At 41.8% G+C, this 62632-nt stretch overlaps 1 protein-coding gene across 5 annotated transcripts; it reads right to left on the bottom strand.

Annotated features, from left to right (window-relative positions):
• Positions 1 to 11890: 11890 nt before the first annotated feature.
• Positions 11891 to 53890, bottom strand: rimbp2a (RIMS binding protein 2a). Of its 5 annotated transcripts, XM_079364529.1 has the most exons (21): positions 51917 to 53890; positions 42051 to 42173; positions 37101 to 37205; positions 32088 to 32292; positions 29906 to 30061; positions 29661 to 29742; positions 29428 to 29537; positions 25616 to 26434; positions 25324 to 25347; positions 23966 to 24117; positions 22528 to 23319; positions 22182 to 22337; positions 21718 to 21864; positions 20583 to 20682; positions 19239 to 19367; positions 17732 to 17901; positions 15634 to 15802; positions 15431 to 15531; positions 15211 to 15282; positions 14787 to 14951; positions 11891 to 12145 (listed from the first exon to the last, which is right to left on the bottom strand). In XM_079364529.1, exons 1-21 carry the CDS (start codon positions 52103 to 52105, stop codon positions 11915 to 11917), a joined length of 4197 nt encoding a protein of 1398 aa, XP_079220655.1. In that variant the 5' UTR covers positions 52106 to 53890; the 3' UTR covers positions 11891 to 11914. The 5 variants fall into 5 exon arrangements, with proteins under 5 accessions (XP_079220655.1, XP_079220656.1, XP_079220657.1 ...); XM_079364530.1 differs by lacking the exon at positions 19239 to 19367; XM_079364531.1 differs by lacking the exon at positions 21718 to 21864.
• Positions 53891 to 62632: the final 8742 nt, after the last annotated feature.

Genomic DNA, 62632 nt, shown 5'->3' with positions numbered 1-62632 from the left:
CATAAGTTTTTATTGAATGACCATAACATCTGGCTCAAATGTGCCCTTAAGGATGTGTTCAATTAACCTCTGTGAGTCCTTTATTTTTCATCACATCCTCTCATCGTGACAAAGTTTCAATTTGTCTAAAATTTTGCTTCTTGAATACCTCCATATTCCTTTCCCATACATTACTTTTATCCTTTAGTGTCCTTATTCATTGCTGTTTCGAGATGGGGAACGAAGTGCAAAATCTGCATATTAGTAATGTTTTGGTCAGTATGTGTGCATGCTGCTATTTAGATAGAATCCCATCCACACAGCAGCACAATACTAGTATAGCTGTCTTAGTTTTGTTTAATCTGCTCTTTTTTTAGGCTTCAGATGATGCATCAAATTGATGCACTTGCAGTGATTTACTTTATGTGCTGTATTATTAAATGTCCTATCAAAGCTTGGAAATGCACTATTTTCAATCCTCAACTTTTAAAAAATGGGCTGCCTGCTCAACAACAGAGCTAACCCTGCAGCCCCTTAAACAGTGATTTTTATATTTTTTTTGTCTATTTGTGTTTCTTTTTCATGCATCAAAACGTGAAGGCTCAACTGTGAGTTGAAATTAGAAAAATGAATAATGGAAAACAAAAATCTGAATGTGCTCTAGGGAGATGACTTCCATATTAGAAAAGAAATAAAGAAGGGAAACTGAATCAAGGGCTGTGGCCTGGTGGTGCAGGTTTGAATCTTTCAGCCAACTGGGTTTTTGTTTGTTTGTTTGTTTTTACTGTGCTGTTTTCATGTTCTCTTTGTGTTTCATTGTGTATGGGTGACATTCATGTTATCTTAACTGGTACCCTTGCTTTCTTCAAATTACAGGTGGGATAGGCTCCAGCCCCCATGACCATCCATGGGATAAGGAGTAAAAAGAATGGATGGATGAATCAGGGGTCACATATGACATACTTTTGTATTGTAAATGAACTAATTTGAGCAGAAGATTAAAAAACTTAAAAACTTCACCTGGAAAACGTCTGACCTGGGGTCACCTTACGATTAGTGCATCTATTAACCTTTCCTCACGGTAATCCAGCTCAGTGATGGATACTGAACTACAGCTATGCCCCATTTTAGTAATCCTATTGACTTTATTTCTATCAATCCATCAAACAAGGATTAGATCCAGTCAGCACAGAACACTGAATTCAACTGCAGGAGGATCACATGAATTGAATAATATTGAAAAGGTGATTCAGGAGTATTGAAGATAATGGAGCCTTAAGCATTGATAAAGTCCTCTGAGAGAAAATCATTGCAACTGCTTTTGAATCCTCCTCTCTTAGCTCAGGGGAGTGCTCGAGTCCTGTCTGTGGACATAAAGCTGCCGTTATACCGGTGTAATAACATTTAGCGCTACACCCTGCCAGGAGGCAGCCCGCCAGGCCTCCAGTCTATTTAACACTTGTGTTTTCTGCTGCTCTGAGGGCTCTGCAGCCAGCTTGTGCCCTGTGGACATCTCCCCATGGAAGCAGTGTGAGCTGAAGATGAATCACCTCAGAGAGGCCTGTGCCCTGCCTGCTTCCCTTTTGGCTGACGTCAGGGAACATTCTCCCACTGATGACAAATGAATGCTCCTCTCCAGGCATGACTGCCATAAACATTAGATTTCCCTCCCTGCAGGACGCCTCGGATGAGTTACCGGCCAGGTGGTATTTCCTCCTACGGACAGCCTGTCTTAAGAGCTCCGTGATGGACAGGTGAATAGCTCGCCTCGAGCCACCTGCTGGGAAATACATTCATGTTGGAGTGGATGGACAAACAGCTGAGTTATCCAACTTTTTGGTTAAGAAAATGTCTTACCTATGCTGGAAAAGATATCATGTGTAAACTAAATGTACACAGCACATGTTTATATCACAGCTAATATCACTTCTACTGGTGTTTGTATAGAAAAGATTAATATGAGTGTGTCTCCAAGAATCCTCAAGGGACTCAAGAGACTGCAGGTTCATTGTGTGCAATTAGCTCTGTCTAATTAGCTGCTTAGCCATTTATCTTTCGGCAATTAAGTCAACGACATTGTTGCCCTTAATGTTTCTGCATGCAGTACCCCTCACTGTGTTGCTTTGAACTGATGAGGGAAAGTTGTATGGTGAAATGCTACCACAGTGTTTATTTAAATATGTTGACCAATCAACTTTTAATGCCCTCAGCAAACTTTTTTTTTTTTTTTTTACCACGCAATCATAAGCTTATTCACATGTTGCATTGTCTACGCAAGTTTTGCCATTTTTACTTGCATGAGATGTCATAAAGAGAAGTGCTTGCAGTGTTTCACGTAGAGAGAACGTTTAAAAGGATTATCTGGGTCTGACATCTCTGCCCCAACTTACATCAGATATGTTTACAACAGAGGGACACAACATGAGCTAAATTAATTAGCTTATTAATGTTATTAATTAATCACTTAATATGTACCCGGATAGTAGGTACATTTGGTTGCAGGGAGAGTCACATGTACTTTATAAAGGAAAGACAATACATAAAACCTGAAACGTGCTGATGCATAGGTAAACGTGCAAAACTGCATGAAGTGCATAGATTCCAATCGTACAATTTAAGTTGATTTGTAAAAGTTGTAGAGCATAAAACACGTTTGTTGCACAAAACCAACTGTCTGTACTTTTAAATGTAATAATTTTCATTTATTAATTTCATTTCTTCACATGTCACCAACAAGTGTTTTTTATGCAATGCAATGTGAAACAATTGTTTTTCTTGTTTGATAAATATATATTTTCCATGTTCTGCTACTGTAACTTAATTAACTTGTGTGTGATCAAAATAGGATCAGAATAACTCTGAGGGAAGGTTGATAGTTGTGGTTGGTACGTATACGCTGACTAATGAAACAACAATCCTAGATGTGCATGTTCAGTGTAATAGAGAGTCTCCATATTGCAAACAGAGCAGGTGAACAGGAGAACAAATTAGAGCTATTAGTTAGTTTTTGCCTCAGGGATCTCAAGCTGTTTTGTTTTAGCCTTGTTTGTATCTACACAAGGAGATATAATGTGTGTTTTTTTTCTATGCAATCTACTCATAGTACCACAGAGGCGCTGCTTGCCAACAAGCAAGGCAGGCAACTGCTTTGGGCCTAAGACCAGTATGTGGCCCCTGAGGGCTTACAAACTTAAATCACAGCAGGGGCCCAAATTGTGCATGTTTTTAAGATGACAGTCGGAAAACTCTCCAAGTTGGCCCCATCTCACAGCACTCACTATTATTGCCACACTTAAGGTTGCATGCATGATTGTTGAGAAAACCAAAGCTGGTCGATAAAAGTCAACAAAGAAAGAAGAAGAGACAGGAAAAAGAGAAAGTTAAGTGCTGGGACAAATGTGATAAATGTTGGTTGGAGGACCGACCAAATGATTTTTGCCGAGGGACCCAACAGACTCTAGATCTCCTCTGCACACATTTCCCCTGAACCCTTTTCCACACCTGCTGTGGGAGCTAAATGAAGTTTGAAAACTCTTCCATCTCAGAGACTTCAAAAGAAATCCCAAACTCTCCACATGACAAAAGGTCTCTTAGTGAATCAAAGTTAAATTAGAATATTTTACCTTGGATATCCCTGCTGTGATGCTGGGGCAGGAGGGTTAAACGGCACTGAATGTTTAACTGGCACTTTGAGGTTGTGTAAAATATTGAGAGAGGGCAGCATAACATGGGTGTGTGTGTGTGTGTGTGTGTGTGTGTGTGTGTGTGTGTGTGTCCCCACACACCCCATCCAGCGAGAATTTTAAATGTACAGCCGCCCCTCGGAGACTCCAGAAATGTACAGCTTGATAACCATTCAAAAATGCAAAAAAGATTTGCTTGATAGTGAGAGGAAATAAGGATGAGAGAAGAAAGGATGACAAAGCGTAGACGTATCGTGTTGGTAAAATGTATTTGAAGCAACAAAACAAAGATTCACAAATTCTATCCTCTTTTGTGAAATGTAAACAGAATGGATGTTTAGCTGAAAATCTGCAGTAACTTCTTGAGGTTCTTTTTCTGCTTGAATCAACATTAAAATGAAGAAAATATTAAAAACTAATGTGCATGTAGAGATGGGTTTAAAAAAGTAGGAAGAAAGTGGAAGACTTTTTTTTTTCAAACTTCAGCCCTTTATAGACTTTTTATGATTTGAATTAGGTATCTGTGCGATAATGGTTACTGTGCTGAAGTCAGCAAATGTTTAATCAGACAATTAAATAGATGAATGAGACCTGGGATTTCTCACCTCATGTATTACTCTGCGCACTGTGACACTGTGGTCTTCACATTACAATGCAGTTACTTTTTCTTAAAATATGAAGCACTGCTGCCCTCCTGTGGACTTGACAGTAACAGCATGGACAGGGAGAAGGTCCGAACGCAACAATTTGTGACTTATATGACAACTAATTGTACAAGTCTCTACTGGAGAATACAAAACTATGTGAACTACAGCATGATATAACAACACAAATCTCAACAATTTCTGCTAGATGTTGTTGATATGAGAGTCTTCACTGTGATACTTCTCATCAAAGCTTGACAAGACTTTCCTTCTCAGGCTCCGCCCACTCAGGAAGAGTTTGAAGTCATGAATGAGAGTCATCATACTTACAGGCTAGTCTCTAATATGTTGCCTCTGACCATGGCTCAGATTTAACAGAAAGTCCTGAAGCTCGTGTCTTATGCATGTGTGGCACAAAGCAGTCTTATGTTTTAACTACTTTTAAAAGGGTCTCGGGTCATATTTACTTATGGGTATCTTCAGAATTTTTTAAAAAGTTGTTAAAAATTGCTGACAAAGTAAATAAATGTTACTGCTCAGCTCACTCGGTTAAAGCTATTAAGTTCTCTTCAGTTCATCCAAAAGTTAAAAGAAAGATTCTAACAATAAAATAGGAAAGCCACATCAGCAGAGTATTTTACAAATACATAAATGGTGCCGTAAATAGCCTTTATCCTAGAGAGGCCAGATATAATCCTGAATGAGCCTGCGCCTGGAGGTATGGTGTCAATGTCATTGATTAATTAATTTATTTTTAAATTGCTTTGCTAGCTTTGAACCTGCAAATGCAAGAGAGAAAAAAAAGGAAAACATAAGACTAGAAACTACAGCTGATGCGGGCCATTTAAGTGAAATTGGTGCTACAGCTTCAATCTCAATTTATCAGTCATGGTTTGTTGTTGCTTTGACAGCTTGTCTGTCAAATGCATTATTAGTGGAAAGCCATTTCTTATAAAAGGTCAGCTTTGTTGTTTCTGAACTATCAAGTTGCCTTGTGTTAGAGTACATCGTCACCATCCTGTCGAAGTGTTTGACAGACTTATGCCATGCTGGTGGGGGTGTTGGCATTTCTGCAGAGGTGGTATGGGCCCACCTTGATGTCTGATGGATCACACCTAAATTAGAGCCACCTAAAAATGATTAACTTTCACGATTTGCTACATCAGAAACAATGCTTATTTTAAATGTATCCGATTGGGCTTTGTTCCAACAGGCTGTTAGCGGCTTTCTTTATAGTTCAATGAACATATCCTTTTGTTAGCACTTTAAAGTTGTTCTTTGGACACTGTGTTCACAAAGTATTGAAAATGAACGATTTATGTTTCCACCTTGTTGTGTAGCTTTTAAAAGTAAAACAAAACTATACACAGGAATATAATATCTGTATGATACTTGAGTTATAGTTTATATGAGTTAGGGCTCTGTAGCTTCCCACTGAGGTTGGTGAAGAAATTAGCTCAGAGCAGAGTCAGGTGTGTTTGTGGCTGATTGGCTTTGATTAAAACCAGGTGTGTGGAGCTTACATCAGCTCTGGGTCTACAGTGCTCTTGCTGACTCATTATCTCACCTTCAGAGGTAGTGAGAGGTTCTCCCTGTGTGTTTTCTTGTTTCCTTTGGGTTTGTGTCCGTCACTAGAGGACTGTTTTTAAAGGTGAAAAAGGGGGATGATGGGTGCTCTTTAACAAAAGCAAAGGCAACCTGGGATTTCTTCACAGTCAACATCCACAAAACTACCCAGCACCCCAATTATTCACTGAGAGATGATATAAATATAACATCTGTGCTGTGTTTGGTCAAAATATAACATGAATCAAGCACCAGAGAAGGTTTTGTAACCCTGTAGAAACCAGCTCTCTCAGAACCATAGGCATAGATTTGAATATGGACCATATGGACATGTCCATAACATAGACTGTCCATACCAATCTCAAACGATGGCTGAAACGTCCACACCAATAATAAGGTCGAAGGGGGAAAAAAGCACCTCGTGCGGCATATAAAGGGTTACGTCTTTCCCCACTTCGGCACTGCCTCCGAAATGCGTCTTTGAGACGGCTCTGTTTTTTGATTGGCTTAGGCCCCCCCCCCCCCCCCACCCCCCCACCCCACAGGCTACCGCTAATAAACGCAAAACATTGTTTCCAACCGTTTTCTCACTCTTAATGGCGATTGATTTATTACTTTGTCAGGTGACAGAAAAAGCAACACAATCGTCCCCATTATCAGAGAGTGGAGAGTCACAGCAGCAGGTGAATTTGAATAAGGACACGGTGGTTGATTTAATTAGAAGTTTTAGCTAGTTGTTACAGGGCTGCCAAGTTTCAGAGATACCTTAGGAAAAAATGTGGCCTTTTTTAACATCGATTTATACCTTAAGACTTATGTCCTCAGCTCCATGCCAGCGGCTCTCCCTGCACTGTGGCCTCTTAAATAACCAGAAATTAGAAATGACAATTGTAAAAAAAAAACACACACAGGGGTAATAGTCAGGGCCCTTGGGTACCAGGATCCATTGAAAGATCTTTGTCACCTCTTTTAGATTTTTTAAACTAAAACACTGAATGTGACCAAAATGTCTCATCTCTCAATGAAAAATTGGCAGAATTCACCTTTAATTTTCCCTAAAACTATACTGTAAAATCTGCTGAAGATCACAGGGGTAATAGTCAGGGCCCTTGGGTACCAGGATCCATTGAAAGATCTTTGTCACCTTTCAGATTTTTCAAAATAAACACTGAATGTGACCAAAATTAAAAACGGTAAAATCTGCTGAAAACTAGAGGGCTAATAGTCAGGTCCATCAGGTACAATGATCCATTGAAAGATCTGTCACCTTTCACAGATTTTTATATTAAAACATTTCAATATGACCAAAATATCATATCTCTCTTTGAAATTTGAAATGAATTAAACTTGAAATATCTCTAAAACTGTTTAGAAAAATACATATCTCTGTCAAGAGCCATAATTATTGTTGTAATTCACTTTTTATTTTATTGTCATGTCATATTTTGAAAATACGTGGCTGTTCTCCTGCTTTTTGGGCTCTCCAAGCACCCATACCGTAAGTCCCTGAATAGACGCGCATCGTATTTCGATCGGGCGGCTGGCTTGACCGACTATGTCCACACCAATGTCAAAATCAAACCTACACCCTTGCTCAGAACACTCCATTTTGGTGTGTGTCTCTTTAAATGCAATGAGCCACCCCGTTTTTCCAGTAGACATCACTTTCTTTACCACAATCCAACTTGTGATGTCACAAGTTCAGAAAATTTGAAACGTAGTGATATGTTGTGAGACTTATGCAGACCACAAATAAAGGACTGGATGGATTTATTTTAAATTGTGTGAGGGTTACCGAAATATACGTTCAAAAACCCTGTGAAAGTGAATTTTTCTAAATGGGTCCGCTTAAGTGTTTTCCAGGTCTCATGGACAATTTCAATTTTGAGTCAACTGCTTGGTAGCATTGGTTTTAGATACTTATTTTCAGTGGATTATTTAGTTTAGAGGGTGTTTTTGCTCTACTATTTATTTGTTGTCCCCCTCTCCAATCTATGGCTTGGGATTAACTTTAAGACACCCCTAGGACTGCACCTGTGTCCCACTTCCCCCTTACCTGACAATGTGATTAGGGGACACAGAATCAATACATATTCTTCCTTCATGTTTGTGTGTGCTCGCAGACTTCAGGCCACTCCTGCATAAATCAGCGCCCCAGTTTGGCTTCCCCAGTCGTAGAGGTCTGGACACATCACTGGTTGGTAGAAAGATGATTGAGTTTGGACAATTTGAAATTCTTTGGTAGTGAGTTGAGGCTAAAATGATGTTTCCAAGGCTAATTTGGTGATTTCAACACTTGTTGCTGTCGGCTGCTGATAACAACCTGACGTGATGATCAAATCAGACAAATATTGGAAGTGTGATAAGCGACTGCTGAGATTGCCACGCAGAAAGGATTCATACCGTTTCACAAAGTGCTGATAACGGCCTAAAACTTCATGAGCATTACAGAACTGTAGTGTGATGTTGGGGCTATAATGAATTTTGTACGATCCTGTCTGGATGAGAATTGTTCATTTAGCATATATTGATAGAAAAAGAGAACCCAAAAATGAAGGATAGCAATGAGTCGGGTCCAACAAAAGTGTTGAAATTCAGTTTACCTCCTATACAACCAGATTTAAAACGTGTGTAGGCCACTTAATTAATTAATTTTATAGCATTAAATTGTATTGCTATGTTACACCATTATCATTTGTGGTGTAATATATCAATCTTTATAGGCAAAGCATTTAGAAAGGTGCACCTAAACAAGCAAGCTAAGAAGAAAGATGAATGGTATAAAGGCAGGTTTATGAGACCGACAGGAGAACAAAAGTCTTATTTCAAAATAAGATGCATTTCTAAAATCAGATGTGTATTAAAAAGTTAGTCATGTAAAAAGGGTGGAATATTATATTCAGTATGAAATCCACCAGGTTCAATCTGACCTTGAGGTAAGATGTATAGCAGAATTAAATAAACACAAACCATGATGTTCTAAAAAATATCAAATTTAATTTGGTTATAAAAGTTGTATTTTTTTCACATGCACACCCACACACAGTTAATCACCATAAATACTGTCCAACGATTTCTCATCTTTTTTTTCTTTTTTTTTCTCTTTTTTTGAAACTCTGATTCACTAAGCAAGCACATACGGTGGACTGATACATCTGATTTCAAAGGACACTATGGAGAATGCTCGCAGTCTGTTACAGGGAGAGGAAATCTCAGTGCACTAACAAGAAGGCTGTCGTAAAATCAAGTAGAAACATTTAGAAAGTATCTACAAATGGATCCAAGTACAAAAGAGCTACACCCATTCAAGAGAGAATGATTTTGTTTCGACTTTCGCCGAATTTCCGACGGAATGAAAAACTGCTTTTAAAAAGTAAAAAAACAAAATAATAATAATCAGATGTAAACCTATTTCCTGTTAAACTTGTCTTACATTTCAATTTGGCAAAGCCCTCTCTGGTCAATACATTTCAATGATATTAGATTGTAGTGAGGAGGTCAACCCTGTTTCACACAATGAACTCACATCTGCCTTATTGTTCAAGTGCACCTTGACGCAGGAAATGAAAGAAGATTAGTAGGAGAGAGAGTGGACTCTTCAAACGAAACAGAACACGTTTCAATGGTTAAAGCTATGAGAAAAATATTTTCCAGTTATAAATACAGGTCTTGAGCACTTTTAGTCACCTCAACAAGACAAACAAATGTCCGTACAATATGCAGACTATTCTTTGTGGTACTAAATACAGTATGTGATGTAAACATGGAATTCTGCCTCACTTCTATGATCTTGCACATAAAAACACATCTGTCTCTTCAAAAGCCAATGACTTACACAGGAGAGAGCTTTGAGCTGTGTTAGAGACACATTTTTAACTGCAGGTGATCACTGAGGTTGAAGGTTAGCGTTTAAGTTCAAATTCTTTAAAGTTTGACCTTTTTAACGTCACCCAAAATCTGATAAGAATTTTACAAAGTACAGGTTTTAGTGGTTCATTCTAGTGGTTTGAATTCTGATCACAAGTAAAGATTTGTGTACAAATTGAAAAAAAATGTAAAATTAAAGAAACTATTTTGTTCAAGAACAATGCTTACACTTTTCATCAAATAGTAAACTGACAGTTAATTTACTATAGCTAAAGTTATTTTACTGTTTCCTGTTGTGAGCAGATTCTGGATTTTAAATTAAGACCAGTCAAGACCCCAAGTGAAAGGCAATTTTTTTAATTTCACAACTGTGAGTGGGAGGGAAATGTCCCTTTCTAAAAGAATGAATGACTTCCTTTCATTCATTTATTTAATTTTTATCCCCCAATTATGGTCAAAACCGTCCGGTTTTACAGTCAAAGTGAGTGACAAGTCCCCTGCACACAAAAAGATGATTTTTCAGCCCTGCCTTGGTCTTGGTCTTGGTCTTGACTCGATCTCGGAGCACTCTAGTCTCCTAATATGTCTTGGTCTAGATTAGTGTGGCCTTGAAGACAGCACTAAATTAATTCATGTTTTGGATCTTTTAAACTGACAGTACAAATAAATGAGTTCACACACTCTAGGATAGACGAAATGAAGTCGTCTCTACTAACGCGATTACACTTCCTGCTGCCAGCCCTTTTTTATGGCGTTATGAAAAGATTTGCCGTTTGTTTTTGAAGACTCTAATAAAGATATTAAAACATTTAGTGGAATAAAAAAAGGAAATAGAGCAACAACAGAGATTTGGCATGAGTAATTAGTCTGTGTTCTCCAGACTTTGGCTTTGAGTACATCTGCTTACATTAAAACAAGATCATAGGAAAAACTTTTACTCTGCTCCCCCAAATGATACTACACTGTGGAACATGATCCCTTTTTATGGTATAAGCATGAAATCATCAGATTTGACAGGATAGTGAGTTCTCTCTATACAGACTCATTATAGATGAAGAGATGCAATTTGACTTTTGATTAGTAATTTTGATGAGGCTGTAACATGACCCTTTTATATCAACATGAGACGGAACTGAACAGTGCACAGGCGATGGAGGAAGCAGTACATCACAGGATCAATCACTACATGACCTCTCCTTTTGGATAAAAAGAAATCCCAACAACAAACAAAGGTGCAAAGCATGAACGCAGCACATAGTCATTCACACAGGCACACTAAACGTGTCTTTTGCCAACCAAAATGACAAAAAAACAACAAAAAAACATACCCACTTTTGTGCAATAGGAAGACGGACACAAATTGGAGTCTTGAACTAGGCGTTTCATGACAGTTTGACAGCGAGGACGAAGCAAACGGAGAAGAAGTCATGACACAAAATGAAACGGCTGTTAATTAAACGAGGAGTGTCGCGCTCGTTTTTTGTTTTCATAAAGGCCACTGAGACAGCAGAAGCTTGCCAAGTGTCTGGGTTTTTATTTCCTGTTGCCAATCTGGTCCCCCGTATGCTACACCTCTGCCTGATATTGCACTGAATAAAGCCTTTTGTGCTAGCAGCAAGCATTACTTGACAGGAATGCAATCAATTACAGTGTAGTCCTCTGGAGACTTTTCTCGAGGAGTATGGTTTCTGTTTCCTTCTGGTGACATTGATAATCCTTCAAAAGAAATGTGGTTATTGTATAATATAGACTGAAACTGTGACCATGTGCTCTATTTTCACAGCGGCCCTACATCGAATAAATGTGGAGTTCATTTAAAATAAAGAAAGGAAATGTCATGAAAATCCTAGTTTTATATATATATTTTTTCAAAATGTCAACTTTTGATTTAAAATACATCAGAGTAATTCATCTTGTGTCTGTAGGTTACCTCTTTCGTGATTTTGGCACTGCACTGTACATAATTTAGTTGATTTGTATCATCACCAAACATGAATAATTATATCACTGGTTATATTCAAACAGGCTCACACAGTCCAGGGTTCTGAGGTCACATCCTCTCTGTCATGTGATGTTGGATCAGAGTTGATTGTATGAATGCAATATACAGAGCCCGGCATGTGTACGCTTTTATACATGTATGTTGCATGTTTTAGTTGTTTTTTTTTTTTTTTTTTACGATTTCACAGGGGACAGTCTCTTCAGCAGCTTCTTTCCCTTAGAGAGTAGTCCCTTCTTCTTCTTGTTGGCCAGATCTTGGGAGCCCCGGGGGTCCAGTGGCATGTGGGGGGCCCTTGTAGGGCTCAGGAGTCTCATGGTGCCAGGGAGGAGGGGCCTGACAATCGGGGACGGGGCACGGACAGGGGCGGCGTCATTGTCGACGGTGTCGGTGGTTTCGGCTGTAACCTGAGGGGAGAAGTGATGGGGAGGTGTGGAGGCAGGGGGCAGCGTATTACAAAAGAAGCAGAACTCAAACTGCATATGACGAGGCTCTCATTCTGCTGACTGTGTTTCTTGATTTGCTTTCAATGCAGTAGTGAACCTGTATTTGGTTTGGTCTGGATACAAGTGTGAGTTCTCTGTAATGGAAGTTGACTGAGGTGCACTCATTGGATAAATGACAGACTGTCTGATGTTCTACTTCTTACCTTTATACATTATAGGAAATGTTTTATATTTTGTGATCGACATGTATATATACTGCAAGTGCTTCTTTTTAAATTAAAAGATGTGACTACTGGGTAGCCTGTGTGCTAGTGGCTAGTGTGCACGGCAAATGTACAGAAGCTACAGTCCTCCAAACGGGTTATCAGGGTTCAAATCCGACCCGCCTGTGGCTCCTTTCCTGCATGTCACTCCCCACTGTCTCTCTCTGTCCTGACTTCGGGCTCCAGCCACTGTCCTATCTTAACCAAAAGCAACAATGAGCCCTAAAACTGTATGTTCATTTGATGAAAGGTTATCTCATAGATGGAAAAAAAAACAAACCTTTTTGGTGTCTTAACTCTTGCAAAGTGTCACATGTGCTGTGCAGATATGGATTCAGATGCAGGTTGTTTTTTTTAAATGCTGATCGTTTGTTTGTTGAGAGCAGTAAGTCATTAGAAGAACAAAGAGGTTTATGCAATAGCAAATATTGTGTATGTGTAGTTTTCTTCTTGGTTTGTTTTCACAAGTTTAATTGCATTGATTCATGACCTCAGGGTATACTTTAGTTTGTTTTTTGATTGTTGTTCAGTTTTCCTCTGAGGCTTGAAAAGTGTACGATTGGGGAAGTAGAAATACAACTTAAAGTACTATCAGACACTGTCAAAGGGTTTGTAAGGGCACAGAGAGTCCATAGGCAGCTCAAATTTCAGATATGAAACTACTGCAGTAGCAACCTGACATTACCGCACTGAACTAAATTTAAATATTCTCTGCATATTGCATCAGAAGGTCAAATCCTCTGCATGACGATAAATGTGAATTAAAAGTACTCAAAGGGTTTTACAACAAACACGCACGTAGAGTTAATATGTAGGAGAAACACCAAAGGAGGAAGCCAGGAAATGACATCAGCACATCACAGAGCCAAAAGGAGTCCACCAAAAGAGAGAGGCCAGGAGGGAACATGTAGTACAGTCATATACGATACAACACCCAGGGACGCAACTGTAGATACCAGGCTTCTTTTCTAATGCAGCAGCTGTGCACACAGTTAGCATTGAGACACTTTTAAATGAATTTTGATTATTATTCAGGATATATAAGTTTGCATTCTCTAAGATAGTCAACAATATCATGCTCATCATCATCTACAGGGTATCAAATATGTTCTGTATTTATATTCAAAAATGCCCCCACGGATAATTTTACAGAGGTGTTTTTTTCCCCCCGACAGAAATCTTTAAAAAAAAATCTGTTATGTAATGTGACATTTCCAAGTGTCTGCTGTGTGACCTCAAGCTGTCTGCATTAGAGCCACGAGTTTGGTATCTCAAGTTGCCGACTTACTGTACAAGGCAGACAGAGCCATTTATGGTGTGAAATGAACAATCTTCTTCTGTTTGTTTTTGTTTTGTTTTGCCAAGCGGGTGAGGAAAAAAAAAAAAGAAATCAGATGTGGCAGCATTGTCCCGTCGCTAAAAATAAAAAAAATAAATAAAAAAACCCACACCACTATGAAAACTGAAAACAACGTCACCAACAACTACACCAACGCACATGAACACAGAGTGCAAAAAAAAAAAAAAAAGATTGTTTTTAATATCCAATTTTTTCTTTTATTGTTCCATTGTAACAACACAGTATGGACGTATCAGTGCTGCGATTTTAGTTTAGTCTCTTTAGCTCAGAGCAATCATAGCATATCCACTGACAACAGGGCTGAAAAATAGATTTGATGTTTGTGCAATATACATAAAGAAACAAAGCCTCTTTAAGGAAATACAGCAGTCAAGCCAAGAAAGTTGTTATAAAATGTATCAAGTTTGAAAAAGGCATGCTTTTCTCTTTTTTTTTTCTTGTTTTTTTTTTTTTTTTTTTTCAAATAGTTTTCTTCTCATATATTTCTTTTCAGTGTCATTGGGTAGCAATTGTTATGTGTTTATAAAGCACTTAATGCAACACACAAATACCACAACAGGTTTTTGGAGTTTCAGTGCAAAGAGGTACCAAATTATCATGTGTAAGGAATGAGTTGAGCCTTTTTCAAGTCCTCCTTAACCAGTGCTACATGCAACAAAAATCACCCGCAGAGCTCCCACACTCCTCCCTCTGTCCATGTCAGGCTTTGGTTCTTCCTTTCTCTGAGACTCAGAAAGGTGTTAACACTGGATTATTGTCCCCCTTTCTTTCTTTCTTTTTTTTTTCTCGATGGTTGAGAGGAGAGGGGTTGAAGGGGTTGTTAGTTTTAGAGTCACCACTGTCACCACATGGACAAACACACACAATGAACAGCACACAGACGGCAGGTGGAGGAAGCGAGAGACGGAAAAAATCAAGAGAGAGGACGGAGGATGGATGAACACAGGGCCTAGCGCTGAGAGCGGCGATGATGATGTACCCGTTTGCTCTCGGAGACGGTGGCGGCGGAGTTGGCAGGGGGCCGGTTGGCAGGCTCTTCCTGGGGGTAGTGGGACGGAGTATCGGTCAGATACACCTCCACATCATCAGGCACTTCTTCCAGGAAGTTAGAAGGAACCAAACCGCGGTGGCCATTCATCTCACCCTGTCAGTGGATATGAGCATGGGAGAGAAAGGCAGCTCAACATCATGTATAAACTGAGCCACTTTTATCCTTCTACTGCACTGTTTGTATTACCTCTAGTTTCCATTTTAGGTTCTCCAAGTCACAAAAAGTCAAACTAAAGTTAAATCTGAAAACAGACCAGAGCCTAGATGGATTGTTTTTTGTCAGTTTTGTTAAGTTTGAACAAAGGATAGGTCAATTGTTCAAAAAAAAGTAAACCTAGCTCAGCTGCACTCACATAATAGAATCCATCTTCATCAATATCTCCACATACAGCAATGATGTCACCAGCACAGAAGGTCAGCTCAGCCTATCAGGAGACAAAGATACAAGAAGTGATATACAGGAACGGGATGTAGATTTTATTCAAGTGTTTGTTGCTTTCTTATCCACAGATAAAGTTGGTTCTGTTCAGTGTGCGTTTCGTTTAGCAAGATGTCGTGAGCACTAAGTGATACCTCCACGTCAACGTTGGGGGAGCTCTCTCGGGGGTCGTAGTCGTACAAAGCCACCATCCTCCTTGAGGCCTGATCGCGACGGAGTCCTCTTCTGTTCTGCTCTGTGAGCAACAACAGATGGCAGGTTATTTTCATTCACATCCTCGCAGTTCAAACACAAAGACATTTTTCCCGTTCATGACATGAAGTGGGCTGCGTACTACCTATCCTGTCCACAGGTGTGCTGAGCGGCAGGAAGCCCTGTTTCATGAGTTGGTCCAAGGTCTCCTCGTCCTCTGCTCGGATCTCTGACACCATGTTACAGGGTATCAGCCCCATCCTGCCCCTCACTTCTGCTCTGTAGAACCCATCTGTATCTTTGTCGCCGTACACCTGTCACAGAAAAGAGTAAAAGAGTGATTTTAGAGGCTCCGTTTAGTACTATGAGTTGTTTAAAGGTCCCTTTTTAGAAAGAGTATAGTTATCGTGGTACTCTTAATGCTGTTGTTCTGTTTCAGTCTTTTCAATCCGTACAGTTTGGGAACATTTTGCCAACTATTATTCAATGGCTAAGTCACCTCTTTTACCACTCTTTAATTCACAGAATTAAAAGCTGGCGTACGTGTGAGCTGTGTTCTTTATTAGGCTGCGAACAGCTCAGTTAGCCTAAACATGTGCCAAGTGTATGCAGGTATTGACAGTGTGCTTTTTTTCTGTCAACATGAATTAGTCACATCAAGACAGGTGGTCCACTGTTGCCTCATCTTAATAAATTCAGACTGGCCACAGATTACATCCTGGACTGTTCATGGCGCTCACTGTGTGGTGGCATCTGCAGTAGTGAGCCAAATGAATCTGTGACTCCAGTTTTTTGTTGTTTTGTTTTTTTAACAAGGGCAACTACGGCTGTGGAAGTTTGAGCTGAGAAAGAAACGGATCCATGTGATTGTAGCATGAAGTATGGGTTTATTAAAGGTTGGTCACACCAACACAATAAGTGTCTGTCATGATGTTCACTCAAACTTCATGCCACCCCTGCATAAGTTAATGCCCCAGTTGGGCCAAGTTTTCAGCTAGATGTCTCCAGTTTGATTGGATTCGCAGTATAATACTGTAAGTCAAATTAGTAAGGGCTGCAAAGTCGCATGTTTTCATTTCAGTAAACTTGATGGCAACAGCCCTTCCCCTGAAGCTTTGCTCAGCTGTTGATTGTTTTTTGTTTTTTCCACAGGAAGTTTTAATTTCATGGCATGTTTTACAAAAATCGTCTCCCCTTTCAGAAAAGAATTCACAACTAAGACTACAGTATTTGACTATTTGTTTCTTTTAGCAATCACGGAAGAGCAGGCAATGTTGCAACTTCATTTAACTCTGTCATGCTCTGGTTGCGTCCTCCGTGTTCAATCTAGGACAACTGTCGTAGCGTTTTGTGGCCATGTATCATGGGTGCTTTGCTAAATTTCAGTTGGGATGGGAACTACTTTGTGGAGGATTTTTTCCACATTTTCAGCCAGCCAACTTCTGTCTTGTAGGCTAAATGAAAACATCTTGTAATAAACTACTTGGCATTTTTTAAGTGGAATTTTTGCCACATAGGGACATTGTTCAATTATCAATGACTCACCTAGTTTGAACAAAACCGTGACACTACTATAATTGGGCTAATTACAGTACAGACAGGGAGGAGGAACACTACAGAGAGGAGGTCCAACATCTGGCAGAGTGTTGTTCAGAAACGAAATGTTCTGAATAAAAGTATGCCGATTGCCTTCAAAGCAGAGGCACAAACATCAGCAAGGACACAACTGAAGCAGGACAGTCTTTTTGTCCCCCATTGATCTGGAAAGAGATATTACACAATGAAAACCTGGACTAACAGATCAAGGAACAGCTTCTTTCCCAAGCTGTAGCCCCCCTCTCCAGAACATTCTCACACAGCTGCTAAGGATCAACCTGGATAATGCAGCACTTCTGCACTTTTAACCTGCTGAAATATGGACACCTTGTGCACTAGCTATTATTCATTTGTCGTTTACATACGCATACTGTGCGTCTGCCTTTTTAATCTGCTGTTGGCATTTTTTACATTTAATTTTGCTGCTGGGCCAACTGTCATCAATTCAGAATCATTGTGTGCACACAACGACAATAAAGTATCTTGTTTCTTTGGCCTTGTGAAGGATAAAGTTACAGAACTTTATAATCACTTTAAGTATGGATTTAAAACATGATGCAGCAGTTACTGCAAGCTAAAACAGAAATGATATTCATTAAAGGGTGTGTTCTCATAAGTAATGTCGGGTCATATTGTCGGACTCCCACCCTTATGATCTGCCCCTCTTTGAAGGGCAGCTCCTCATCGGCTGCGTCCGGGTTGGGGGACATGGACAGAGGATCGTAATCGAAGAGGGCCACAAAGATCCGGAAGGACTCCTCGGGCTCCGACTCATCATAGTATGTAGGTGAGCGGCGATCCCGGTCCCTGTAACCATCTTCAAACACATTGAAGACAAAAAGGAAAAAAATCCATTTACAGAATACTGCAAGTAAGAATTAAGATCCCATTCCCATAGCAGGAACTTTGCCAAATGTAAGCCTTTGTTTGTGCTGGTCAAAACTTGAAAATAATTTAACAAGACCTACAGTAGCTGAAGTTAATTTGTACACACTGTGATACATCTTAGCCATGCGTCAAAATAAATCAATAACAGGATTTAATTTAGATATCCTTGTCTGGCTATTTGTGCCTGTCAGCATGCAGGAAGAAATGTGTGGTCAGTGACCTATTCAGGTCATTTTATAATACACATACACACTTTGTCCATTTTGATGTTAAAATATGCAGTGACAGACAAATGGGTGCAACACATATGGACATACACATGGTGCAGTATATGATTTACAGATAGACACAACATAAAACAAAAACTCAAGACTCTGACATGCATCCTGAAAGATGTAACACATTCTTACTGATACTTAAATACAAACAAAATGTGCAAAACTAAGATTTAAAGCAAAAGTATAAAACTTCCACACATTGCCAACCCATGTAACAGCGAGAAGTCTAAAGCAGAGATGGCAGAGTTTGTTGTGAAAGTCTGTAACTTAATTGACGTTGGAATTGCAATACAGCTAGCAGAGTGTGATAGTGTTGGGCGAAAGCTTTATTTTTTCAGCTTGAAAGTACAGGCTTGATGGGAAATGCATTGATCCCAGTTAAACATATGCCAGTCCCAGTTGTATTGATGCTATTCTTGGAAAGAAAAAAATGTCCGGGAGAACTGCATTTCCAACAGCTGATATTTCAAACTCAAATGTCTGGGGGGAAAAAAAAAAAAAAAAAAAAAAAAGACCCCTTTTTAAAGACAAACAAAAAAAAGACGGCAGTGAGTGTATGTGTGTGTCTGTGTGTGTGTGTGTAGCCAATCCTACATTTGGTCCACTAATGATTCTTCAATATTTCATGCATGGCTGCGCTCGTCTTTAAGTGTTGTGGGTGTGGTTGTACCACAGAGGGGAGGGGTTTAGCAGGCATCTTGAGTTCAGTGCAGTGAGTGAGGCATTCTCTGAGCAGTCAATCAATCATTTATAAGCTGCAACTGTGGAAACGTTCATCCTGGACCCCAGGTGTGGCTTTCCTTCGGGGCTAACATTTCAGTGCAGTGCAGTCATGCTGATCAACTGAAATCATAATAATAACTATTATTATTAACAACATAGAAACAGGCACTTGCAAGTGTCCACAGCTACTTGTTGCCGTTTGCCTGTTGCTGGTGGCATTTTTGTTCCCATGCTGTGGTGGAAGAACAGGACTGCAGGCACATACCATGGGGAGACCTGGTGCCGCCCATGTGCCTGCGGGATGGCCACGTCCTGTGCCGAGCTACTCTGCCATAGTTACCATCCTCGGTGATGGGGGAGGGGTTTCCCTCACTGTTATTCTCAGAGGTTACTTCTACAGGAAACACCAATTAGAGGGTGATGGGGTTACAATGGAAAATTCAACATTTCAAAAAGGTCAATTCATGTTTTCTATTGAAGCCTCTTAAAATCAAGAATCTGTTCAGAAGAGATTCAAAGCAGCAGACAGATTTAGCAGGTAGTTCTTTCCAGAGCCTGGGATCTTGGACATTTAGTGCAAAGGCCGCAAAGACCTCAGCTGATAAATAGAACAAAAGAAAAAAGGAACACTCAAAATGAACCAATTTTAAAATGGTTGGATTGTGTTAGTTTTTACTTGATCAAAAAGGAAACAAAACAGAATAAGTCTGTTTTAATTGAAATTGATGCCATCATTTGTTGCAGTTGGCTAATTGTTATGTGATAGGCGTCATAGATTGTAGGCTATCTCCCCCTAAAGAAATTGGCTGTGGCACACAATGACAATTTCTGTTTTCCTCTGGTAAAGTTTTAGGAAGTTTAAAAACATCCAGAAATTGATTTAAAAAGGGACTAATTTAGTTTGGAGTCCTTTTGACTGATGGATTGTAATGGGACAGAACATTTGGTATTGCTTGCATAACAGTGGCCCGTTTCATTATAGTAAGTGATGACTGGATCGACTGGAAGCCAACAGAGAAAATTAATGTACCTAAAACTGATCCTTGAGGAACGCCTTCGGTGAAATGTGACAGAACTGTCACCATAACAAAAAACGTTCTCTTAGACCGATAGGACTGTGAGAGGTTTAAGACCAAGCAAAAAAAAATTGAAGACTCAGAAGAAGGATGGAGTGATCCACGGTGTCCGAGTTTCTGTGATGAGATTTCTGCTTTATCAGCAACAAAGAAGAAGGCATTTGTTATTGTAATTAGGAACGTCTAGGTACTGTTATTAATGCCTTTTGTAATTCCTCTAAGAAATCAGGTCAAGTTTATCTTACTCCTAAACCATTGTTAGGAAACATTAAGAAATAGGTCTGCTTTTGCTGATGGTTATAGTGTGGTATATTGTTCACAGCAGGCTAAGAAGAATGTAAGATGGTTGCAAAATACAGTCATCAAGATCATAAACATGTTCACGTTGTGATATGACCATGGTTTAGACACAGATGTGTTCTGAAGACACGGAGAAGCTTATGACGGTTTTGAAAGAGGACCAAAAAAAACCAAAACAATACATTAAAAGATTGTTCCCTTTTATTTCTCTCAAGCCACCTGCCCATACTGACCAATGGAAGGGACCATTAGCGGCCTTCTTTGAGGCTGGGAACCGCCATGATGGGTTCTTCTCCCAGCCTCCCGGTCATGACGGCCTCCACCAGAAGTGTTCTGAAATGCACATTAACAGGAAGCATTTCGGACACATGAAGCGTTCTTTATTAGCTAACAGTCATGCAAAAAAAAATAAATTAATAATAATAATAATTGCAAACATTTTATAAATAAAAATAAATTAAAAAACACACTTTGATGTACTTGAACAAATTGTATGTAAACCAATTCATGCAGCACTCAGAGGTAGGCTCACCAAAACACAGACGCAAAGACATACACTCAGACATACACAAGCCCACAGGACATTTTAACACTTCAAAATTGTGCAAATACTGATAACATAAAACTGAATTAAACTTAAAAAAAGAGGGGGGGAAAAAAGGAGTGAGGTTGTGTCAAAGGCATCCGTTACAGCTCCGTGTTATGTAGTTCTCTACCTTCACAGCACTTCAAAGCCTGTAACTTCCTGTGTCTCTCTCCAAGATGCAAACATATTACAAATCATTCAAACCAACTCCATCTTTACCTCTCTCCATAGTGCCCAAACACCTGCTCCCAGATAGTAAGAAGTTAGCCTCTGCAGCCTGCAGGCCGCTATGGCTCCAATCTACCTTCCAACCAAACTAATAGCCTGCATCATACGTCCCAGGCTGCAGCCACCCACTCAGAATGATAAAATCACATTACTTATCAAAGAAGAATGTGGTATAAAAAGTAGTAATCAGCCATATGACGTTATTAAAATGCCAAGTTTCCCAAATAGACAAAACATTTGTCCGATCTGGAAAACCAATTTTTAGGAACTTCATTACTGTTCATTCACTAATATGTTGATATGCTGCCTTAAAGCAATCAAACCCAGTCCGTCATTCTCTTTCTCAACATGGTGCTTGACCCTTCAAACTGATTTTTTTTGTTTCTCTTCTTCTCTGAATTCGAACGAAACTCAGCACACACACTGACACATTTCAAATGCAAGTCAAGGCAGCAGTCTCAGTTGAAGTATCTGTGCCTGTGCAGTTCACTAGGTAATAATTAATTTGGATGGTTATGGCTTTTGGGGTTTAGAGGAAGTGCAAAGAACTGCACCTTGGGTGTGTTGTGCGAGTTGCGCCGGCGTCCCTCTTCCAGCTGCATCTCAGAGTACAGCTCCTCCTCATCCTCTTCCATGATGTCAGACAGGTCAGACCCCCGGCTGCTCTCGCTGTGATAATCTTCATTGTGACTATAGTGAGGCTTTTAACAGTCACACACACACACACACACACATACACGCACACACACAAACACAAACACACAGACGCATATGTTTAAGTCCACATACATACTTACAAACATACTTACATACATGCACACACCAAACGCACATGGATAGGTGAACACGTGTACATAAAAAACACACGGAGACACAGGAAAAGGAGTGTATGCATGCAACCACCCAAACATGCCTGCACACACACACTTCCATACGTACGCCTAAGAGGTTTTCTATTGAAAAACAAATAAAAGAGAAGGGGAGGCTCGGGATGAATGAAATATCTTATGGGTCTTACCGGCCTCCCCAGCTCAGAGCCTCGTAGGAACTCATCAACTGTTGGTCCTCTCCGACGCCCGCGCCCAAAGCCTTCTTCATCCTCCTCTTCCTCGTCAGAGTGATGCTGGTGAAACGACTGACCCTGCTCTCCATATCGGCCCTGCCGCCTCTCCCCCTAAAGAAAAAAAAAAAAGATTAACAGAGGAAAGGGAATGACAGTAGTCTTCGAGATTTCCGGTTATGTCTATTTCAGTCGGCCTCGTGTTTTTTTTTTTTTTTTGTTTTTTAATACATTAACCAAACGGTCTTTTTAAAATTCATGCTTTCCAGTTTTGAGTTTTAAACAGTGTTAAATTCCATGAGACCTTGCCACTTTCTGCTGCCACCCTCTGCGCCGCTTCTCGCGCGATGGCTTTTGCCACGGTGTCCGGAATAAGTGTCCCCCGGGGCTGCGGCAGAATCCTCTGTGGGGATGGGGAGCGAGGATTGGCGGGTGGTGGGGCCACAAGGCTGTGGCCTTGCATGGGCACGGGAGGCTGGGAAGAGGGTGAACGAGTGGGGTCCCAGCCAGGCTGTCCAGGCTGAATAGCCCCCCCGTGGTGGGCTGCGTGGTCTTTGGCATCCAGGTCTCTGGCACATACTGGTCTCTGAGGTATAGGATGGTGTTGGGGGTGGGGTAGCAGAGGCAGCTGGTGCTGTGGCCTGGGACCTTGGTGGGGTTGGCGGGGCTGAAGAAGCAGGGGTCGGGGCTGAGGGTGTGGGGGTCGAAGCTGGGGTTGCAGGGGTCCACCTGGATGAGGAAGTCTGGGATGGGGTTGATTGTGTGCAGGATGAGGTTGGAGTGGCTGTCCGTGTGCCTGGGGAGGAGGAGCAGGAAGTTGGGGCGTGACATGGGGAAGGTGAGGCGATTGGAGGTGGGGTTGAGGGGGTTGAGGGTGGGGATGTGTCGGAGGGCCTGCATGGGGGTGCATTGGCGGTGGCAGGGGAATCGCAGGAAGAGGCACTAGCAGGTTGTTTGGAATGACGGCGACTTGGGAGTCCTGGGACTCTCCCTGCACGGACAGCGTCCTGACGATCACTTCCCGAGCCTCCAGGCACTGAATCCTTGTCAGCTCGACAGTAACATAGTCTGCCTGTGGGTACAACACCTCTGCTATCTGCATTTAAAAACAAAATGTAAGAAGATGCATCTTTGTTTTTCACAACAATTGAAACACAATATGTAAAAACATGATCCCAGGCTCATAGAATGAAACCACGTGTTCTAATCTTTTATGTTACTTACATATATATGACAAACATCAGAACAAAGTTTCAGCCTGACTAAGGAAGGAAAAATATCCCTATGTTGGGAGCAAAACCCATTCATATTGCTGGATTTTAATTTATCATTGAAAGCACATGATTAGAAGGAACACATTGTGCTGTCAGAAAATAATGTTGGTTCACCATGTTAGTCACAAGAGGGAGTGAGAGAGCCTTCTCAGACATGTACAGCTCTGAGCTTTGAGAGTCCTGCACTGAACATGTATCGCCAGTAGGTGGCACTGCTGTGAACACTTACTGTGCTGATGACATAATGTTATCTCAACGACAGAGAACAGACATCGCCCTCCGTGCATCTGACAATGTGTAAATCAGTGTCAGACGATTAATCAGGTTACATTATGTAAGACACATAATAGTTCCCATATGTTGGTTAATTCTCTGCTCCCTCACTATATTGCATGATACAATGCAAAGTAACTTTTTTTTTTCTCTCACTCTATACTAGATACCTAGGATGAACATTTACTAGCTCACCCTCTGGCCTTTTGTGCAGACTGCGTAACCAACTACGTTCGCTCCGTTAGATGTGCCCGTGGAAGTGAGGTTGGGGGGCTTCCAGCGGACCTGCAGCACCCCTGGAGCCTGCCCACAGAGTACCTGTACATCCACAGGGGGCTGGGGAGGACCTGGGTGTATAGGAGAAGAATTGTAAGGAAAAAGTGCATGACCCTTTTTTTTTTTTTTAAAGAATTTCATAAAATCGCGAGCATACAAACATGTGGGAGGAAGTGAAGCATTCATCAGATGCACACACAACCATGCACAGAAAAAGGTTCAAATAATAAGAAGGGGTGAGGGAGGGGAGGTTCCGAAACAACACACTGGGTGAATTCAAAATTTTCCCTGCATTTCTACATTCGTAAAAGAATAAGAAGACACCTTATTTTGACCTTGTAGATGTGCACAGTCCATGCAGATACGTGTGATACTTGTGATAATGTGACAATGTTGTGGAGGACGTTCGTGCTTCGTTAAAAAAAAAAAAAAAAGTTTGAGTCTATGATAAGTTATTAAAGCCACCACAAGCCTACCTAACATACTCCATCATCATCATCACACTGAGGTGATAAATATGTCCAGTCGTACAAAATATTTAAAATGTTTTGTTTTTTTCATTTCGTTATCATCTGCTCTACTGCTGAACCATAACTCCCCACTCCTAAGAGGACAACATGAAGGCATATACGGACCTCTGGGCCTCCTGAGAGACATACAGTTAGCTCCAAATGCAGGAAACCATTCAAAAAGATTAACTACAGCCTGTTCTTTGTCTTACACTCTCCTGGTTCAATGCATATTACTTGCATGGCTGCATCCAGACAGAAGCATTTTATACGAGTGTGCGTCTGCTTCTGTCTGGATGCAGTGGAGTAGCACAGCTTTATATAGCGCTTGTTACTACAGGCCAGGCTGTAGGCTGAGTAAATGACTCATCTGAGTAATAACTGATCATATCTTGTGACGTGTGGCTGTTTGCTAATTAGTGATGTGCTCAGTGCAGTAAGCAAACTTGGGCAAAATTGCATTTGAATTTGGTGTGATAAACAAAGTGCATTCACTTTCCAAATCATGTAGATTGATGTAGGTTTAAGGTACTTAGTGGACCAGAAATAAATGAATTTTGCCCAGATCTCTTAATTCATTGATCCTACTGAATGATATGTCATGATCATTCCCACCGCAATGCCTATACAGTAGCCCTCTCCAAAAGTATCATAGCACTTATTCTATAATTTAATGTCATCCTTTGATTTTTTTTTTTAAAAAAGAAGAAAAAAAAAATGATTTAGTGCTCAAGGAAACCCAGCCAAGGACTGATGTTTCATTCTGACCTGTTCTGCAATATGGTGTTGGACCTAGACAAAATACAATACACAACAATGGTATGGTAAGGCAATGCTGTGCTTTGCTCCTCCACAGCAGAGTACACAAACTCAAACTGCACATGGCTTATCGTTACATAGCACAATCAACATAAACAGTATAGCAGTCAGTTATCTCCATCCGTATTTTATAATCTCACAATATTCAAGCAAACCTAACACGACTGAATATAGTCTGCTATAGGGCTATGAATGTTTTATTGATGCCGTATCTACGTGTATAGCAGTGAGCTTTCCTGACCTGCAGCCTGAGTGCAGAACTCCACCCCAGCTTCTTTCCTCTCTCGCTGTTCCAGCGGTAGTTGCCATGGCACCTGGTGCGGCTGTGCCATCACTGTCACTTTGTACACAGTCAGTGGCTTTAGGTTGAGAAAGCGTAGTCTATACCTCCCTGGCTTCATCACTGCGTGTTCTACCCCATCCAAGAACACAGTGTGACCGTAGTTGCTGTTGCTAGGCAACCAGGAGAGCTCGGCAGTGTCACGCTGGATGTCATCCACCCGCAGACCACATGGAGCCACCACCACATTGGCTCCCACCAGCAAGGTGCAGCGCAGCTCGTCGGAAAGGCCCCTGTCCGTGACGCTCTGCACCGACACGCGGTGAACGCAGCCGTCCAGGTCCAGCTTCTCCAACAAACACTTTGTCCGGCCGCCAAATGCTATACTGGCACGGAGCTCCCTATCTACCAACACGTTGTAGCCAGAGATGTTCCCCCAGCCCCAAGGCACTATTGGAGGCTCCCAAGCCACAATGACACTGCGTGCCAGCTGCTTGATCAGGGAGATCTTTCGGGGATAAGGCACAACATCTTCAGCCAGGTCCTCAGGGTCCAGTGGCCCCCCTGTCCCATTGCTACAGGGAACCAAGGCATTAGATGAGCCCAAGAGGCCATCCTGGGAGGCACCTCCATCCACTGGCACCAAAGATAGAGATGTATGGTCCAGTGGGCCCAGGTCTTCCCCTTCTTCTCCAGACTGAATCGCTAGTTTTTCCTTGTCCTGGACAAACTCCACAAAGTTGGAAGGAACGAGTCCTCGCTGGCCATCCAGCAGCTCCCCTGTAACACAGAAAGAAACAAGAGAGGCATGTGTATAGTATATATATAGTGCAAGGAAAGTTTATTTATATAGCACATTTCAACATCAAGGCAATTCAAAGTGCTTTACACAAGACAAGACATCAAAAGCATCATGACAGAGGAAAGAAAATAAACATTAAAATAATAGTGATTTAAGAATCACTGAAATTATTCAAACTTAAAACATGTTCAAGTAAAATTAACTTAAATAAAATGTATTTGAGGAAACGTAAAAAAAAGAATTAAAAGTTACAGTGCAGAGTGAAAGATTACAATCTTTATTAAAATTGTTTAGTTGAAGGCAGCTGTAAACAGGTGTCTTTTAAAAGAGCTGAGAGATTCAGCGGACATGCAGTTTTCTGGGAGTTTGTTCCAGATATACGGAGCATAGAAACTGAAGGCTGCTTCTCTGTGTTGGGTTCTGACTCTGGGGACAGAAAGCAGACCTGTACCAGACGACCTGAGCGGATGGACGGTTCATAGTTAATCAGGAGGTCACTCATGTATGTTGGCCCTAAACAGCAGCAGGATTTTTAAATCTATTCTCTGACTGACTGGCAGCCAGTGCAAAGACCTCAAAACTGGACTGATGATCTCTATTTTCTTGGTTTTGGTGAGGACTCCAGCAGCAGCGTTCTGGATCAGCTGCAGTTGTCTGACTGATGTTTGAGGCAGAGCTGTAAAGACACTGTTACAGTAATCTAGATGACTGAAGATAAAAGCTTGGACAAGTTGTTCCAGGTCCTGCTGGGACATAAGTCCTCTAATTCTTGATATCTTCTTCAGGTGATAGTTGGCTGATTTTGTAAATGTCTTGATGTGGATTTTAAAATCTAGGTTTGAGTCTATCACTACGCCCAGATTTCTTGCCTGGTCTGCGGTTTTGAGTTTTACTGACTGAAGCTGCGTGCTGACTTTTCGTCTCTTCTCCTTTGCTCCAAAACAACATCAACAGCTGAAGAACATGTTTGCACATCCACTCATTGATTTGCTCGATGCATTTACCCAGTGCTTTGATAGGACCAGGATCTCTCTGCGTAGTTATGATAACTTATTTTATTTATTTATTTTTATAATCTGAGCTAGTGGGAGCGTGTAGATGTTAAACAGAAGAGGCCTCAGGATGAAACCTTGGGGAACTCCACAAGTATTTTTTGTTTGATCAGATTTGAAGTTACCCAGAGACACAAAGAAGTCACTGTTCTTTAGGTAGGATTCAAACCAATTTAATGCTGTGCCAGAAACTCCAACCAAGTTTTCCATTCGGTTCTGCCACTGTCTGTGTTTAAACAGATGTCATTAAACACTTTGACCAGAGCTGTCTCTCAGTGCTGTGATTTTGTCTAAAACCTGACTGGAAGACATGGAGACAGTCGCTTAATGTCAGGAATTTATTTCGATTATTTTTACTTAAAAAGGAAGATTTGATATAGGCCTGTAATTGTTCATTATTAACTTGTCTAGATTGTTCTAGATAGTGTATAATGTGAAGCTTTAAGTTCATAATGATGAGCCAAACATAGAAAACTCGTGATAATACTTCTACTGTTAATACAGCTGTCTCGAGAAAATCAGAAAATCCCCCACTGTGATGTTAAAATTAAGCTTCACTAAAGGCAGAAAATATAACAGACAAAAAAGTGCTGTAATTTAAGTACACTAAGTCATCGTTGGGAGCTGTTTTCCTTCAGGGATCAGAATGAGTCAGTGAGAGGTGGGAGATATGTACAGCTCCCTGAGATCTAACACTACTTCTAATTTGGTTTTTTTTCACCCTCCAGTAAACACTGAACACTTCTTTTCAGCATCTCAAAGAACTTGAACTTTAGTTCCCTGCTTTTGAACATTTCCAGGAACAGCCCTGAGCGTGTAGCTGTTACAGTCAACTCAGGAGGAAAAAAGAAAAAAAGCTGCATTTCTTTGTCGTGTTCTATTTTCCCAAAGGGCAGAAGTTTGTCAATAAGAAATGCTTCATATCATCTCGTCCTTCAATCCCTCTTTCCACAGTGGCCTTGCAGACCTTAAGACCATCTGTGTGTGTGCAGTAGAGTGTTTGTGTTGTTGGTGTGTTGCTGATGATTAAACTGAGCCCCGCTGGATTAGTCATCAAGCTAAAAGGGACTGAGGTCCCTTCTCGACAACAGCATGGTTTGAGGCCCGAGTCTCCCTTCTGCCTGGTAAAAAAAACAAGGCTCCTCAGCGATTGCCATGCAATCTCACTGCCCACAACTAATGAATCATTGCAGCTGAGTACGTCTCTGTCTGTAGCCGGATGCGCTGTCTGCAGGACTGCTTGCTGGAGGGATTAGGATTGCCTGTGATTGAGAAGGCTTTATAATTCTAAAGGGATTAGACCGAAAATCACTCCAATCACCAGATGTAAAGAGTTTGCAGGATTTTTTTTTTTTCTTCTCGACACTGACACAAAGTATACTTAGACACAGGTACAACCAAAATAAAGTCGTCACATAGTGGAAAATTACAACATTTTAAGTAACTGACAGTGATGGGTAGTAACTTTCGGCTTTTTCAGCTTTAATATTGACATCATCCACATTAATCAGAGCCTAAACAGAAGATACAAAAAAAACCCTTGGAAAAAAAGATATATATTATAAACAATTGTCTATTTTCCCCCCAATGAACAGTGCATGCTCTTACTATGCTGTAAAATGATGTTTAGATGATTTTGGGATTCAGAATCCAAAAACCAGACTTTTGATCAACCTTTTTGACTGGAAGATAGTTAGAAGATAACAAAAAATTCTCCTGATGAGATCATATGCAATGATGCAAACACTCGGCGTGACAAATGATAGTGCTGCAGACCCCTCCTGCTGCACTGTCATCGTTTCGTCTTCGCCTTTTTTCAGACAACAATGTGTTTTGCTTTACTTGATACAAAATTGTACCTGCCTTACTTATACCCTGTTGGTACAATATGTGATGACTGTTGCTGTTTTACTTCTTACCCTCATAGAAGCCATCATCATCCATGTTTCCATACACGTACAGATACTTTCCGGCCACAAGGGGGAGCTCTGCTTCAGGGTGCTCGTTTGGTCCATCGTAAGGGTTATAACTGAAAGAAAAAAACATACTTTTTTTTTTTAGCTTTACAAAAAGAATCTTCCACTTGTGAACCGTCAGTTAGTATACTTTAAAGTATTACATGGAATAAAGTTTAAATTCTATCTTCAGTCACCTGTAGCGGGCAGTGCAAAGGCGGACCTGGCCTGTGTAGCGAGGCTTGGACCTGGGTGATGGGCTGGCCTCATCCTCCATCTATAAATTGACAAAAGGAGCACAGGAATGTCCTTCAAATGTGCATTTAATAATTATTCACCCCCACAGATAGAAGTAAGTCAGTATAAAATCAAGACAGTATAACTCAATCGAAATGGGGGAAATAAATGCACTAATGTGGTGCAGTGTCGCTCAGACTTATCTCGGAGGAGGCGAGCTTTCGAGGGCTGCTGGGGCGGTCCGTTGTTATGGAGCTGGATTTGACAGACAGCAGTTCGGGTCTCTCTCTGTCTCCAGTCTGTGTTGTGCAGGGTAAGAACTGGGAGATCAGAAGCGGCGTGTTTGCCGTGTTCTCATCGCCTGGGAGACATTGATTTCCATAGCAAATAAAGAGCAACTGTCATTCCTTCTGCACTCATTTGCTGCTCATTGCACAGCTATTGATCTGCTGTTGAAGCGAGTGTACAGCAAACACCCTCCGTGGCAAAGGGTTTTCCACCCCCATCAACATCTCACATCTGCAATGCATCTTTCCTTGAATACCACTCAGGTCCTTGGGGCAAAAGACACGCTTTAAAAATGTAGGAAATACAAAACAGAAAAGTCAAGTGTGAAAGTGTGAAAAGCTAAATTCCTTGGGGGAAACTCAAGCAATCCAAAAAACCTGGAATCTTTGTATCAGTGGGTTCTTGAGGTTTCGGGAGTGAATTATAATGTGCATTAGCATAAAAGCATCAGCGAGTGCCCGCCTCTGTTTCATGTAAAGAGAAAGATAAAATAGGATTTCCAGCACTTCAAAGACCTTTGGTCTGTGCCACACTGTATAAATCTACATCACTGATACAGCTCTATCTGCTGGCTGTGCAGGTTTCACTTTGTGTTGTTAGAATACAAATGTGTTAAACCACATTCATGTCATACATTAGCCCTGTGATCAATTAGGGAAGATATTGATCATGATTAAACAGTATTGCCTTTAATAGGGTCCACCTCTGGCTGGCAGTGATCCCATCCAGCTGTTAAGTGAGCCGTGTGGGGATTGAATATCTCCCACGGTCTTTCATTCTAGCCGTTAAGTAATCCAGTGGATGCTTTTATCTAATTTATCAAAAGTGAGTACATTTTTTAAGAATGGGTGGGCCCCTGTTTCCCCTGTTTCACAATGAAATTCCAGGCTCAATTGTCTGTCATTTGATAGTATACACAAGTAGACAATAAAAATGTAAGTACTTAACTTGTGTAACATAGTAGCGAGGTTACATCACAAATGTAAAGAAATAAATAAATAAAAAAGTTCATGGCTGTTTACATGCATGTGGACTCATTCAAATCCCATCTACAAGACAGCTTCAATCAAATCATTTTGGTGCATAAAATATGAACTTTCTTAGATTTAGCTTTGCATTTGTATTAATCTGTCATTGCTTCCTGTTTCATTTAGTCTTTTCCCCTCCCTTGTACTGTATTTGTTGTTACTGCTATCATCCTAAATTCAGTTTTATTTTGAAGTTATTTTTTCCAACTCTTCCACATACAGCTTTACCTCCTGCCCTTGTGTGCTTTCCCGCCACTTTGATTGCCCTCATCATTGTCACCTGTCTCGTTTGTCACACCTGCTCTTGATTACGCCCATGTCTATTTAGGCTCCGTGCTCATCGCTTTCTGCTTCAGTCCATTATGTGTCAATCACAAAGACTTCCCTTCATGTGCTCCTTGTTGAACTCATTGTTGAGCCTTTTTCCTTTTTATACCCAGACACTAACAGAGCAAGCCTTTGTTTGACTTCTTGAAATTTAGTTTCATAAATCTGTATTTTTCTTGGACTGCTGTATAGAGAATACTAAACCAGAAACTCATCACAGCTTACTGGCTCAACTGGCCACACTACACATTGCCATGCACATCAAAGAGATACACAAGTAAGGGATCTCTGTGATTATTTGAAATGACAAAGCTGCCATATTTGATGAGTTGGTAGTGAGAATGCTTTGGCATTGATGCTAGGTGCTAATAGGTCTGCAAAACCTTAAGCAAAAATGAGGAGCTTGCTACTTATTTTAGAAATATTATTTGTGGTATTCACATCCTAACGACATTTATACGTGTGTTAGACCCCCGCCAGCCCTGTCAAGGCAAGGCAAGTTTATTTATATAGCACTGTTCAGACACAAGGCAACTAATTTGATTTGCATAGTTCCCATTTAAATCAAACAGTGTCACCCTCAGTGTAGAATTAAACTAGATCATGGTTGTTAAAGCCTTTAAGCACACCTCTGCCACAAGAGCTTACAATAATCATAATGCTAATGATGTATTTAGTAGAATCAGAAGAAAAAAAAAAAATCTCTCTGACTCAGAACATATTTAAAGTTTGTCATTCGCCCACCTGTCTCTGTTTGTGCTTCAAATCTCTCGTGGACTCGTGGAAGTTTCCTCTCCGGTGAGACGGGGATTTGGGACGTGGATTTGGGTTTAATTTTCTGGATATCCAAAGTGTCCGACTGCAAACGGAAATTCAACAGCTCTTTTGAAAGCTGCTGGTAGTGTTCACTCTGTGACCTGCATTTCTGCTCCAGGTCATGAGCCTTGACCTTTGATAGACGACAAAGTAAAAAAAAAAAAAAAACAGAGAGCAGGATTTAAAGAGGGAATCATGAAGGAAAGCACAAAGCATAGTGTATTCCTTAATGTATTGTTCAGATAGGGAGTCAACATTTCATCCACTAATTCTGGTCAAACACCGAACCAATTAGAAAAGGCTCCCCGAAGAGCCATGTTTGGAGCTTATAGCAGCATGCTCGATCGAAGCTTCTGCAGTCTTATCAAAATATATGGAGGTGTGGAGCCATCTGCACTGTTCCAGCTGCTGATACATAACACTGCTACACTCTGATAACGATGTCTGAGTGCAAGAAAGAGTTCAGAGGATTATCAAAGCTACAGTGTTAGACATTAAAAGACAAAGCATGGATATCAAAACAAGAGGTAATTAAAGGAGATGAATGAGAAGTTCAGTAGAACTGGATCTGTTGTGATGAACATATGGATACTGTCGAGAGGGTTTTGAAAAGCGTTGGTGATCGCTTTATGTGAATATGAGGGGGTCAAACTGATCATGGAGGAAAAATAAATACCTGAAACATTCCATCCTTATTTTTCTGTTCAGGCAAAAAGGAGGGAAACAGGAAAACAAAGTAAAGAAAAAATAAAATAAAATTACCTGAAAAGAGCCCAAACTGATGATGGAATTTAACATAAATTAATGCACTTGTGATCAGTGCAACTGATGGAAAACAGTTGTATATTTATCTTTGCAGATAAATATTCAGGAAAAAAAAACATACAATCGAAGTATAAGAAACTGTAAAAAGAAGAAAATGCCTGAAAAGTTTACACTTAGGTCTGTTTCAAAGGAAACACTTCAGAGGAGCATGAAACGGTAAAGCTGCAGAATGTTTGTCGTCCTGTTGAAGTGTGCATTTGCCAATGTAGTGTAGAGAAACGCACGATTCGATAGATTTGAAAGAAGAGAAGAAAGTCCTTGTCGGCAGACTTTTCATTTCCTGATGTTTGTTTGAGTCAAACTTGTGCCGCTTGCTCTGCAAAACCGTATTAAAGCGCTTCACACGGATAATACCACGACCTCGACTGAACTACACTCGAAGGAGTCTGTGCCCTATTGTCGTGACAAAAGGATTTAGAGTGGAATGAGAAAAATATTTTAGAGTAGATGAGCTGCTGACAAGCATCTTAAAGACTGCGATGATGACACACAGCAGGTCAGAGATTTGATCATGGGAAATTTATAAAGGGCACCCAAGGTCCCAGGATTAATGGGATGTGCAGGGCTGCAACTATAGTGATAGAAAAGTTTGGAGATTAAACAGAAATCCTGCAGGCCGGGGAAGAGGAAGAAATGTGACTGCAAACACAGATGCTCAGACACTGTTTGCTTCAAACCCTGCTGTATGAGTCGCAACCTGGCTAGTATTGAATAAGATTCATGATATATCAGCATTGGTTGATAACTACTTAATATCAGAGCAACAAACTGTCTATCTCTATTCTATCTCCAGTCATAATTTATAGCACGCTGCATGTTTTAGGGCAGAGGGTGCTAGCCTTTAAAACAACACTCCAAAACTTTACATCTCACATGTTTGGCACAAAACAAACTTCTTGTGGAACTTGCTTTCAAGGAAGTTCAAGATACACGAGTCTGCTTCCCCAATGGGAATGGGAATCTAATATTACCTGTGCACGATTGTGAACATATTAATTACATGAAAAGACCATTGCACACTCACTGTGCATCTTTACAGGGCCAACTTGTTGGATACTGTGCTTGGTCGACACCCATTAAATGTCCTCTTAATGATGTTGCATCTGCACAAACTTTAATCAGTCTTATCAGAATTTTGTCAAAAATCACTTCCATATTTGCGTTCTAACACACACACACACACACACACACACACACACACACACACACACACACACGCACACACACATACACACAGTGTCCTCCCTGTTCAGCAGTCTGTACCTTGACGCAAGTTCACATTTCCCTCAATTATGAAACATCATGGCACTTAAGAGTGTGATTGCAGGCGAGCATTTGTTGTTTTTACATACTTTATTAATCCCTGAGGGAAAATTCTGCTTTACACACACATACATGCACAAACAGGATCTGTGGACATGCATTAGTGAAAGGGTGTCAGAGTGGGGCTGCTAACACACTTTGCGCCAGAGCTGTTGGAATTTATTTGCCTTGTTCAAGGGCACCTCGGCAGTACTTGGGGAAGTGACGTGGCAACCAGACCAACTTCCATTATTTTGGAATTAAACCTGGTGACCCTCCTATTTCCAACCTAAGTCCCTAAAGACTGAGTTCATCCCGCTCGCAGACTAAGAAAACTCCTCATAGTTCTTTAAAAGAGTGTTTTACAGGAAAGAGGGAGAAAAGACAGAGACGTGATGGGAATCCATTGGATCCCCGTCCTCCAGTGCATCCACTTCAAACTCCTCATTATCGCCTATAAAGCCCTCTCTAACCTGGCTCCGCCCGTCTGTCTGATCAAGCACTGGTCCCGGGGGGACAAGGCCTTCTGGATCTCACTCCCCAAAAACATCAGAGACTCCCTCTTACTCTCCACTTTCTAGAAACCCCTAAAAGCTCTTCCACACCACCGACAAGCACGAACACTGTTCACGCCCTCCTTCTCTTACATTATTTGGTCTTCGTGGTGTTTCACTGTTGTGTTTTTATTGTTATTTTTAAGCGTCCTTGAGTAAGAAAAGCACAATTAAATCTAATGAATTTTTATTATTAGAAACGACACCATACAAAAAGTGTAAAATCAAGGCCAAAGAAAAGAATGGAGGAAATGTGAAGTAAGTTACAGGTGACTGACACCTGTAACTTACTTGACATTTGGTAATTGTGTCCTATGATTGGTTATTTAAATATGTTTTAAACTTCAAAGTATTTACACTGATTTATAAAACTGAGTTTTAAATGTATTACTGTATTACTTGTATTAAAGACAAAGAGGTTTTTTGTCAGCTTCAAACATTTGAAAACTTTCTTGTGATTAGTTATACCAAAGTTAATGGTCTCACTTTTGTTTATTGAAGTTCACGTCCAACATGTGTAATACTTCCTCATGCTGTTGGAACCTGAGCTAGTAGAGAACACGCGAGACCTTCAGAGACAGCTAACAACTGTGATCATAGTCCATAAGGTACAACAGACAGCACACAGCTGACTCACTGTCAGATCAACACTCTGGCACAGACTTACGGGTTGATCACAGCTCTGGTACTTGAAGAGATACAGACTCCTGATGGCACATTTCAGATACGCAGTAATGGACTTATTTTGAAGTGGGTTTTTTTTCTACTTAGTAGTGGCTGGCAACAGAAGTGAAAACAGATTTCTTTTTTTTTTTCCTCCTAAAAAGTCTTTGCTTATCTGTTTGGCTCTATTTGAATGCTAATTACCAAAGCAAATTTAAGAACATAAGTAGGAAGAAAAACCTTAAAACATCTCAGAGGAAGTAGTCACTACTTAGCTCTTTTTTGACCATCCAAGTCTAAGTGGTTCAATTCAGTTGAAATCTTCTATGAATATTGTGTAAATATTTCCAAAAAGCCGTACAAAAGAAAAGCCTGAATGGGACAAATATGCTGCGAACAACACGTTTAAAGGTCACATATTATCCTCCTTTTCAACATGTTTTAATGAGTTTCAGAGCTCCCTGGAACATGCCTCTGAGGCGTCTTGTTAACAATCCACTCTGATCCTGTACTTGATCATGCCTACAAACACCCTTTACAGTATTTTAACAGAACAGGCTGATTATGTGTCTACACCTTTTAAATTTAAATTAGTTGTGTTTGACCATGGCTTTCTAAAAGAGCTTTGGTGGCTTGGGCTTTCTAGCTACATGTCCAGTTGTTTACAGTGAGGAGTTACAGCCATGTGTGATGTCACAAAGGGAAAATCTCAGAGTGGCCCGTTTGAGCACATATTCTCTAAAAGGGGAACAGGCAAAGGACAGATAGGACAGATTTTTCTCATAACTGACAGACTACAGACACACGTTAATGTCAGAAAACGATGGAAAAGTGTATTTAGCATAATATGTGACCTTTAAAACAAGGTATTTGTTCATTTAAACAGGGCAAATGTCGCCAAGACAATGTGAATATCGGAGTGTCAAGTGCATATACTGTGTATATATCTTTATATATATATATATATATATATATATATATATATATATATATATATATATATATATATATATATATAAGCATGAATTTTGTGAAAACTTTGACCCAGTTTTGTGAACAACAAATACAATTTAACATTTTAAACCCTTGAATTTTTTCAGATATATCAAAAGCTTGTGTGATTTAAATCGACCTTTGTGATATTTGAAGTATTGCTATCTGAAGATATGTGAAAAATGTATCCCAATCTTAAAGGGTACAGAAGTAGCTAGAATACAGCACCTACAAAAAAGAAGTAACGTCTGAACACTGAAAGATGTGGACATGGTGTATAAATGTACCAACAACTAGAATGGCAATGTTTTTAGCAGAGAGCTCTTTATCCCACCATCAAACAATGTGAAAAGTGCAAAGCTGAATCTGCAATGTAAAAATTAAATCTGCTGATATTCCCAAATCTTTCTGGGGTGTTTTTACGTTATTGATACAGAAGCAGTGATTCTGTGTCAGTGAATCAGCACAAACAGGCTGCTGACAAACCAACTGCTGAATAAGGAGCTTCAGTTTTCTGCTCTAATCATTAAATTGATGATCCAATGGGGTTATGTCAAAGGACAAAAAAAAATCACCCATCATTTGCATTCCCATATGGCCTTACCTTTTGCAGTTGATTGATCTCCTTCTGCTTGGTGTGAAGGGCCACCAAGGCTTGCTCATGCTCTAGCTGCAGCTGCTGCTTCAGCTCGACAGACTCGTGCATATGCTGGACGGAAACAGAGAAAAAGGAAACAATGTGGTCACGTTAACTGGCGTTACATTTGAAAATCCCTGGAGAATTTGTCATCTGTAACATTTCTTTATAATTGGTAAAATATTCATTGTAGTGAGAGCTTTACAATAATCAGAATTTTACTTTGGCTACACTCAAGTCACACATAGAGGGTGTACTCTGCAGTAGGCTGACAATGAGCCTTCAGGGAAATTTCAAGTGATCCGACTGAGTCGCAATAAGTTTCTGGAAACTCTGCATCTTGATGTTTGTGGGAGGAAATATTCGAGGTTAGCATTTTTTTCGGGTTACCAGAAAAAAAAATCTGTTTAATTAAGACTCATTTTAATTGTCCCTTATTTGTATCCATTCTCCACTGTAGCATGAGTATAATTACACCCCTAATCATAATCTGTCGTTTTTAATCTTCATGCAAAATCAAGCTAAGATGGACAAAGTCTCTAATGTAGCCTACTGCACAGACATGCAAATACTTTAGATCTTATCAAGTCTTAGCAAGAGAGGAAGAAAAATATATAGAGAAAATATTTATAGCTAGATGTGTGTTACCTTAGCCTAGCAATGTGCAAGACAAACTTACTTGTGTGCTATACAGACATGTGAAAGTTTCAAATCTCATCTAAGTGTTTCTGCGTTAAAGAGAAAAATCAAATCAAAGTGTCAAACTGTTCCTTTAAAGTCAAATATTGCAATCTCAAGGTTTGAGTATAATGTTGAGGTAGAAGCATGAATAAAGTTAAACTTGTTATACGATATGTATTGAATGCCTATCAGATGTTGCAGTCTGGATAGTGTGAACAGACTGGGATAAACCTGTCACGCATGGTCCCCCACATTGATACCAAATCTAGCCTTTCCCAAATTAGCCGAATCATGACTATATAGTATTTATCCACTGAGTCACGACAGGCTGACACATCTCGCAGAAAACTGAGTTAAGGCCATAAGATGTTCCTCCAGGCTTAAAACGAAAAGACAGCTTAGAAAGCTGTGACATTCATCATTTTCTCTCTCTGTTCTCTCTGCCTTAAAAAAAAGAAAAGAAAGAAAAGCCTCTTTACCTCCCGGAGTGGCTTCGAGGTGTCCTGAGCAGGCAGTTACTGCTTTGCATAATCAGGGAGAGGCTCTAAGCTGCAGAGGACTGTGCTGTCACTGGAGCCTCAGAGAAACTATATATATATTTTCAGCCCTTGGATATCCAGGGTATGATAAAGTAACCTACATTATTAGCAAACACTGTGTGACATAAAGACTGCTGGCAGCCTTTTCTTGATTCTTTAGGAGAAATGGGGGCATTAGCACAACATGTTTTGGACAGAGATCCATGAGACTGCCCTAAATTGAAGGTTTCTGGACATTTCTGGAATGTTTCCTACATCACAGCCTGTCTGCAGGAAAATCTGTCTTCCTTATATGATGGTGTCCAAGTCTACAGCGATCTTGGTCAGGAGGGTACGCTTCTTAAAATGAACATAAGTCTTTGTTAGTTAGGCTAAAAGGGGCAGGGGACACACAAACAATGGCTATCAGGATTTTAGTGAATAGTAAGGACTTTTACCTCATGTACTGAAGAATAATTTTTAATTTCTCACAGAAAGACCAGGATGTAAAGCAGCTGTTAGCTTGATACTAACACACACTCTGTGGAAATCTGCAAAAGCCCCCTGCAGAGGTGTCACAATCTTTACTTTTGAAAGTTTCCAGATAAGGGAGCTCAGCGTAAGTTCAAGCAGGAAGTACATTGGGTACATTCATCTTTTCACTCAACCAAACCACAACCCCCTACTACTTCCTCAGTCTACCTCCTCTGGTCATCTGCTGATGGTGGGCGTTTATTCTTTAAGCATTTAACCAACCAGGTTCGGGCACAGCCTCTCTTGACTAATAATCCTGCAGCTGTCAAATGCTTAAACAGTCCCTCTCTTACACGGTCGTTCTGTCTTTTCAGTGCAACCGCTGCAACCATCCGCCACCCTGGTCACTTCCATCCAGCTCAGCAGAGTCCAGCTTCAGGCTCAAAAACTCACTCCTCATCACAGCCTCCATTCCTCTTTACCACCACCAGTGTCTAGACCCCAAAGGGGAGTATCCTATTCTGCTGTCGGCCTCATGACCCCTCTGAGTACATGAAGTCATCACCGATGGAGTCTAATCACCAAAGACTTTGCATATTTCTAAATTGTCGCACATTTCATTGTTAAATAAAAAATTGCTCATTTACAATGAAGTCTCTCCTGATTGAAATGACAATACCACTCAGGGTTGATTGGATGTTGTGTTTTTGAGATGCACCAATTGCAATTTCTTTGGCCGGTTCCAATCTTTGCTGATTCCTCGCGTCTTCCTTAAAAGAACTATAAATGACATCCAAAAAGAACAATTCCCACAGATGGGCACCTCACATGCAAAATGCCAGTGTATGTGGCCGGGCCCATGGCATGATGCTCATGTGCATAAATCTGATTTCGACACAGAATCAGATGAAAGGACCGGCTGGTTGCTGATCATGGCCCACCAAAATACATGATGCATGAGTGGCGGTTGCCAACCATCATGGACAACCGGTCGTTCAGTGATTATCCAGAACGTACAGATGGCCAGTCCACCCCTGATCACAGGTATCATTTCTAACTGTATTTATTTGTTTTGCCTTTTACCCACTCTGTATGATAGACACGCTCAGAATAAGCCCTGTCTTGAGTCCCCTCCTAGAAACATGACAATGAGCCTTTAATGCTTGTAAAACTATAGCAATATTTATTAACCTTAAAAGCAAAATTGACAGTTGTTTTCCACCAAATAGTCTCCTCTCTTCAAAATCAATACTCAATAACAAAGTGGCAGCCTTTTTTGTTTTATTAAGGAGTAGATAAATACAGTATACATTTCTCTCTCAAACATCGAGACAAACAGACAATCAATAGAGGATTCAGGGAGGGGAGGATTTGTAATGAGAGTGCCTCTCACGGCCCTGTACGACTCGTCAGATTACTATTGGCAGACCATAACATGATGACAAAAGAGCCTCTCTGTGAAAGGATGACACTTCACCTCATGAGCTACATCACTTTCCTTCTAAAGTTTTTCTTTGAGAGGAAACACATGGCGAGATGAGAATGTTTCCAAAAGGAGGCAGTGAAAACGAGGATGTAAAAAATGTGTGATGAGTTGTGAGAGCCAAAAAAAATAACTTAAGTGTATGAGAGATACAGTATTTGAAGACTCGCTGAAGATGGAGAACTTTAAAGAGTGGAAAAAAAAAGAAAAAAAAAAACTTTGACGGGCTGAGTGGTAATGATTTGGCAGGAAACGGCTCGGACTTAGAGCTTAGATATCGCTCGTTTGTCTTCTTTGCCAAAGAACGGGAAAGATTAGGAAGACTTCAGATGTATCAATCCATGAGGTTCATTTAGGATCATGCTCACAGTCTAATTTATTAGGACAGATAGTTATATCTCCCTTCTGTGGATAGACATTGGAAATGTGTTCCTTCGAGCTTTGATAATAAAGTGTCAGGATTTTCTGACTTCTGTTTTAAAGCAAATCAAAAGCAGAGGTGACTTTAACCCACATTCATTTATTGCAGCAGAAGGGGGCGACTTCACTGGTGTTAAAACATGTCTGTTTGAAACACAATGTATAAATAACCCACCTCTTCGCTATTTCGTTATCTTAGTACACATTTAAAAAAATAAATAAAAAAAAGGTTAATGGTCTCCATTGCTAATTTTAAGTGTCTTGAAGTGCAGTTTGATGCTCATTTTATGTTAATATTACAGTTAATCTAAGAAAAAAAAAAACAGCCGTGGCTGCCTTTGATTGATAGGTTGCTACTAATGTGGCCACCAACCAGGAGAAAGAGATTATAATGTGTAATCAACCCTACCATCAATATGAGTCACGTCTGGTTAAAACAAGATGGTAAATGTCAAACTAAAGTCTTTAAAACAGGGGATGACAAACCAATAAGACGTCACGGTGATTACGTCAGTCTGTGGTTTTCATTTCATACTGAAGAGCTAACCGCCTGGCTACTTTTTCTTCACACTTTTTGCAAAACGGGTTTATTTACGACAGCCTTTGTCAAAACAGATTCAGAAGAAAAACTCCATTGAGTGACGATTCAGGGACAGGATCTCATTGGCTGAATGGGTCTCAAATCAAATCTACTACGATCAAACTTGATGTAGTGAACTTTATTTACTATTATGTCTTGAAGGCTTTCATATCATGCTCTCTTCAGACACATCTTCTTTACCCCTCTGCTCCTCCCTCTCCTCCCTACTTCCCCCAACGCTCCTATTGTGAGTCACTAGCAGGGATATTGTAAGGTAGAGGCCGCGGCAAACTGTGATCGATTTCAAGTGACCAAAAGTATCGCAAACTCGTTATGGTTGTTACATGAAAATCTTTTCTGTTGGTTCTTGCCACTATACTCTGTTGTTAAGACCCTAGACACAACAAGATTGTGTACACAGCTTCCCTCGACACTCACAGTTGGTGAGGGATGGGCTCACTCGGAGGAAAAAAAGCCTCTGAGCCTCTAAGGTGAAACGTAAACAAACTGATGGAAGAGCAGACTAATCCATGTGAACACGGATCCCAAGAACAACAAATCCAGAGGGAGTTTTAATTCACTCACTTTTTAGGAAGCCATCAGTACTCCACAATACATTCACATTGGGTGTATTTGATTTTTGCTCTCTTAAAAGTCAGGATGTCACATATTGAAAAATGAAATAAAGGCACAGATGAAAATCAATCACAGATGAGAAAAACATAAACATAACATGCGAGGTGAAATGAAGCACACCTCACCTTTAGAACCTGTTCCAGGTTCTCCACTTTGCCTTGAAGCTGGCTCCTCTGCTGCTGGGCCACGTCTCTCTCCTGGCTCACTACAGCGAACGTCTGTCTCAGCTGGTCATAGTCTGATTGCACCTAAATGAGCAGAACGAGTCCAGATGCAAAAGGAGGGAAGGACAAGAAAACAACAAGAAGGAGAAAGGAGGTTAAGAGGATTATAAACATCATGGATGTAAAAGGCTGCATAAAAAAAGTAACAGAAAAACAAAACAAAGTGAGGAAACGGTGTTTGACTTGAAGTAGCTCAAAGTGTACCCATGACTCTGTTTTGTTTTGTTTTAAGACAAAACAAGCATGCACTTTTTATGATGTTTGTTCTTGCAGCAGACCTACTTTTTACTTTATGAATAGGGATTTTTTTTTTTTTTTTTTTTAACTGGAGGGTTGATTTGGAGTTCATAGTCTAAGGAGAAATTAATCAGCACATTTCCATTTAGCCTTGATGAGACAGAGCTGCTGACTGGAGCGTTCTGACTCTCCCTTCTTCATCAGTCAGAGGCCTCGAGCTAAGCTGGTTCCCTCTAAAAGGTGGCCTCACAGGATCGGAGCAGAATCGTCCCTCAGCCGAAACACCAGTGTAGAAAAGGCCCAAAGTTAGGGGTATGTCTGATGACCCGAGAAGTGAGCCTGCCCATGTGATGAGTCATAATATGCTAATTAGTGTCACCGCAGTATCAACAGGCAGACGAGAGAGCTTCGGTTGTGCCGTTTTAACTCTATAGAAGCTGTGTGTGCGTAAATGAAAGTGTGAGTATTTACCTCTTGTATAGTTATCACATTGTTACTCATGTTGATGTTGTTGGTTGATGTTGTTGGTTGAGTGAAAGTCGAAGCCTGCGTGCTCGCGGTATGATCGGTCCCGTTAATGATAGCTGATTGCATGCAGGCGAATTTACGTCCCTCTGCTCACTTGACTCTGTGCGTCAGTGTGAGATGTGTCATGTTGGAGGCATGTCCATTATACCCTTATTACGTCGTATTAAGACGGTTATGACTGAGCCGAAAGTGTTTAATGTCAATTGAGTATTGTTATTAATGTTGCGTTCCAACTACGCTAATTTGGTAACCGGATGTAGCAGCTCGTCTGCATGTTTCAAAATAAAAGCATCCTGGTTTTTGTAGTTAGAGGATTTGTATTGTATAGACTGAAATGTTAAAGAGGCCTGTACATTCTGTGTTTATGTTTGATAGTTTAAGTTAGTGTAAAGAGAAATGTGATTTATTATTACTGAATCGCTTGCTGTGTTATATTTCACTGATATTACTTTATATAGGTAAAGTCCTTTGTTATTCTGTATTATTGATACTGTATTTTGTTATTCTTTCTGTTTATAGAGACCACACACACACCCATTCACGTTCAAATGCATAACTGAAGCAACCAGTTACCACTATTTGTATGTGCTGCTTGGTTGGAAGTAAACAAAGCTGAACAGTGAAATCTCTCTCTGCCTGTCATTCATCATACTCCCTGGAACCGTGGCCTTAAGTGGTGTTCTGGCCGACACTTTGGATGTGAACCTAGTGATTAACACAGAACTAGCGCCCAGCCTGAACTATTTTCATTATCTCTACTACATTAATGGTCCTTCGAGCCGGATCACTGGGTTTACGTCAGAGATGGATCATTTTCCGGAGTATGATGCTCGTGGTGCACGCCCCAGACGTGACATTCGCCTCCCTGCACGCTATGCAGACTACGAGGTGGATCACATCAGTCAGAGACCCAGAGAGGAGGTGAAGACGCCAGAACAGGGGAATAGAGTAAGGAGCTCCCTAACCTCCCCTTATGACTCCCCGACACCTAGTCACCTGCCGAGGCGGGATGCTATTCTCCAGGAGATGGAGTTGAGCTATGAGAGTCTGGGCCAACGGCACATTCGTGAAAACGAGCCTGTCTCCCCACAGTTTTCAGAGGAAGAATCTAGGTACCGGTCACCAGATCACTTCACTCCCTTACCTCGCACGCTGCACCCCAGACGGCCATATGAGGATTATAGAGCAGAGTTAGAGGGCATTCGTCAGGAGAGACACACGATTCAGCAAACACAGAGACGCATGTCATCAGAGCTAGATGAGTTGAGAACACTGCGATCGGAAATGAGCCAACTAGTGGATGCTGTACGTAAAATGCAGACGCAATCTTCTGTTCATGTTCACAACTCAGAGTCAATGGTGAAGCCATCACAGCCACCGGCAGCAAGTGGATCTTATGATGGAGAAGAGGACGACTGGCCTGCACCGCCACCACAGTTAGCACAGGTACATGAAGTACCACCGCCTAGCAACCCACCCCAGCTGCATCGCCTTAATAGGAGACTAGAGGAGCTTTACGGTGTTAAGGAAGAGATGCCAACCCCAACCATTGACCATGTTGTGGGTCAACCACAACTCCCAAACTCAGCTCGTGATGTCCCTCCTGCAATGAGGCCACAGTATGATAATACCTACCCATCTCCCTGGTTCAAGCCTGTTCAGCCTCCACCACTGCCATACGGTGGTCCTATAGTTAGATCCAAGTTTACTGCAGCTTATGGTGGTCACAGGAGTGGGCTTGGATATAATTCAGTCCTGCCACAGCAGCACTCAAGCATGCCATGGTCACACCAACCGCCTACTGGACTACCTCAAGGAAGCAATCCAGAGCCAACTTACCATGGACCACGCCCAACAATTCCCAACTTCTCAAGTCGGGACCCTAGTGAGTTTGCACGGCTCAAGATCTCACTGGAGAACCTCCTACCACAGACTGCAACTGAGTTGTTTAAGTACCAGGTGTTGGTCGATCATCTACACCTAGAAGAGGCCAAGTTAATTGCTGATGCTTACCTCAACTCTCCGATGCCCTTCTCAGACACGATGGTTGCCCTGAATGACAAGTATGGCCAACCACATCAGATAGCGTTGAGGCGGATAGCTGCTGTGCTGGACGGCCCAGACATCAGACGTGGAGACCTTACTGCATTTGAGAAGTTTGCACTCCAGATTCAGTCACTTGTGGGAATGCTGAGAACATTAGGCCCCGATGGAGAAGTCGAATTACAGTGTGGCTCACATGTTGCTCGTCTGCTAAGTAAGCTGCCACCTGAACAGAGAGCAGAGTTTCGTCGCTGCATGTTTCATCAGGGCAGACGGTCCCACACCTTACTAGACCTTTCCGAATGGCTGAAATATGAGTCTTGGTGCCAGGACTCTGAAGGGCAGTTAGCGGTGAGAGGTGCTAGGGAGAAGCTGGGGGCAAAATCTGAAGGACGACAGGGCAAGCGATCCATCACTGTCCTCCACGGTGTGGAAGAAGCTGCCAGGACCCCTGTGGTCCCGGTGTCAGGTAGCTACTTTAAAGGAAACAAAAGCAGGCCATACTGTCCATTCTGCAACAATGAGGAGCACTACCTCAGTCAATGTATAGCAGTATCTAAGCTAACTAAAGAGCAGCTAACAGAATGGATAAAGAATAATAGAAGGTGTTGGCGCTGTGCACGGCCACACCAGGCGGCCCAGTGCAACTTGAAAAGGCCATGTAGTCTCTGCCAGGGGAAGCATCTCCAGGTGCTGCATGAGGTCAATGTGAGACCACCTAAGTCAGCGACAACACCCACGGTGGAGAACCACGGAACAAGGGCTACAACTGAGGTACTCTACCTAGACAGACCAAGGGAAGGCAGCCGAGTTCTTCTGAAAGTAGTCCGTGTCCGCATTCACCATGGTGACCGAACACTCAACACCTTTGCCATATTGGACGATGGTTCAGAGAGGACTATGCTGTTGCCAGATGCGGCGGAGAAGTTAGGTGTGCAGGGGACCCCAGAGGACCTACCTCTACGTACAATTAGACAGGATGTACAGACCCTCAGTGGTGAATCAGTGTCATTCACAGTCTCTTCTCCTGCAAAGCCAAAGACAAGGTTCAAGATTTCAGGTGCATTCACTTCTGCTCGCATCGGGCTAGCCGACCATACCTACCCCTTTAAGCAACTTCAGCAGAAGTACAAGCACCTTATTGGCCTTCCTATCCGTGACCTCACGAGAGTGGAGCCCTTGCTTCTCATAGGGAGTGACCACCCCCATCTCGTCACACCTATCGAACCCGTCAGGTTGGGACCTCCAGGAGGGCCTGCCGCCATTCACACTAGGCTGGGCTGGACACTTCAGGGCCCAGCTAGTGTAGTCTGCCACCTCAACCGACCACAGCAGTGCCTATTCACCACAGTAGCACCTCAGGTTAGTGAGCTGATGAAGCACGTAGAGAGACTATGGCAGGTTGATACTGTTCCATTCAGAAGTGAGAAGATAGTCACACGTTCAAGGCAGGACCAAGAGGCCATAAGTATCCTTGAGGCCAAAACCACCAGGGTAGAAGTTGATGGCATATTACGTTATGCCACCCCACTGCTCCGTCGAAAGGACATGCCGCTCCTTCAGGCCACTAAAGAGGCCGTCATCCCCAGTCTACGAAGTGTAGAAAGGCGATTGGCTAAAGACCCTGCCAAAGCTGAATCCTTCCGAGTTGAGATGGAGAAACTGATCAAGGCAGGCTCTGTCATCAAGTGTGGCCCTGAGGCACCAGTGGAGGAAGGCCAAGAGACATGGTATATCCCACACCATATGGTGAGCCATAATGGAAAGAATAGGCTGGTGTTCAACTGTTCCTATCAGTATCGAGGGCAGAACCTGAATGACTACCTGTTGCCTGGGCCAACCTTAGGAGCATCGCTTCTGGGAGTCCTGCTACGCTTTCGAGAGCATTCTGTGGCAATCAGTGGAGACATCAGAGGCATGTTCCACCAGGTTCGTCTCCTCCCAGAAGATCGTGCCCTGCTCAGATTCGTTTGGAGAGATGTCCGTCTAGCAGAGCCTCCTGCAGTGTACGAGTGGCAGGTGCTACCGTTTGGAACGACGTGTAGCCCCTGTTGTGCCACATTTGCCTTACAGCGCCATGTCACTGATAACAGCCAGCCAGATGACGAGGTGAGATTCTCAGTGGAGAAGTGTTTTTATGTGGACAATTGTCTCCAGAGTGTTCCAACCATCACCGAGGCGAGGTGCCTTGTCGACAAACTACGAGCCCTTCTAGCCTCTGGAGGGTTTGAACTGCGACAGTGGGCCAGCAATAGACCAGATGTGATAAGCCACCTGCCAGTAGAGAGCCGCTCTGCTAGTGTTGACCTATGGATGACTCAGAACAAGACAGAGGCCCCAGAATCCACTCTAGGGCTAAGCTGGCTCTTTAACGCTGATATCCTAGGCTACAAGCATCGTCGTGTAGAGTATGGTGTACCCACGATGCGCAACATCTACAAAGTGTTGGCGAGTCAATATGACCCCCTAGGATTCATATTACCCTACACTACCAGGGCAAAGATACTCGTCAGGCACCTTTGGGACAAGCACCGAGGATGGGATGATCCATTACTACCTCAGGAGCTTCTACAGCAGTGGGAGGCCTGGGAGGAAGAACTGCAGATCCTGTCTCAGGTCACCTTGCCCCGGCCATACTTGCCAAAGGAGGTGGACATCTCAGGTCTTCACAGGGAGGTACACATATTCTGCGACGCCTCGGAAGAAGCCTATGGTTCTGTAGCATACCTCCGGACTACTGACAGACAGGGTGGAACGTATATGTCATTCCTGATGGCCCGCTCTCGAGTCTCTCCAAAGCGACTTCACTCCATACCCCGATTGGAGCTCTGTGCTGCACTCACTGGTGCCCAGCTCTCACGGGTGCTGGAAAAGGAGCTCACAATCAACATCAATCAGACAATCCTCTGGTCTGACTCCACAACGGTGCTGACATGGCTGAAGTCTGAGTCCTGCCGATTTAAAGTCTTCGTCGGCACTCGCGTGGCCGAGATACAGGAGCTAACTGACAGGCACGCCTGGAGATACGTTGACTCAGCGAGGAACCCCGCCGATGACTTGACACGTGGGAAAACGCTGAAGGAGCTTGTCGAGCCCAACAGATGGAGCCAGGGACCCTCCTTTCTCCTGCTATCGCAAGACTCATGGCCAGAGGATCTCGCCGTGCCCCAAGCTGAGGATACCTCAGAGTTGCGTAAGTCTATCTTCTGCGGGGTCACTGTTGATGTATCGAGTCAGCCCACTCCAGACCCGAGTCATCACAGCTCTTGGAGAGAGCTGGTAGATGTGACAGTACAGGGGTTGCATGGGGCGGCCAACTCTAATGATAACCTCACTGCTGAAGACTACCGTCGAGCAGAGCAGTTGATTCTCCAGAGGGCTCAAATGGATAGTTTCCAGCAGGAGCACAGCCTATTGAAAGCTGGTAAGCCAGTCCCTAGAAGTAGTCGACTTCTCACTCTGTCTCCTGAACTGGATGAGAAGGACGGGCTCATCCGTGTTGGTGGACGACTCCGTCGAGCAGAAGACCTCGAACTGGCGGCTCTTCACCCAGTCATTCTAGATCCAGGTCATCAAGTAACTAAGCTCTTGATTCAGGACTTTGATCGCCGCCTCAGCCATCCAGGCCCAGAGCGGGTGTTCGCTGAGCTCCGACGATCGTTCTGGATCCTGCGAGGGCGTGAGGCTGTTCGGCGCCACCAGTATAGCTGTGCTGACTGCCAACGATGGAGGGCCAAACCCGCTGTACCAAAGATGTCGGACTTGCCAGCAGCTCGTCTGCGCTTATTCAAGCCAGTTTTCTATTCCACAGGGATGGACTGCTTCGGCCCATTCGAGGTCAAGGTGGGCAGGCGTCGGGAGAAGAGATGGGGGATCATCTTCAAGTGCCTCACTACCCGGGCAGTTCACCTGGACCTTCTTACGAGCATAGATACGGACGCTTTCCTGATGGCCCTCCGTCGATTCATTGCCCGCAGAGGAACGCCAGCAGAACTGTTCTCGGACCAGGGGACAAACTTTAAGGGAGGTGAGCGAGAACTCCATGAGACCTTCATGGGAATCTCTCCTGAACTACAAGAGCTCCTTGCACCACAAAAGATCGCCTTCCGCTTTAACCCCCCGGCGGCTCCCCACTTTGGAGGCGTGTGGGAGAGGGAGATACGTACAGTGAAGAGTGCCCTCTATGCCACAGTGGGTGCTCAGCCTGTCTCCGAGGAGGTGCTCATCACTGTGCTTACTGAGGTAGAAGGGATCCTCAACAGTAAGCCCTTGGGTTATGTCTCTTCAGATGCCAGAGACCCGGATCCAGTAACTCCGAATGTTCTTCTGATGGGGCGGCCAGATGGTTCTCTACCTCAGGTAGTCTACCCTGAGAACGAGCTCCTTAGCCGCCGCCGGTGGAAGCATTCGCAAGTCTTGGCAGACCACTTCTGGGCCCGTTTTATCCGCCTCTATCTACCAAGTCTTCAAGCTCGCCAGAAGTGGCAGGCTACTCCAGCTGACATTGCACCGGACTGCGTGGTGATGATTGCTGATCCACAGTTTCCCAGAGCTCTATGGCCAATCGGAAGGGTTGTCAAGACTCATCCCAGCCCTGACGGGCGCATCAGGTCTGCTGACGTAAAAGTAAAGGAGAGAGTGTACACCCGGCCAGTAGCCAGACTGGTGGTGCTTCCCGCACTTCCTTCAGGAGAAGAGGTGGATGATTCCACCACCGCAAATTCAACTTAACCATTGAACTTTGTTGCCTTTATTGATGAGCAAATGTTTACATTTGGGGGCGGCTGTAGAAAAGGCCCAAAGTTAGGGGTATGTCTGATGACCCGAGAAGTGAGCCTGCCCATGTGATGAGTCATAATATGCTAATTAGTGTCACCGCAGTATCAACAGGCAGACGAGAGAGCTTCGGTTGTGCCGTTTTAACTCTATAGAAGCTGTGTGTGCGTAAATGAAAGTGTGAGTATTTACCTCTTGTATAGTTATCACATTGTTACTCATGTTGATGTTGTTGGTTGATGTTGTTGGTTGAGTGAAAGTCGAAGCCTGCGTGCTCGCGGTATGATCGGTCCCGTTAATGATAGCTGATTGCATGCAGGCGAATTTACGTCCCTCTGCTCACTTGACTCTGTGCGTCAGTGTGAGATGTGTCATGTTGGAGGCATGTCCATTATACCCTTATTACGTCGTATTAAGACGGTTATGACTGAGCCGAAAGTGTTTAATGTCAATTGAGTATTGTTATTAATGTTGCGTTCCAACTACGCTAATTTGGTAACCGGATGTAGCAGCTCGTCTGCATGTTTCAAAATAAAAGCATCCTGGTTTTTGTAGTTAGAGGATTTGTATTGTATAGACTGAAATGTTAAAGAGGCCTGTACATTCTGTGTTTATGTTTGATAGTTTAAGTTAGTGTAAAGAGAAATGTGATTTATTATTACTGAATCGCTTGCTGTGTTATATTTCACTGATATTACTTTATATAGGTAAAGTCCTTTGTTATTCTGTATTATTGATACTGTATTTTGTTATTCTTTCTGTTTATAGAGACCACACACACACCCATTCACGTTCAAATGCATAACTGAAGCAACCAGTTACCACTATTTGTATGTGCTGCTTGGTTGGAAGTAAACAAAGCTGAACAGTGAAATCTCTCTCTGCCTGTCATTCATCATACTCCCTGGAACCGTGGCCTTAAGTGGTGTTCTGGCCGACACTTTGGATGTGAACCTAGTGATTAACACAGAACTAGCGCCCAGCCTGAACTATTTTCATTATCTCTACTACAACCAGTCATCTCGTTAATTAACGGAAAGTGATGAGCGCACAAAAAGATAAGCTAGCTACTGCAAAGTGAACAGGGCGGTTACAGAGGAACATTAGTTCATTCATATTGAAGAATTTATCACTGAAGCTGGAGTCTGTCACACTTGTGCCAGATGAGCTTGACTCACATGAGAATTATGAACAGTATTACGTAAGCATAAAACCATATAACCTCTCAAACTACAGCACAGGGAAGTAAACATACAGCGCAATACAAGCCCTACAAAAAAAAAAAATCAGCACTATTTAAAAGCCCATTATTGAATTTATGTTGCCTTAAAACCATCATGAGATACTGATTATTTTTTCTTTACGAGAAAGTATAATTTCTTTACTTATTAATGTTCTTGTTTCTTTTCCCCCTCTGGTTGTCTCTCTCCTTCTCGCTCTTTTTCTCCTTCATTCTCTCTCTGCATAGACCGCTACTGTACACGCCCCCTGTGTCTTTGTCATGACTGGCCCCCTTACAAGGCGGTCACACTTTCTCCACACTGTACGCCTGGCAGGATCGGCCTACACTTTTTTTTTTTGCCCCACTCTCTTTTCATCCCTGTGCCCACCTTGTCACTGCACAGATGGCATCTTTTTTGTGTTACACGCTGGAGCGAAAAGCTCCAGAGCAGAGTCTCTGGACATGTGTCAAATCTGCCCCCTCTGTGAGAGTAACTATTAGCGCCAGGGTAGCTAATCGCCTACCATCGCAGACTGTCTCCGCCGGGACGCGCGCACATGTGTGTGCGTGTTTATGTGTGCATGTGGTGAAGTAGGAGACTCAAGCTGACCAATAAAGACACAGTAACAGGAAACACACACAGTAACTAGATGTGTGTGCATAAAAAAACACAACATAAGTACAACATGTACACATCCACTGTGTTTGAAGGAGCAATATGAAGAATATACTATAGAAAACAAGGCTGCAGGCGTATTGATCTGTAGAGATAAAATCCACCAAACGAGCGATGTAACAGCCATTTATAAGACACTGTGCATGTCCTGTGTAGCCCCTTTATCACCAGTAGTGCAAAATGCAATTGATTGGTCCATTGATCATGGTCTGGTTGACCAATGATCATCATTCTGTGTGTCCTTGCAATGCATGCCGGTACGCTGCGTGTCACAGCGCGCCCTACCTGGTCATACTTGGATGCCTTCAGGTGATGGTTGATCAGCTCAAGGTTCAGACGGTTTTTCTCCTGCAGGGCAGCATGGAGCTTCGCCTTCTGGACAGGAGATGGGAGAGGAAAAAGGAGCTTCAGTGTTTTTACATCGTTCAACGTCATCTCCCCTCTTTTTCCGGAGACTCGACTGTCTCTCTGCATCACGTACGAAAGCGACTCAGCGTAAACTCCATCTTAAAACTATTGCATAAGAGACAGATGAAAGACTCAGGTTCAGCGCCGATCCCTCCCTCCCTCCCTTCCTCCCTTTTTCCCCGTGTGCAAGTGTGTGCGTGGCTAAGCCTTCCTCTAAGATGCTGTCTGGAGGAAAGAACCCACAGCTGCATACAGCCACCCTTCATTTGGTATGTTGCATTAAGAATAGAGGATGGGGTGCAAAGGATGGGAAGACGGTGATAAGAAGAAAGAGGAAGAGGACTGGGATGGGAGGAGGGGATGCTGGGACATAGAGGAAGAATATGCGGATAAGATGAAAGGACGAAACAAGGAAGTTGAAGGCTGAATAAAGAAACTGAGTGCATAATGTCAGCTCAAGATTAAGTTGCGAAACCACGTAAAAGGGATTGCGAAGAGAGGTTCGCACGATCCCTCCGTTCTCTCCACAACCTGGATTCACATTCAGAAGTTGTCATGCTGCTGGTGCTGCAGGTACTCAAGCATTACATAATTACGCCAGACTCAAACTAGGCCAATGCTTTCTTCCTATCACAGCTCTGAGCGTTCAAGAGTGATCTCACTGCGACTGGTCATATCCATGCTCATATGCTGAGCTCATACAGCGCTGGCTGCCCTTCTCAGCATCCTGACTATAATATGTGGATGAGTAATTAATAACAGCGGTCGGGCTTTTTTTCCCTCTCTTTTCTAAAACAAACGGCAACAGGAGGAGTTGATCACAGCTTTTGTTTTCATGGCACGTCTAGCAGGAGAAGATGTTCCTTTGAAGTACAGCACGGTTTTGTTTCAACATGTCTAACTGATCTAAAAATATTGCCCTGAAATGAAAATATGTAGATTCATCGACTGCAGGAGGATTTTGTCGCGATAATATGTGTGCAGATGCATTCTCCATCTCAGAAAAGACAGCTGTCCGTGTTGCTTTATTCTGCAAAAATGACTTGAGTCGCGGCATGTGAGTTGAAAAAGAGGACCTTTTTATTGTATCGGCACCAGTTTGTGCACAAGACCAGATAGTGTAGCTCAGAGGTTTGAGCTCGAATTGATCAGAACAAAACAAGGAAACCAATAAAAAAAAGAGAGGGGGGAAAGAGAGAGAGAGAGAAAGACAGAGCGAAGGGGCCGGTCAGGTTCATCCGTCTCTTCGCGTGTGCAGGCAGAGAGACAGCCAGGGCTGTCGCAGGAAGACACAATCAAAGCGAGACACAGATCGAGAACAGACAAGGACAGGAAGACGTCGAGGCTGGTGAGAGAGTTCACTTGCTGCTCTTATTGTGTAACGCTGCCGCTGCATCACATCACTGCAGACTACAGAGCAGATAGTGCACTGAACCGCACCTAGCTACAGTAGCAGCCAGCAATGATCTCCCGCCACTGTCTGCTAATTACGGAGACGTGGCTCTGTCGAGAGGTGTCAGCCGAAGACTCTCTCTGTGCGGACGCCCACCGGGACATGGCCGTGTTGTCGGAACCATGAGGAAGTTAAAAGAAATGAGGGATTGAGCTCAAATTTGAGAGTTGTGATGAGGCTGAAGGAGCACAATAGAGAAGACGTATAAAGGAAATAAATGACCTTTTTAAAGGCTTCTTTTTATGGGCCTCGGGAATGATGTCTGCTTCTCTGCTTCCTCCCACTTCCAGTGAATCACACATTCACAGCTCTGCTTAACACTCTGTAACATTGTGTAAACAGTGCTGCAAAGCCAGGACACACACACACACACACGCACGCGCACACGCACACGCACACACACACACACAATGCTATGCCAATTTCATCTTCAATATGTGCAAATAAACATGTAAATCTGCTTCAAATATATATAAAAGGATATGTTAATTAGGTGTTCTCTTAAAGGAAAAAGGAGCTCAACATGGGATTAACAGTCCTCCGATGACATCTGTGCAGATCCCCGTTGGAGTGTAAGTGTGGCGTGTGTGTTTCTGTGTGTATTGGAGAATCTGCGCGTGGTTGTGAAATAGGAGATCCATATGTGCGTGCAGAAAGAGAGTGGACAGGCTTGGAGAAGGAACCTCAGCACTTCTGATGACTAATTCAGTTTGACAACTTCTTTCTTCCCTTCCCCTCTGTATTTTCTATCCATCTATCGCTGTCTCCCCCCCCCCACACACACACACACACACAGTTACACACACTATAGTCGTTGTACTTTACCTTCCATCAACATCCGCGTCATCAATCTCTCACCAAAGCCTACTAATTTAGCTCCCAGCCCTAAATCTGCTCCGCTCACTGTGGCCAGTCTCTCACTGGGCTTTACAGTCCCAGAATGAATTGTGCGTTCATGAGCAGCTTCGATGTCTACACAAGTATTACTTTTATGTCATTTTCTGTATGAGTTATCCATAATCCTGAAAAGGTTTCATGGGGTGGCGTGCCACACATACAGAGGCTGAAGTCCTTATCTCAGCGGTCATGGGTTCTGACCTCTGCCCTTTGCTGCACCGTCTCTCTTCAGCCGAAACGATAACGTTGAAAAACGGTCAAGTGGAATCTTTTATTTATTTATTTATTTTTTCAAGTGAAGTACTTTAATGACAATAAACATTTCTACAACTTGCTAAACTTGAGCTAGCCTTAAAGGCCTATTTTAATATTAGGGTTTTTGGCTGGAATGGCATGGAAGTTACATAACACTGATACCACTCACATACCACTCTTCACATAAAAAGAAAGGTATGTTTTTATTTTTTTTTAGTGTAGCATTCACACTGGAAACAGGCGGACACACTTCTTCCTGTTAGTCTGTTGTAGTGTGGCTTTATAATTCTATGTGTGTGAGTATGGAATAAAACACTTGACACAGAAAGCTGCGTTCATAAGTGAATTTAGAGGTCCTGGTAAGTAAATGCTTTTCAAGACTCAAATAAACTAACCATAGAATGACTGTGACTCCATAGAGATAGAAGAGTGCAAACAATCTTTTATAACAAGAATCACACAGGAAGTAAATCTGGTGACTGCCAACAACGGAAAATAACTTTCTACACACAATACATGGATGTGCCAGAAAGCTACCTTCATAAATAAGTTGATTACATATAATTAAATTCTCTCTAAAGAATTGTGGTACCCCGTCTGTCCCACAGACACTTTTTAGGACGAGTGGTGATTTGTGTTTTTGAGGCCATAGCATCCTAATGTTGTTAGCTCTGTGAGCTAACAACATTATGTTTAGAAAGGCTCCACCCAGTGTACCTATTGATCTATGTTTTATCTTCAACTACTCATTTGTTAATGTTTTTTTATTTTAATGTATGTTGTATTTTGTTGATGTAAAGCACTTGGTGACCGTTGTCTGCTTAAAGTGTACTTCCTTACTCACTTACTTTACGTTGTTTCTTTGCTCTTTATACCTTCTGAACATGTTTCAGAAGAGGAAACACTATTTCTTTTAGCCTTCAGCCTTTATGTGGTAAAGAAAACTTCAACTTAAAAAAAAAAGTTTTTGTTTTTTTTGATCATAGGGGCTTATGATCAGCCCGTAGATAAAAGAAGGATACAGATGTTGGTGAAGTTCAAGCAGAAAGACTGGTTATATTCTCTCACACAATCATTCATTCATTCATTTTTCAGTTTTTCAAAAACCCACTTTTCATTCTATCCTGTATTCTTCTATCACCACCACCACCACCAGTGTCTAGACTGGATGACTTTGGATAACTCCAAAGAAATTGCACAAATTCATGTTGTCCGAAACTGTTAAATAAATCATTGTCACCTCTTATTTAAGTCTCTCCTGATTGAAATAAAGTTTTTAAATGAACTGTCATGAGACTCTCTTTAGATCAAACTCTCTCACTCCAAAAATGTTCAATACATGCTCTGTCACGTCATGGACCGTGCTTTCACCTTTTACCCGCCAGAACATCACTCTTCAAGTTTTCTCACAGATAAGACAAGGATAAATGTTACTATGTGGGTCTGAATGAGCAGGTGTGTCAATGTTTTTGGTAAGACCTTGGCTGAGAGTGAGTTTTCAGATAACCCAGGCATCTTCACTTTTCATTTCAACAGGAAAAAAAAGTGTTCTCATGCCGAGGCAAATTTGAAAAGAAGAGGCTGAACTCTAGCAGAAATAACACGATTATGACATATCAGAGTTAGGCTATGCTTCTGGTTATTGTACAATCATGTGTTACTGCCTCAGCGAGTCTGAAAAAGGCTGCTGCGTCATCTCCTCTGACATATAACCTCTTCTGATTGATCGTGTCCAAACCAGACCAGGAAGTTACGCTGATTAGACCAAAAAGACGTCAGACTGTTAAAAAATGTGCATTTTGTTTTCCAAGTAGTTCCCACTTGATTATCTTATGATGAAGAGCTTAGCAGAGAGTATTTAATTTGAAATACTCACTGGATGAACTGACAGATATTCATACAGATTCTAATTGGGTTGGGTATGAATGGTAACAATGTTAAAGTAATTCCCTCTCTTCATTATAGAGCACACCCAGCTTTGTTTAATCAATGCAAATGTGCTTCTTCTCTCTGTATGTCTGTATTTGGTAGTGAGGGCTTCAATCCTGGACATGCTCTATTTCACAGTGAGACAGGTTTTAAATGTATTTAAGAAATTGGGATGCTTTAGAAATGGGGCTGTGCCATTTCTGAATAAAACAGCCGTTAATAGAAATTAATTGGAACATTCAAATCTTGCCAACAGAAAATTGCATTGGCAGGATTTCGGATCAGCTTAATGTGGAGCTAGAAGTAGTGGGGATAGAAGTAACACAAACTCCCGCAATGTGCTATTTGAGTAAGAATGAGCGAGTATCTGTAGCAGTTAAACCCGGAGAAGCTATAATTGATGGAGGATGAAAAGCATGGCTGCAGAGATTTCTACGATGCTGACTCTAAATGGGATTCTCGGAGGTAGAGGATTGCTACTGGGGATTGTCATTAATCAGACGTCCTGGTGGAAACACTTTGTTCCACTTGGAGAAGACACTAACGACATGTGCTGACTTCAGTGGTAGCACCGGTAAAGTACAAGACACGTAGCATGTGTTCATTTAGTTGAAGAATTGAACAGAGCTTTTATATATAGTAGTATATAAAGAATCATCAGCTTTCCATCATACTATGTCATCTTTTTATTGTTTAAAGTTTTTGTTTTATTATTGTGTCACACATACATTTACAGTATATGCTTACATGACACCATGGTTTGAAACGTTCCAGGATCAGTACAGACAGACAGACAGACAGACAGACAGACAGACAGACAGACAGACAGACAGACAGACAGGCACATTATTGCTCCTGAGGGAAATTCAAGAAAAAGAGGAAAAAATGCAAGACAAACCCTAATTAAACAGAACGTTCTTTCTTCTTTACCAAGCTTTTGAGGCTACATTATAGAACTTAAACACACTGAACTTAAATAGCCGTTCCAGTTTTTGCACATCTGCTGACGCCAATTTTTCAGGTTTTTGACAAGCCAATTCATGAAACAATAATTCTTGTATTTTGTGTAATGCTAAAGAAAATGGGACTCCGTTTCCACTTGATCCAAACCACACATCTCACAAAGTCTGTTTTCTTCTGGAATATGTTTTAATCAACCAACTTCAATGGCCAGAGGAAGAATGCAAATTAATTCACAATAAAGAAATTGTGCAACCTTTGGCTTCTACATAAATTCAAGCAAAAAATTATGTTTTGAAAGAAAATAATGTTCTAAAAACATTTTTCTTTGTACTTTAACAAGACTTTATCTGTCATGAAGTTGTCATTAGAGCACAGATGATTCATTATTTCAAGTTTAACTACATCAAATAACTAAAGTTTGTAATAGAGAACATAGAAACAATTACCTTGTACCTCTTCTATTCTCACCCCAAACATAAAACCTCATCTGATTCCTGTTTATCTTTGTAGGCCATATAAAGTACAGCCTGTTTATTTATTTTGTGTACTGATCCTCAAACAGAGACTTCACAGTTCTGAATGAAGTTGTCACAATCTTATACTGCAGCCTAATATTATAAACAGATAAATCCCTCAACTGAAAATCTGCTCATTGGTTTAATAGGACATCTGCAATATATGTGTGCATGAAAACAACTGTCTGTTGTCTGCCAAGCTGTCTGTTCAGCACTGTATAATGTCTGGAGCATTCAGGACCACGGACAGCTCTTCAGCTGCAGACAAACGCTGTTAAGACTGGAGCATGGAAGGAACATCCTGGCTTCACCTCATGTGATTTAAAAGAAAAGAAAACTGGTGGTTTGGCATGCTGGGTCACATTTCAGATATCTACGCTGAATGATAACAAATAACTTCTTTGTGTGCGTTTGTCGCCATCATCGATCTGTTCATTTGTTTTACACAAAAGACCTAATAGTTCAACAGATCAAAGACAACTTTTACAAGGAAAGGCAGAAAGAAAGAATTGTGCAGGTCAGGTTAGAAACCCAAAGAGGACTTAAAATAAAGATCTTTTTGTAGAGAATAATTTTTTAAAGTTGCCGCTACAAAATAAAGGGATTTTATTTTTTACCGCTTTTTTTCTCCTATACTACGCTAGAGCAATCTATTTTGTTCCTCACGCTCACCATCAAGAAGTTGCACACACTCCAATGATTTATTACATGACACAAAGCCGTGCAAGATACTCTTTGACAAAGCCCTTCACACAAGTAAAACAGTACAAAGCATGGAAGAGATACAAAGAGGACTTGAAGCTTGGATAAATAGATATGAAATATCAATAAAATCAACTCTGCAAATGTGTCATGAGGGAGGATTACATTGTAATATCAAACAGTAATTAAGTTTTGAGCAGAAACTGCAGGCTTTAAAGGGGGCATATTATGAAAAATCTACAAATCCAGTGTTTTTGTACATATATTTGAGTCTCTACCGACCCACAAAATGTGAAATATATCCTTCCAGTCCTTTTGTATGTGGTCTTACAGCACAGATAAAAATGCTCAATTTCAAATTTGCTCTCCTTGTGATGTCACAGTGGGATTCTAGTGAAAAAAGGTATATTCACCAGCCAGCTCCAGATTTAAAAAGACACACACACACACACACACACCAAGAGGGAGCGTTCTGAAAGAGCTGGTTTAAACGGGGACACACAATCTTTTTTTTTTTATTCAAAAGCCATGTCTTAAAAAAATGGCGTGCAGTATTATGAGTATTGTTAATGGACTTAAACACACAGGAACATTTGACTAAAACCACTTTAGAATATAATGTATGCGAAAGAGGACACACTTTCAAGGTTGATGTTCACTTAAGTGCAGCTGTACATTTGGCACTGTACATCCCCACTTAAGGAAGTGCTCAAAAATGAGGGACATTTTACAGATTTATTATGGAGCAGGAGCAAGGTCTTCACTGCGGCATTGAATATGATATGGAACACAGGCTGCCCTCTGATGGGCAGAGGGTGCGGCTTTCTGTCGCACATAATCTCCCACCAAACATCAGCTTCTGTGGCCACCTGTTGAGGTTTTGGGATCAATCGAAACAAAGCTGTAAACACTGTGACTTCCATCAAGTGCAGAACACCTGAAGAACTCACAGTGATATGAAGAAACCTACTCTAAGATTTAAGTCATAGGACGAGAGAGGTGAACGACATGCGGGAAAGGAGCCTCAGGCCGGACACGAACCGGGGCCGTTCGCCTGGAGGATTAAAGCCTCTGTACATGATGCGTGCAAACCGACCACCAGGCCACCAGCTCCCCTGCAACCTTTTCCTTTCTATGCGCTTATTATGAAGAGCAGTTCAGCGTGACTCTTACCAAAATGTCATCAATAGATTATTCATCAACCTGCACTCCAAAGATTCCCCTTCTATGTGTCAACACGTTATCAGCTGACATTCATCCAACCTATGCCACCTATGTGTCTCTACAGGTGCCTCATTCATAAGTCATAGATATGTTACAAATCTATTTTTGTTGAACGTGTGCGTGTGGGCGTGGGCTTCGCTTTCTGTGTGTCACAGTCACTAGACCCGCAAGGCCATTTCAAATACGTACGTAGAAACTATGGACCCAGATGGCAGAGGGTAACGCTGATATAGCGGAAGATGAGCTGGAAGTTTGTGTGTCTGTGTATCTCTGTACGCATGCAACCATGAATGAGTTGCGTAACCAGCATCTCTAGGCATACATTAGCCTTAGGCTCTTGCACAATCACAGCTTTCCAATCCTTCTGATTTAGAAATTCCTAATGTGTCGGGAATCCTGCACAACCCATTATCAACATACATAAGAACTGTATCGAGCTAAAAGCATGCAATTGCATGATAATTCATGTACTTACAACTGAAGGGAAACCCTGTTGCTTATGCAAATGTAAATAAAGATTTTTTATATATATGTTGTGATAAAATGTGTGGCTGCAGATTTTAAAACATGTATGAACCAAAAGTAGAAAGAAAAGTCATACCCATGTCAAAATGTACAAATAGAGAAAAGGTCGAGCACAGGAGAAGTTAGTAAAAGCACGTACACATAAATGTAAAGTGTTATTGATCTGAAATATGAGTTACAAAAAAAAAATAAAGATCCTTCAGAGGTGAATACTGGAATTTTCTAGAGAAGAGCAAAGTATACTTCTTAACAGCAAACGTTTTGCCCTGACTGCCCTGGCACCTTTACATCCTGTTGTGTGTGTGTGTGTGTGTGTGTGTGTGTGTGTGTGTGTGTGTGTGTGTGTGTGTGTGTGTGTGTGTGTGTGTGTGTGTGTGTGTGTGTGTGTGTGTGTGTGTGTGTGTGTGTGTGTGTGTGTGTGTGTGTGTGTGTGTGTGTGTGTGTGTGTGTGTGTGTGTGTGAACTCCACTGCCAGCCCCTCGCAGAGCAGGAGACATTCCAGAGTTTATGGGGAGGATGGAGGGGGGGTGGGGGGGAGCGGGGGGAGAGAGAGGCAGGGAGAGGCCTGCGCTACCGTCAGGAGAGATTAACTTCTCCTCCACATCCACTTTCACCTCCTCTGTCGCTTCTCCTGTTTCTCATCGGCGCGCTGCCTGGTTTCTTTAACGTTTGCACTCGTGTATGTGTTGTATACATACAGTTTATATATTTCACGTGACACAGTTTATGCAGCGTTAGCTTTTTTGACTCTGCGCAGATGCATGTGACCACGTCGTAAAAAAGCAGAGCTGATTTTAAACTTAGAGGAAAAATAACCAAAAACTAATGGTCAGGAGCATTTTCTCAAGCTCATGCTATGCAACATGGAAGTTGTAGTTTTCAATGTCCTCTCCAATTAATTCACATCTTTCACTATTTAAAACATATAATCAATATCATCCTTTTATCAGACAATATACAAATTGTATATATTTGTGGGTAATGTAAACTTCTTTGAGGCATTTTAAACGATGTTCTGCTATTCAGAGGACGATAATATAAACGGCATCTTTATCAAAAATGGACATATTGAGCAGCAGCAGAAGCCATTGTTATTTGCAGCTTGAAGGCATCCACAGATTGGTGCAGTAACACCGACCTTACAAGATCATCAGATGTCACACTGTGCAAGATGGTTCTTGATTTCCATCTGTGTCAGACTGTACAATGTTAAATCGGAGGCTTGTGAGGTTGTGTGACAAATGGCCTCTGAATTCAAGTAATTCCATGTCGAAAGAAAAGACAAAAAAAAAAAAAAAAGGAAGACGCTAACATCTTCTCTTGGCAGTAATAATGTTTTGATGATGCAGCAAAAACCACAAACAAGTCCTTACTATAACACAATTCATATGAGACACTTAACACTTGATATGATGATGTGACTGTGATGTGTGGAATGAGTTAGAGAAGCTGACTTTTGTGAAGCGGACTGCTCTTGGACAGAGAATTACGTTACTAGGAAGCAGTTTATATTTGTTCATTTACTGTAAGTTAAATAAAGTGACAGTTGTATTTTCTCACAATATGATCCAAGCCAACTTTTTTGTCCTGACATCATAAAGCTTCATTCTGTTTCTTGGAAACCTTCGTCCAAGACAGCAGGCACGTAGCGAACCTAGTGGGGTTGTTGGTGTCACGGCACCCAGACTTTCACTGAAACGTCATTTCATCCCCCACACTTCTTACCGAGGGAGTCATTGAGGAAAAAAAACCCATTGGTCAAGCCGGACTGATAAACTGACAGTTCAGCCAATCACAGCCGAGAAGAGATGGAATATGGTAGAGTTACCAAGCTTGAATTGTGTCATCAAAAAAAAAATGTTCTGCACCTTGGTCGTTCTCTTGGCTGTTTTTATTCACTCCTGTAACTTTATGATCCGGCTAAAGTTCACTTTGTAGACATTTAAAATAAAAGTGTTTCATATGAATACCAGAAATAAAGATGCTTAGGCTTACAGCAGTAGGAAAGGCAAAATAAATGTATGAAGTGGAATCATGTTGTCAAGCTAGCTTTACTTCAGCTACTTTAAGTTTGAGGCTGTCTCTTTAAGGCCGTCACCTTAGGTTTATAATTTATGTTTTGGTTTTTTT

The sequence above is a fragment of the Symphodus melops genome, assembly GCF_947650265.1.
Source record: "Symphodus melops genome assembly, chromosome: 16".
In the NCBI taxonomy this organism is placed as follows: Eukaryota; Metazoa; Chordata; class Actinopteri; order Labriformes; family Labridae; genus Symphodus; species Symphodus melops.
Note: the sequence above shows the minus strand (reverse complement) of the source record. Positions and strands in the feature narration are given on the sequence as shown.

What these genes read in the sequence shown, in the direction of transcription:
- rimbp2a (XM_079364529.1), bottom strand. Translation starts at nt 52,105, where the DNA reads ATGCAGAGAGACAGTCGAGTCTCCGGAAAAAGAGGGGAGATGACGTTG. An exon ending in CACACCTGTGGACAGGATAG is followed by an intron (nt 15,532 to 15,633) that starts GTAGTACGCAGC and finishes TGTTGCTCACAG; the next exon opens with AGCAGAACAGAAGAGGACTC. An exon ending in CCGTCTCCGAGAGCAAACGG is followed by an intron (nt 12,146 to 14,786) that starts GTACATCATCAT and finishes TTCTCCCCTCAG; the next exon opens with GTTACAGCCGAAACCACCGA.